The sequence below is a fragment of the Camelus bactrianus genome, chromosome 6 (genome assembly GCF_048773025.1).
Source record: "Camelus bactrianus isolate YW-2024 breed Bactrian camel chromosome 6, ASM4877302v1, whole genome shotgun sequence".
Lineage (NCBI taxonomy): Eukaryota > Metazoa > Chordata > Mammalia > Artiodactyla > Camelidae > Camelus > Camelus bactrianus.
Genome location: NC_133544.1, coordinates 95,514,463 through 95,586,551, shown reverse-complemented (window position 1 = coordinate 95,586,551; position 72,089 = coordinate 95,514,463).

Sequence of the window (72,089 nt, the reverse complement as noted above, 5' to 3'; positions counted from 1 at the left end):
AGGAGAAATTTTTACTCTGTTTTCTCAGTCTGTTTCCTAGTGCCGGTTTGCAGTTCCTGCAGATTTCATTGTAAAAAGAGTTGGAGATACTACATTCCAATATAAATGTATGGAGTGTAGTTAGCAACTGAAAAGAAAATATGTGTTCCCAACAAGCTAGGAGAAGGACGGTTTCACACAAATTATCTCTCAGAACTGAGCATGTGGAGAGACGTTCCTACATCTAGCACAAAGGGAATAGGTTGCAGGAGAAAACTTTACTCAGGATTCTCAGTAAGTTTCCTAGTGCCGGTTAGAAGTTCCTGCAGTTTTCAATGTAAAACGGAGTTGGAGCTAGTACCTAACCAATATATATGTATGGAATGTAGTTTGCAACTGAAGTGAAACTTTGTGTTCCAAGTAAGCTAGGTGAAGGACGGCTTTCACACACAATAAACACTCAGAACTGAGATGTGGAGTGACGTTCGTTCATCTAGCACAAAAGAACGGGCTGCAGGTGAAATTTTACTCTAGTATCTCAGTCTGATTCCTAGTGCCGGTTTGAAGTTCCTGCATTTTTCACTGTAAAACCGAGTTGGAGCTACTACTTCCCCTTAAAAATGTATGGATTGTAGTTTGCAACTGAAACGAAACTTTGTGTTCCCTACAAGCTAGGTGAAAAACGGCTTTCACACACACATATCTCTCAGAAATGAGCATGGGCAGAGACGTTCGTTCATGTAGCACAAACGGAACGGGTGTCAGGGGAAACTTTTACTCTGGTTTCTCAGTCTGTTTCCTAGTGCCGGTTTGAAGTTCCTGCAGATTTCATTGTAAAACCGTGTTGGAACTTCTATCTCCCAATATATATGTATGGAGTTAGTTGGCAACTTAATAGAAAAATTGTGTTCCCAACAAGCTATTTGAAGCATGGCTTTCACACACACTTATAGCTCAGAACTGAGCAAGTGGAAAGACGTTCGTTCATCTAGCACAAAGGGAAAGGTTTGCTGGGGAAATTATACTCTGGGTACTCAGTCTGTTTCCTAGTGCCTGTTTGAAGTTCCTGCAGTTTTCTCTGTAAAACCGAGTTTGAGCTAGTATTTCCTCATATAAATTTATGGAGTGTAGTTTGCAACAGAAAACAAACTTTGTGTTCCCAACAAGTTGGTGAAGGACGGCTTTCACACAAACTTATGTCTCAGAATTTAGCATGTGGTCAGACGTTCGTTCATCTAGCACAAAGGGAACGGGTTGCTGGGGAAATTTTACTCTGGTTTCTCAGTCTGTTTCCTAGTGCCGGTTTGAAGTTCCAGCAGTTTTCACTGTAAAACCGAGTTGGATGTAGTACTTCCCCATATATATGTATGAAGTGTAGTTTGCAACTGAATAGTAACTTTGTGTTCCCAACAAGCTAGGTGAAAAACGGCTTTCACACACACCTATCTCTCAGAACTGAGCATGTGGTGAAACGTTCGTTCAGCTAGAACAATGGGAACGGTTTGCAGGAGAAACTTTTTCTCTGGTTTCTCAGTCTGTTTCCTAGTGCCGATTTAAGTTACTGCAGTTTTCCCTGTAAAACCGAGTTGGAGCTAGTACAACATCATATATATGTATGGAGTGTAGTTTGCAACTGAAAAGAAACTTTGTGTTCCCAACAAGATAGGTGAAGGCCGGCTTTCACACACACTTATCGCTCAGAAATGAGCATGTGGTGAGACGTTCGTACATTTAGCACAAAGGAAAAGGGTTGCAGGAGAAACATTTACTCTGGTTTCTCAGTCTGTTTCCTACTGCCGGTATGAAGTTCCTGCAGTTTTCACTGTAAAACCGAGTTGGAGCTGGTGCCTCCCCATATATATGTATGGGTGTAGTTTGCTACTGAAAAGTACTTTTGTGTTCCCAACAAGCTAGGTGAAGGACGGATTTCACACACAGTTATCACTCTAAACTGAGCATGTGGACAAACATTCATTCATCTAGAAAAAATGGAATGGTTTACAGGGGAAATTTTACTCTGGATTCTCAGTCAGTTTCCCAATGCCGGTTACAAGTTCCTTCATTTTTCAGTATAAAACCGAGTTGGAGCTAGTACCTCCCCATATATATATCTGGAGTTCAGTTTGCAACAGAAAATATACTTTGTGTTCCCAACAAGCTATGTGAAGGACGGATTTCACACACATTATCTCTCAGAACTGAACATGGGGAGAGACGTTCGTTCATGTAGCACAAAGGGATAGGGTTGCAGGAGAAACATTTTCTCTGGTTTCTCAGCCTGTTTCCTAGTGCCGGCTTGAAGTTCCTTCAGTTTTCACTGTAAAACCGAGTTGGAGCTAGTACCTCCCCATATATATGTATGGAGTGTAGTTTGCAACTGAAAAGAAACTTTGTGTTCCAAACAAGCTAGGTGAAAAACGGCTTTCACACACACTTATCTCTCAGAACTGAGCATATGGTGAGACGTTCGTTCAACAAGCACAATGGGAAAGTGTTGCAGGAGAAACTTTCACTCTGGTTTCTCAGTCTGTTTCCTACTGCCGGTTTGAAGAATCTGCAGTTTTCACTGTCAAATTATGTTGGAGCTAGTACTTCCCCATATATATGTATCGAGTGCAGTTTGCAAATGAAAAGAAAATTTGTGTTCCAAACAAGCTAGTTGAAGGACGGTTTCACACACATTATCTCTCAGAACTTAGCATGTGGGGTGTTGTTCGATTCTCTAGCACAAACGTAACGGGTTGCAGGAGAAACTTTTACTCTGGTTTCTCAGCCTGTTTCCTAGTGCCTGCTTGAATTTCCTGCAGTTTTCACTGTAAAACTGTGTTGGACCTAGTACCTACCCATATATATGTATGGAGTGTAGATTGCAACTGAAAAGTAACTTTGTATTCCCAAAAATATAGGTGAAGGACGGCTTACACAAACACTTATCTCTCAGATCTGAGCATGTGGAGAGACGTTCGTTCATTTAGCACAAAGGAACGGATTGCAGGAAAAACTTTTACTCTGCTTTCTCAGTCAGTTTCCTAGTGCCGGTTTGAAGTTCCTGCAAGTTTCTTTGTAAAAACGAGTTGGAGCTAGTACCTCCCCATATATATGTATGGAGTGTAGATTGCAACTGAAAAGTAACTTTGTGTTCCCAAAAGTGTAGGTGAAGGACGGCTTCCACAAACACTTATCTCTCAGAACTGAGCAAGTGGAGAGACCTTCTTTCATCTAGCACAAAGGGGACGGTTTGCAGGAGATACTTTTACTCTGTTTTCTCATGCGCTTTCCTAGTGCCGGTTTGAAGATCCTGCTGTTTTCACTGTAAAACCCAGTTGGAGCTAGTCCTCCCCATATATATGTATGGAGTGTACTATGCAAATGAAAAGAATCTTTGTGTTCCCAATAAGCTTGGTGAAGGACGGCTTTGACACACACTTATCTCTCAGAACTGAGCATGTGGAGAGACGTTCGTTCATTTAGCATAAAGGGAGCGTGTTGCAGTTGAAACTTTTACTCTAGTTTCTCAGTCTGTTTCCTAGTGCCGGTTTGAAATTCCTGCAGTTTTCACTGTAAACCCGAGTTGGAGCTAGTACAACCCCATATATATTTATGGATTGTAGTTTGCAACTAAAAAGTTCCATTGTGTTCCCAACAAACAAGGTGAAGGATGGCTTTCACACACATCTGTCTCTCAGAACTGAGCATGTGGAGAGACGTTAGTTCATCTAGCACAAAGTGAACGGGTTGCCGGAGCAACTATTTCTCCGGTTTCTCAGTCTGTTTCCTAGTGCCGCTTTGAACTTCCTGCAGTTTTCACTATAAACCCGAGTTGGAGCTAGTACAACCCCATATATATGTATGGATTGTAGTTTTTAACTAAAAAGTTACATTGTGTTCCGAACAAGCAAGGTGAAGAATGGCTTTCACCGAAACTGACCTCTCAGAACTGAGCATATGGAGAGACGCTCGTTCATCTAGCAAAAATTGAACGGTTTTAGGAGGAACATTTTCCCTTGTTTCTAAGTCTGTTTCTCAGTGCCGGTTTGAAGTTCCTGTAGTTTTCACTGTAAAACCGAGTTGGAAATAGTACCACCCCATATATAAGTATGGAGTGTAGTTTGCAACTGAAAAGAAACTTCGTGTTCCCAACAAGCTATTTGAAGGACGGCTTTCACCCACAATTTCTCTCAGGACTGATAATGTGGAGAGACGTTAGTTCATCTAGCACAAAGGGAACGGGTTGCCGGAGCAACTTTTTCTCTGGTTTCTCAGTCTGTTTCCTAGTGCCGGTTTGAAATTCCTGCAGTTTTCACTGTAAAACCGAGTTGGAGCTTGTAACTCCCCGTACATATGTATGGAGTGTAGTTTGCTACAGAAAACAAACTTTGAGTTCCCAACAAGTTGGGTGAAGGACGGCTTTCACACCCAATTATCTCTCAGAACTGAGCATGTGGAGAGACTTCGTTCATCTGGCATAAAGGGAACGGATTTTCGGAGAAATTTTTACTCTGGTTTCTCAGTCTGTTTCCTAGTGCCGGTTTGAAGTGCCTGCAATTTTCACTGTAAAACCGAGTTGGAGTTAGTACCTGACCATGTATATGTACGGAGTGTAGTTTGCACCTGAAAACAAACTTTGTGTTCCCAACAAGCTAGGTGAAGGACGGCTTTCACACACACTTCTCTCTCAGAACTGAGCATGTGGACAGACGTTCGTTCATTTAGCACAAAGGGAACGGGTTGCATGAGAAACTTTTACTCTGGTTTCCAAGTCCGTTTCCTAGTTCCGGTTGGAGTTCCTGCAGATTTAATTGTAAAACCGAGTTGGAGCTACTACCTACCAATATAGATGTATGGATTGTAGTTGGCAACTGAAAAGAAACTTTGCGTTCCCAACAAGCTAGGTGAAGGACGGCTTCCAGACACAATTCTCACTCAGAACTGAGCATGTGGACAGACGTTCGTTCATTTACCACAAAGGGAACGGTTTGATGGGGAAATTTTACTCTGCTTTCTCAGACTGTTTCCTAGTACCGGTTTGAAATTCCAGCAGTTTTCACTGTAAAAACGAGTTGGAGCTAGTACCTTCCCTTATATATGTATGGAGTGTAATTAGCAACTGAAATGTAACTTTGTGTTCCCAACAAGCAGGGTGAAGTACGGCTTTCACACACACTTATCTCTCAGAAATGAGCATGTGGAGACACGTTCGTTCATCTAGCTAAAAGGGAACGGGTTGCAGGAGAAACTTTTACACAGGTTTCTCAGTTTGTTTCTTAGTGCTGGTTTAAGTTACTGCAGTTTACACTGTAAAACCGAGTTGGAGCTAGTACATCTTCATATATATGTATGGAGTGTAGTTTCAAACTGTAAAAAAACTTTGTGTTCCCAACAAGCTAGGAGAAGGACGGCATTCACACACAGTTTTCTCTCAAAACTGAGCATGTGAAGAGACGTTCGTTCATCTAGCACAAAGGGAACGGGTTGAAGGTGAAACTTTTAATCTGGTTTCTCAGTCTGTTTCCTAGTGCCGGTTTGAAGTTCCTGCAGATTTCATTGTAAAACCGATTTGGAACTTCTATCTCCCAATATATATGTATGGAGTGTAGTTGGCAACTTAAAAGAAAATTTGTGTTCCCAACAAGCTAGTTGAAGCATGGCTTTCACACACACTTATATCTCAGAACTGAGCAAGTGGAAAGACGTTCGTTCATCTAGCAAAAAGGGAAAGGTTTGCTGGGGAAATTTTACTCTGGGTACTCAGTCTTTTTCCTAGTGCCGCTTTGAATTTCCTGCAGTTATCACTGTAAAACCGAGTTGGAGCTAGTACATCTTCATATATATGTATGGAGTGTAGTTTGCAACAGAAAACAAAGTTTGTGTTCCCAACAAGTTGGTGAAGGACGGCTTTCACACACACTTATTTCTCAGAACTTAGCATGTGGTCAGACGTTCCTTCATCTAGCACAAAGGGAACGGGTTGCTGGGGAAATTTTACTCTGGTTTCTCAGTCTGTTTCATAGTGCCGGTTTGAAGTTCCAGCAGTTTTCACTGTAAAACCGAGTTGGAGGTTGTAACTCCCCGTACATATGTATGGAGTGTAGTTTGCAACTGAAAACAAACTTTGTGTTCCCAACAAGCAAGGTGAAGGACGGCTTTCACACCCAATTATCTCTCAGAAATGAGCATGTGTAGAGACTTCGTTCATCTGGTACAAAAGGAACGGATTATAGGAGAAATTTTTACTCTGTTTTCTCAGTCTGTTTCCTAGTGCCGGTTTGCAGTTCCTGCAGATTTCATTGTAAAAAGAGTTGGAGATACTACATTCCAATATAAATGTATGGAGTGTAGTTAGCAACTGAAAAGAAAATATGTGTTCCCAACAAGCTAGGAGAAGGACGGTTTCACACAAATTATCTCTCAGAACTGAGCATGTGGAGAGACGTTCCTACATCTAGCACAAAGGGAATAGGTTGCAGGAGAAAACTTTACTCAGGATTCTCAGTAAGTTTCCTAGTGCCGGTTAGAAGTTCCTGCAGTTTTCAATGTAAAACGGAGTTGGAGCTAGTACCTAACCAATATATATGTATGGAATGTAGTTTGCAACTGAAGTGAAACTTTGTGTTCCAAGTAAGCTAGGTGAAGGACGGCTTTCACACACAATAAACACTCAGAACTGAGATGTGGAGTGACGTTCGTTCATCTAGCACAAAAGAACGGGCTGCAGGTGAAATTTTACTCTAGTATCTCAGTCTGATTCCTAGTGCCGGTTTGAAGTTCCTGCATTTTTCACTGTAAAACCGAGTTGGAGCTACTACTTCCCCTTAAAAATGTATGGATTGTAGTTTGCAACTGAAACGAAACTTTGTGTTCCCTACAAGCTAGGTGAAAAACGGCTTTCACACACACATATCTCTCAGAAATGAGCATGGGCAGAGACGTTCGTTCATGTAGCACAAACGGAACGGGTGTCAGGGGAAACTTTTACTCTGGTTTCTCAGTCTGTTTCCTAGTGCCGGTTTGAAGTTCCTGCAGATTTCATTGTAAAACCGTGTTGGAACTTCTATCTCCCAATATATATGTATGGAGTTAGTTGGCAACTTAATAGAAAAATTGTGTTCCCAACAAGCTATTTGAAGCATGGCTTTCACACACACTTATAGCTCAGAACTGAGCAAGTGGAAAGACGTTCGTTCATCTAGCACAAAGGGAAAGGTTTGCTGGGGAAATTATACTCTGGGTACTCAGTCTGTTTCCTAGTGCCTGTTTGAAGTTCCTGCAGTTTTCTCTGTAAAACCGAGTTTGAGCTAGTATTTCCTCATATAAATTTATGGAGTGTAGTTTGCAACAGAAAACAAACTTTGTGTTCCCAACAAGTTGGTGAAGGACGGCTTTCACACAAACTTATGTCTCAGAATTTAGCATGTGGTCAGACGTTCGTTCATCTAGCACAAAGGGAACGGGTTGCTGGGGAAATTTTACTCTGGTTTCTCAGTCTGTTTCCTAGTGCCGGTTTGAAGTTCCAGCAGTTTTCACTGTAAAACCGAGTTGGATGTAGTACTTCCCCATATATATGTATGAAGTGTAGTTTGCAACTGAATAGTAACTTTGTGTTCCCAACAAGCTAGGTGAAAAACGGCTTTCACACACACCTATCTCTCAGAACTGAGCATGTGGTGAAACGTTCGTTCAGCTAGAACAATGGGAACGGTTTGCAGGAGAAACTTTTTCTCTGGTTTCTCAGTCTGTTTCCTAGTGCCGATTTAAGTTACTGCAGTTTTCCCTGTAAAACCGAGTTGGAGCTAGTACAACATCATATATATGTATGGAGTGTAGTTTGCAACTGAAAAGAAACTTTGTGTTCCCAACAAGATAGGTGAAGGCCGGCTTTCACACACACTTATCGCTCAGAAATGAGCATGTGGTGAGACGTTCGTACATTTAGCACAAAGGAAAAGGGTTGCAGGAGAAACATTTACTCTGGTTTCTCAGTCTGTTTCCTACTGCCGGTATGAAGTTCCTGCAGTTTTCACTGTAAAAACGAGTTGGAGCTGGTGCCTCCCCATATATATGTATGGGTGTAGTTTGCTACTGAAAAGTACTTTTGTGTTCCCAACAAGCTAGGTGAAGGACGGATTTCACACACAGTTATCACTCTAAACTGAGCATGTGGACAAACATTCATTCATCTAGAAAAAATGGAATGGTTTACAGGGGAAATTTTACTCTGGATTCTCAGTCAGTTTCCCAATGCCGGTTACAAGTTCCTTCATTTTTCAGTATAAAACCGAGTTGGAGCTAGTACCTCCCCATATATATATCTGGAGTTCAGTTTGCAACAGAAAATATACTTTGTGTTCCCAACAAGCTATGTGAAGGACGGATTTCACACACATTATCTCTCAGAACTGAACATGGGGAGAGACGTTCGTTCATGTAGCACAAAGGGATAGGGTTGCAGGAGAAACATTTTCTCTGGTTTCTCAGCCTGTTTCCTAGTGCCGGCTTGAAGTTCCTTCAGTTTTCACTGTAAAACCGAGTTGGAGCTAGTACCTCCCCATATATATGTATGGAGTGTAGTTTGCAACTGAAAAGAAACTTTGTGTTCCAAACAAGCTAGGTGAAAAACGGCTTTCACACACACTTATCTCTCAGAACTGAGCATATGGTGAGACGTTCGTTCAACAAGCACAATGGGAAAGTGTTGCAGGAGAAACTTTCACTCTGGTTTCTCAGTCTGTTTCCTACTGCCGGTTTGAAGAATCTGCAGTTTTCACTGTCAAATTATGTTGGAGCTAGTACTTCCCCATATATATGTATCGAGTGCAGTTTGCAAATGAAAAGAAAATTTGTGTTCCAAACAAGCTAGTTGAAGGACGGTTTCACACACATTATCTCTCAGAACTTAGCATGTGGGGTGTTGTTCGATTCTCTAGCACAAACGTAACGGGTTGCAGGAGAAACTTTTACTCTGGTTTCTCAGCCTGTTTCCTAGTGCCTGCTTGAATTTCCTGCAGTTTTCACTGTAAAACTGTGTTGGACCTAGTACCTACCCATATATATGTATGGAGTGTAGATTGCAACTGAAAAGTAACTTTGTATTCCCAAAAATATAGGTGAAGGACGGCTTACACAAACACTTATCTCTCAGATCTGAGCATGTGGAGAGACGTTCGTTCATTTAGCACAAAGGAACGGATTGCAGGAAAAACTTTTACTCTGCTTTCTCAGTCAGTTTCCTAGTGCCGGTTTGAAGTTCCTGCAAGTTTCTTTGTAAAAACGAGTTGGAGCTAGTACCTCCCCATATATATGTATGGAGTGTAGATTGCAACTGAAAAGTAACTTTGTGTTCCCAAAAGTGTAGGTGAAGGACGGCTTCCACAAACACTTATCTCTCAGAACTGAGCAAGTGGAGAGACCTTCTTTCATCTAGCACAAAGGGGACGGTTTGCAGGAGATACTTTTACTCTGTTTTCTCATGCGCTTTCCTAGTGCCGGTTTGAAGATCCTGCTGTTTTCACTGTAAAACCCAGTTGGAGCTAGTCCTCCCCATATATATGTATGGAGTGTACTATGCAAATGAAAAGAATCTTTGTGTTCCCAATAAGCTTGGTGAAGGACGGCTTTGACACACACTTATCTCTCAGAACTGAGCATGTGGAGAGACGTTCGTTCATTTAGCATAAAGGGAGCGTGTTGCAGTTGAAACTTTTACTCTAGTTTCTCAGTCTGTTTCCTAGTGCCGGTTTGAAATTCCTGCAGTTTTCACTGTAAACCCGAGTTGGAGCTAGTACAACCCCATATATATTTATGGATTGTAGTTTGCAACTAAAAAGTTCCATTGTGTTCCCAACAAACAAGGTGAAGGATGGCTTTCACACACATCTGTCTCTCAGAACTGAGCATGTGGAGAGACGTTAGTTCATCTAGCACAAAGTGAACGGGTTGCCGGAGCAACTATTTCTCCGGTTTCTCAGTCTGTTTCCTAGTGCCGCTTTGAACTTCCTGCAGTTTTCACTATAAACCCGAGTTGGAGCTAGTACAACCCCATATATATGTATGGATTGTAGTTTTTAACTAAAAAGTTACATTGTGTTCCGAACAAGCAAGGTGAAGAATGGCTTTCACCGAAACTGACCTCTCAGAACTGAGCATATGGAGAGACGCTCGTTCATCTAGCAAAAATTGAACGGTTTTAGGAGGAACATTTTCCCTTGTTTCTAAGTCTGTTTCTCAGTGCCGGTTTGAAGTTCCTGTAGTTTTCACTGTAAAACCGAGTTGGAAATAGTACCACCCCATATATAAGTATGGAGTGTAGTTTGCAACTGAAAAGAAACTTCGTGTTCCCAACAAGCTATTTGAAGGACGGCTTTCACCCACAATTTCTCTCAGGACTGATAATGTGGAGAGACGTTAGTTCATCTAGCACAAAGGGAACGGGTTGCCGGAGCAACTTTTTCTCTGGTTTCTCAGTCTGTTTCCTAGTGCCGGTTTGAAATTCCTGCAGTTTTCACTGTAAAACCGAGTTGGAGCTTGTAACTCCCCGTACATATGTATGGAGTGTAGTTTGCTACAGAAAACAAACTTTGAGTTCCCAACAAGTTGGGTGAAGGACGGCTTTCACACCCAATTATCTCTCAGAACTGAGCATGTGGAGAGACTTCGTTCATCTGGCATAAAGGGAACGGATTTTCGGAGAAATTTTTACTCTGGTTTCTCAGTCTGTTTCCTAGTGCCGGTTTGAAGTGCCTGCAATTTTCACTGTAAAACCGAGTTGGAGTTAGTACCTGACCATGTATATGTACGGAGTGTAGTTTGCACCTGAAAACAAACTTTGTGTTCCCAACAAGCTAGGTGAAGGACGGCTTTCACACACACTTCTCTCTCAGAACTGAGCATGTGGACAGACGTTCGTTCATTTAGCACAAAGGGAACGGGTTGCATGAGAAACTTTTACTCTGGTTTCTAAGTCCGTTTCCTAGTTCCGGTTGGAGTTCCTGCAGATTTAATTGTAAAACCGAGTTGGAGCTACTACCTACCAATATAGATGTATGGATTGTAGTTGGCAACTGAAAAGAAACTTTGCGTTCCCAACAAGCTAGGTGAAGGACGGATTTCACACACAGTTATCACTCTAAACTGAGCATGTGGACAAACATTCATTCATCTAGAAAAAATGGAATGCTTTACAGGGGAAATTTTACTCTGGATTCTCAGTCAGTTTCCCAATGCCGGTTACAAGTTCCTTCATTTTTCAGTATAAAACCGAGTTGGAGCTAGTACCTCCCCATATATATATCTGGAGTTCAGTTTGCAACAGAAAATATACTTTGTGTTCCCAACAAGCTATGTGAAGGACGGATTTCACACACATTATCTCTCAGAACTGAACATGGGGAGAGACGTTCGTTCATGTAGCACAAAGGGATAGGGTTGCAGGAGAAACATTTTCTCTGGTTTCTCAGCCTGTTTCCTAGTGCCGGCTTGAAGTTCCTTCAGTTTTCACTGTAAAACCGAGTTGGAGCTAGTACCTCCCCATATATATGTATGGAGTGTAGTTTGCAACTGAAAAGAAACTTTGTGTTCCAAACAAGCTAGGTGAAAAACGGCTTTCACACACACTTATCTCTCAGAACTGAGCATATGGTGAGACGTTTGTTCAACAAGCACAATGGGAAAGTGTTGCAGGAGAAACTTTCACTCTGGTTTCTCAGTCTGTTTCCTACTGCCGGTTTGAAGAATCTGCAGTTTTCACTGTCAAATTATGTTGGAGCTAGTACTTCCCCATATATATGTATCGAGTGCAGTTTGCAAATGAAAAGAAAATTTGTGTTCCAAACAAGCTAGTTGAAGGACGGTTTCACACACATTATCTCTCAGAACTTAGCATGTGGGGTGTTGTTCGATTCTCTAGCACAAACGTAACGGGTTGCAGGAGAAACTTTTACTCTGGTTTCTCAGCCTGTTTCCTAGTGCCTGCTTGAATTTCCTGCAGTTTTCACTGTAAAACTGTGTTGGACCTAGTACCTACCCATATATATGTATGGAGTGTAGATTGCAACTGAAAAGTAACTTTGTATTCCCAAAAATATAGGTGAAGGACGGCTTACACAAACACTTATCTCTCAGATCTGAGCATGTGGAGAGACGTTCGTTCATTTAGCACAAAGGAACGGATTGCAGGAAAAACTTTTACTCTGCTTTCTCAGTCAGTTTCCTAGTGCCGGTTTGAAGTTCCTGCAAGTTTCTTTGTAAAAACGAGTTGGAGCTAGTACCTCCCCATATATATGTATGGAGTGTAGATTGCAACTGAAAAGTAACTTTGTGTTCCCAAAAGTGTAGGTGAAGGACGGCTTCCACAAACACTTATCTCTCAGAACTGAGCAAGTGGAGAGACCTTCTTTCATCTAGCACAAAGGGGACGGTTTGCAGGAGATACTTTTACTCTGTTTTCTCATGCGCTTTCCTAGTGCCGGTTTGAAGATCCTGCTGTTTTCACTGTAAAACCCAGTTGGAGCTAGTCCTCCCCATATATATGTATGGAGTGTACTATGCAAATGAAAAGAATCTTTGTGTTCCCAATAAGCTTGGTGAAGGACGGCTTTGACACACACTTATCTCTCAGAACTGAGCATGTGGAGAGACGTTCGTTCATTTAGCATAAAGGGAGCGTGTTGCAGTTGAAACTTTTACTCTAGTTTCTCAGTCTGTTTCCTAGTGCCGGTTTGAAATTCCTGCAGTTTTCACTGTAAACCCGAGTTGGAGCTAGTACAACCCCATATATATTTATGGATTGTAGTTTGCAACTAAAAAGTTCCATTGTGTTCCCAACAAACAAGGTGAAGGATGGCTTTCACACACATCTGTCTCTCAGAACTGAGCATGTGGAGAGACGTTAGTTCATCTAGCACAAAGTGAACGGGTTGCCGGAGCAACTATTTCTCCGGTTTCTCAGTCTGTTTCCTAGTGCCGCTTTGAACTTCCTGCAGTTTTCACTATAAACCCGAGTTGGAGCTAGTACAACCCCATATATATGTATGGATTGTAGTTTTTAACTAAAAAGTTACATTGTGTTCCGAACAAGCAAGGTGAAGAATGGCTTTCACCGAAACTGACCTCTCAGAACTGAGCATATGGAGAGACGCTCGTTCATCTAGCAAAAATTGAACGGTTTTAGGAGGAACATTTTCCCTTGTTTCTAAGTCTGTTTCTCAGTGCCGGTTTGAAGTTCCTGTAGTTTTCACTGTAAAACCGAGTTGGAAATAGTACCACCCCATATATAAGTATGGAGTGTAGTTTGCAACTGAAAAGAAACTTCGTGTTCCCAACAAGCTATTTGAAGGACGGCTTTCACCCACAATTTCTCTCAGGACTGATAATGTGGAGAGACGTTAGTTCATCTAGCACAAAGGGAACGGGTTGCCGGAGCAACTTTTTCTCTGGTTTCTCAGTCTGTTTCCTAGTGCCGGTTTGAAATTCCTGCAGTTTTCACTGTAAAACCGAGTTGGAGCTTGTAACTCCCCGTACATATGTATGGAGTGTAGTTTGCTACAGAAAACAAACTTTGAGTTCCCAACAAGTTGGGTGAAGGACGGCTTTCACACCCAATTATCTCTCAGAACTGAGCATGTGGAGAGACTTCGTTCATCTGGCATAAAGGGAACGGATTTTCGGAGAAATTTTTACTCTGGTTTCTCAGTCTGTTTCCTAGTGCCGGTTTGAAGTGCCTGCAATTTTCACTGTAAAACCGAGTTGGAGTTAGTACCTGACCATGTATATGTACGGAGTGTAGTTTGCACCTGAAAACAAACTTTGTGTTCCCAACAAGCTAGGTGAAGGACGGCTTTCACACACACTTATCTCTCAGAACTGAGCATGTGGACAGACGTTCGTTCATTTAGCACAAAGGGAACGGGTTGCATGAGAAACTTTTACTCTGGTTTCTAAGTCCGTTTCCTAGTTCCGGTTGGAGTTCCTGCAGATTTAATTGTAAAACCGAGTTGGAGCTACTACCTACCAATATAGATGTATGGATTGTAGTTGGCAACTGAAAAGAAACTTTGCGTTCCCAACAAGCTAGGTGAAGGACGGCTTCCAGACACAATTCTCACTCAGAACTGAGCATGTGGACAGACGTTCGTTCATTTACCACAAAGGGAACGGTTTGATGGGGAAATTTTACTCTGCTTTCTCAGACTGTTTCCTAGTACCGGTTTGAAATTCCAGCAGTTTTCACTGTAAAAACGAGTTGGAGCTAGTACCTTCCCTTATATATGTATGGAGTGTAATTAGCAACTGAAATGTAACTTTGTGTTCCCAACAAGCAGGGTGAAGTACGGCTTTCACACACACTTATCTCTCAGAAATGAGCATGTGGAGACACGTTCGTTCATCTAGCTAAAAGGGAACGGGTTGCAGGAGAAACTTTTACACAGGTTTCTCAGTTTGTTTCTTAGTGCTGGTTTAAGTTACTGCAGTTTACACTGTAAAACCGAGTTGGAGCTAGTACATCTTCATATATATGTATGGAGTGTAGTTTCAAACTGTAAAAAAACTTTGTGTTCCCAACAAGCTAGGAGAAGGACGGCATTCACACACAGTTTTCTCTCAAAACTGAGCATGTGAAGAGACGTTCGTTCATCTAGCACAAAGGGAACGGGTTGAAGGTGAAACTTTTAATCTGGTTTCTCAGTCTGTTTCCTAGTGCCGGTTTGAAGTTCCTGCAGATTTCATTGTAAAACCGATTTGGAACTTCTATCTCCCAATATATATGTATGGAGTGTAGTTGGCAACTTAAAAGAAAATTTGTGTTCCCAACAAGCTAGTTGAAGCATGGCTTTCACACACACTTATATCTCAGAACTGAGCAAGTGGAAAGACGTTCGTTCATCTAGCAAAAAGGGAAAGGTTTGCTGGGGAAATTTTACTCTGGTACTCAGTCTTTTTCCTAGTGCCGCTTTGAATTTCCTGCAGTTATCACTGTAAAACCGAGTTGGAGCTAGTACATCTTCATATATATGTATGGAGTGTAGTTTGCAACAGAAAACAAAGTTTGTGTTCCCAACAAGTTGGTGAAGGACGGCTTTCACACACACTTATTTCTCAGAACTTAGCATGTGGTCAGACGTTCCTTCATCTAGCACAAAGGGAACGGGTTGCTGGGGAAATTTTACTCTGGTTTCTCAGTCTGTTTCATAGTGCCGGTTTGAAGTTCCAGCAGTTTTCACTGTAAAACCGAGTTGGAGGTTGTAACTCCCCGTACATATGTATGGAGTGTAGTTTGCAACTGAAAACAAACTTTGTGTTCCCAACAAGCAAGGTGAAGGACGGCTTTCACACCCAATTATCTCTCAGAAATGAGCATGTGTAGAGACTTCGTTCATCTGGTACAAAAGGAACGGATTATAGGAGAAATTTTTACTCTGTTTTCTCAGTCTGTTTCCTAGTGCCGGTTTGCAGTTCCTGCAGATTTCATTGTAAAAAGAGTTGGAGATACTACATTCCAATATAAATGTATGGAGTGTAGTTAGCAACTGAAAAGAAAATATGTGTTCCCAACAAGCTAGGAGAAGGACGGTTTCACACAAATTATCTCTCAGAACTGAGCATGTGGAGAGACGTTCCTACATCTAGCACAAAGGGAATAGGTTGCAGGAGAAAACTTTACTCAGGATTCTCAGTAAGTTTCCTAGTGCCGGTTAGAAGTTCCTGCAGTTTTCAATGTAAAACGGAGTTGGAGCTAGTACCTAACCAATATATATGTATGGAATGTAGTTTGCAACTGAAGTGAAACTTTGTGTTCCAAGTAAGCTAGGTGAAGGACGGCTTTCACACACAATAAACACTCAGAACTGAGATGTGGAGTGACGTTCGTTCATCTAGCACAAAAGAACGGGCTGCAGGTGAAATTTTACTCTAGTATCTCAGTCTGATTCCTAGTGCCGGTTTGAAGTTCCTGCATTTTTCACTGTAAAACCGAGTTGGAGCTACTACTTCCCCTTAAAAATGTATGGATTGTAGTTTGCAACTGAAACGAAACTTTGTGTTCCCTACAAGCTAGGTGAAAAACGGCTTTCACACACACATATCTCTCAGAAATGAGCATGGGCAGAGACGTTCGTTCATGTAGCACAAACGGAACGGGTGTCAGGGGAAACTTTTACTCTGGTTTCTCAGTCTGTTTCCTAGTGCCGGTTTGAAGTTCCTGCAGATTTCATTGTAAAACCGTGTTGGAACTTCTATCTCCCAATATATATGTATGGAGTTAGTTGGCAACTTAATAGAAAAATTGTGTTCCCAACAAGCTATTTGAAGCATGGCTTTCACACACACTTATAGCTCAGAACTGAGCAAGTGGAAAGACGTTCGTTCATCTAGCACAAAGGGAAAGGTTTGCTGGGGAAATTATACTCTGGGTACTCAGTCTGTTTCCTAGTGCCTGTTTGAAGTTCCTGCAGTTTTCTCTGTAAAACCGAGTTTGAGCTAGTATTTCCTCATATAAATTTATGGAGTGTAGTTTGCAACAGAAAACAAACTTTGTGTTCCCAACAAGTTGGTGAAGGACGGCTTTCACACAAACTTATGTCTCAGAATTTAGCATGTGGTCAGACGTTCGTTCATCTAGCACAAAGGGAACGGGTTGCTGGGGAAATTTTACTCTGGTTTCTCAGTCTGTTTCCTAGTGCCGGTTTGAAGTTCCAGCAGTTTTCACTGTAAAACCGAGTTGGATGTAGTACTTCCCCATATATATGTATGAAGTGTAGTTTGCAACTGAATAGTAACTTTGTGTTCCCAACAAGCTAGGTGAAAAACGGCTTTCACACACACCTATCTCTCAGAACTGAGCATGTGGTGAAACGTTCGTTCAGCTAGAACAATGGGAACGGTTTGCAGGAGAAACTTTTTCTCTGGTTTCTCAGTCTGTTTCCTAGTGCCGATTTAAGTTACTGCAGTTTTCCCTGTAAAACCGAGTTGGAGCTAGTACAACATCATATATATGTATGGAGTGTAGTTTGCAACTGAAAAGAAACTTTGTGTTCCCAACAAGATAGGTGAAGGCCGGCTTTCACACACACTTATCGCTCAGAAATGAGCATGTGGTGAGACGTTCGTACATTTAGCACAAAGGAAAAGGGTTGCAGGAGAAACATTTACTCTGGTTTCTCAGTCTGTTTCCTACTGCCGGTATGAAGTTCCTGCAGTTTTCACTGTAAAAACGAGTTGGAGCTGGTGCCTCCCCATATATATGTATGGGTGTAGTTTGCTACTGAAAAGTACTTTTGTGTTCCCAACAAGCTAGGTGAAGGACGGATTTCACACACAGTTATCACTCTAAACTGAGCATGTGGACAAACATTCATTCATCTAGAAAAAATGGAATGGTTTACAGGGGAAATTTTACTCTGGATTCTCAGTCAGTTTCCCAATGCCGGTTACAAGTTCCTTCATTTTTCAGTATAAAACCGAGTTGGAGCTAGTACCTCCCCATATATATATCTGGAGTTCAGTTTGCAACAGAAAATATACTTTGTGTTCCCAACAAGCTATGTGAAGGACGGATTTCACACACATTATCTCTCAGAACTGAACATGGGGAGAGACGTTCGTTCATGTAGCACAAAGGGATAGGGTTGCAGGAGAAACATTTTCTCTGGTTTCTCAGCCTGTTTCCTAGTGCCGGCTTGAAGTTCCTTCAGTTTTCACTGTAAAACCGAGTTGGAGCTAGTACCTCCCCATATATATGTATGGAGTGTAGTTTGCAACTGAAAAGAAACTTTGTGTTCCAAACAAGCTAGGTGAAAAACGGCTTTCACACACACTTATCTCTCAGAACTGAGCATATGGTGAGACGTTCGTTCAACAAGCACAATGGGAAAGTGTTGCAGGAGAAACTTTCACTCTGGTTTCTCAGTCTGTTTCCTACTGCCGGTTTGAAGAATCTGCAGTTTTCACTGTCAAATTATGTTGGAGCTAGTACTTCCCCATATATATGTATCGAGTGCAGTTTGCAAATGAAAAGAAAATTTGTGTTCCAAACAAGCTAGTTGAAGGACGGTTTCACACACATTATCTCTCAGAACTTAGCATGTGGGGTGTTGTTCGATTCTCTAGCACAAACGTAACGGGTTGCAGGAGAAACTTTTACTCTGGTTTCTCAGCCTGTTTCCTAGTGCCTGCTTGAATTTCCTGCAGTTTTCACTGTAAAACTGTGTTGGACCTAGTACCTACCCATATATATGTATGGAGTGTAGATTGCAACTGAAAAGTAACTTTGTATTCCCAAAAATATAGGTGAAGGACGGCTTACACAAACACTTATCTCTCAGATCTGAGCATGTGGAGAGACGTTCGTTCATTTAGCACAAAGGAACGGATTGCAGGAAAAACTTTTACTCTGCTTTCTCAGTCAGTTTCCTAGTGCCGGTTTGAAGTTCCTGCAAGTTTCTTTGTAAAAACGAGTTGGAGCTAGTACCTCCCCATATATATGTATGGAGTGTAGATTGCAACTGAAAAGTAACTTTGTGTTCCCAAAAGTGTAGGTGAAGGACGGCTTCCACAAACACTTATCTCTCAGAACTGAGCAAGTGGAGAGACCTTCTTTCATCTAGCACAAAGGGGACGGTTTGCAGGAGATACTTTTACTCTGTTTTCTCATGTGCTTTCCTAGTGCCGGTTTGAAGATCCTGCTGTTTTCACTGTAAAACCCAGTTGGAGCTAGTCCTCCCCATATATATGTATGGAGTGTACTATGCAAATGAAAAGAATCTTTGTGTTCCCAATAAGCTTGGTGAAGGACGGCTTTGACACACACTTATCTCTCAGAACTGAGCATGTGGAGAGATGTTCGTTCATTTAGCATAAAGGGAGCGTGTTGCAGTTGAAACTTTTACTCTAGTTTCTCAGTCTGTTTCCTAGTGCCGGTTTGAAATTCCTGCAGTTTTCACTGTAAACCCGAGTTGGAGCTAGTACAACCCCATATATATTTATGGATTGTAGTTTGCAACTAAAAAGTTCCATTGTGTTCCCAACAAACAAGGTGAAGGATGGCTTTCACACACATCTGTCTCTCAGAACTGAGCATGTGGAGAGACGTTAGTTCATCTAGCACAAAGTGAACGGGTTGCCGGAGCAACTATTTCTCCGGTTTCTCAGTGTGTTTCCTAGTGCCGCTTTGAACTTCCTGCAGTTTTCACTATAAACCCGAGTTGGAGCTAGTACAACCCCATATATATGTATGGATTGTAGTTTTTAACTAAAAAGTTACATTGTGTTCCGAACAAGCAAGGTGAAGAATGGCTTTCACCGAAACTGACCTCTCAGAACTGAGCATATGGAGAGACGCTCGTTCATCTAGCAAAAATTGAACGGTTTTAGGAGGAACATTTTCCCTTGTTTCTAAGTCTGTTTCTCAGTGCCGGTTTGAAGTTCCTGTAGTTTTCACTGTAAAACCGAGTTGGAAATAGTACCACCCCATATATAAGTATGGAGTGTAGTTTGCAACTGAAAAGAAACTTCGTGTTCCCAACAAGCTATTTGAAGGACGGCTTTCACCCACAATTTCTCTCAGGACTGATAATGTGGAGAGACGTTAGTTCATCTAGCACAAAGGGAACGGGTTGCCGGAGCAACTTTTTCTCTGGTTTCTCAGTCTGTTTCCTAGTGCCTGCTTGAATTTCCTGCAGTTTTCACTGTAAAACTGTGTTGGACCTAGTACCTACCCATATATATGTATGGAGTGTAGATTGCAACTGAAAAGTAACTTTGTATTCCCAAAAATATAGGTGAAGGACGGCTTACACAAACACTTATCTCTCAGATCTGAGCATGTGGAGAGACGTTCGTTCATTTAGCACAAAGGAACGGATTGCAGGAAAATCTTTTACTCTGCTTTCTCAGTCAGTTTCCTAGTGCCGGTTTGAAGTTCCTGCAAGTTTCTTTGTAAAAACGAGTTGGAGCTAGTACCTCCCCATATATATGTATGGAGTGTAGATTGCAACTGAAAAGTAACTTTGTGTTCCCAAAAGTGTAGGTGAAGGACGGCTTCCACAAACACTTATCTCTCAGAACTGAGCAAGTGGAGAGACCTTCTTTCATCTAGCACAAAGGGGACGGTTTGCAGGAGATACTTTTACTCTGTTTTCTCATGTGCTTTCCTAGTGCCGGTTTGAAGATCCTGCTGTTTTCACTGTAAAACCCAGTTGGAGCTAGTCCTCCCCATATATATGTATGGAGTGTACTATGCAAATGAAAAGAATCTTTGTGTTCCCAATAAGCTTGGTGAAGGACGGCTTTGACACACACTTATCTCTCAGAACTGAGCATGTGGAGAGACGTTCGTTCATTTAGCATAAAGGGAGCGTGTTGCAGTTGAAACTTTTACTCTAGTTTCTCAGTCTGTTTCCTAGTGCCGGTTTGAAATTCCTGCAGTTTTCACTGTAAACCCGAGTTGGAGCTAGTACAACCCCATATATATTTATGGATTGTAGTTTGCAACTAAAAAGTTCCATTGTGTTCCCAACAAACAAGGTGAAGGATGGCTTTCACACACATCTGTCTCTCAGAACTGAGCATGTGGAGAGACGTTAGTTCATCTAGCACAAAGTGAACGGGTTGCCGGAGCAACTATTTCTCCGGTTTCTCAGTGTGTTTCCTAGTGCCGCTTTGAACTTCCTGCAGTTTTCACTATAAACCCGAGTTGGAGCTAGTACAACCCCATATATATGTATGGATTGTAGTTTTTAACTAAAAAGTTACATTGTGTTCCGAACAAGCAAGGTGAAGAATGGCTTTCACCGAAACTGACCTCTCAGAACTGAGCATATGGAGAGACGCTCGTTCATCTAGCAAAAATTGAACGGTTTTAGGAGGAACATTTTCCCTTGTTTCTAAGTCTGTTTCTCAGTGCCGGTTTGAAGTTCCTGTAGTTTTCACTGTAAAACCGAGTTGGAAATAGTACCACCCCATATATAAGTATGGAGTGTAGTTTGCAACTGAAAAGAAACTTCGTGTTCCCAACAAGCTATTTGAAGGACGGCTTTCACCCACAATTTCTCTCAGGACTGATAATGTGGAGAGACGTTAGTTCATCTAGCACAAAGGGAACGGGTTGCCGGAGCAACTTTTTCTCTGGTTTCTCAGTCTGTTTCCTAGTGCCGGTTTGAAATTCCTGCAGTTTTCACTGTAAAACCGAGTTGGAGCTTGTAACTCCCCGTACATATGTATGGAGTGTAGTTTGCTACAGAAAACAAACTTTGAGTTCCCAACAAGTTGGGTGAAGGACGGCTTTCACACCCAATTATCTCTCAGAACTGAGCATGTGGAGAGACTTCGTTCATCTGGCATAAAGGGAACGGATTTTCGGAGAAATTTTTACTCTGGTTTCTCAGTCTGTTTCCTAGTGCCGGTTTGAAGTGCCTGCAATTTTCACTGTAAAACCGAGTTGGAGTTAGTACCTGACCATGTATATGTACGGAGTGTAGTTTGCACCTGAAAACAAACTTTGTGTTCCCAACAAGCTAGGTGAAGGACGGCTTTCACACACACTTATCTCTCAGAACTGAGCATGTGGACAGACGTTCGTTCATTTAGCACAAAGGGAACGGGTTGCATGAGAAACTTTTACTCTGGTTTCTAAGTCCGTTTCCTAGTTCCGGTTGGAGTTCCTGCAGATTTAATTGTAAAACCGAGTTGGAGCTACTACCTACCAATATAGATGTATGGATTGTAGTTGGCAACTGAAAAGAAACTTTGCGTTCCCAACAAGCTAGGTGAAGGACGGCTTCCAGACACAATTCTCACTCAGAACTGAGCATGTGGACAGACGTTCGTTCATTTACCACAAAGGGAACGGTTTGATGGGGAAATTTTACTCTGCTTTCTCAGACTGTTTCCTAGTACCGGTTTGAAATTCCAGCAGTTTTCACTGTAAAAACGAGTTGGAGCTAGTACCTTCCCTTATATATGTATGGAGTGTAATTAGCAACTGAAATGTAACTTTGTGTTCCCAACAAGCAGGGTGAAGTACGGCTTTCACACACACTTATCTCTCAGAAATGAGCATGTGGAGACACGTTCGTTCATCTAGCTAAAAGGGAACGGGTTGCAGGAGAAACTTTTACACAGGTTTCTCAGTTTGTTTCTTAGTGCTGGTTTAAGTTACTGCAGTTTACACTGTAAAACCGAGTTGGAGCTAGTACATCTTCATATATATGTATGGAGTGTAGTTTCAAACTGTAAAAAAACTTTGTGTTCCCAACAAGCTAGGAGAAGGACGGCATTCACACACAGTTTTCTCTCAAAACTGAGCATGTGAAGAGACGTTCGTTCATCTAGCACAAAGGGAACGGGTTGAAGGTGAAACTTTTAATCTGGTTTCTCAGTCTGTTTCCTAGTGCCGGTTTGAAGTTCCTGCAGATTTCATTGTAAAACCGATTTGGAACTTCTATCTCCCAATATATATGTATGGAGTGTAGTTGGCAACTTAAAAGAAAATTTGTGTTCCCAACAAGCTAGTTGAAGCATGGCTTTCACACACACTTATATCTCAGAACTGAGCAAGTGGAAAGACGTTCGTTCATCTAGCAAAAAGGGAAAGGTTTGCTGGGGAAATTTTACTCTGGTACTCAGTCTTTTTCCTAGTGCCGCTTTGAATTTCCTGCAGTTATCACTGTAAAACCGAGTTGGAGCTAGTACATCTTCATATATATGTATGGAGTGTAGTTTGCAACAGAAAACAAAGTTTGTGTTCCCAACAAGTTGGTGAAGGACGGCTTTCACACACACTTATTTCTCAGAACTTAGCATGTGGTCAGACGTTCCTTCATCTAGCACAAAGGGAACGGGTTGCTGGGGAAATTTTACTCTGGTTTCTCAGTCTGTTTCATAGTGCCGGTTTGAAGTTCCAGCAGTTTTCACTGTAAAACCGAGTTGGAGGTTGTAACTCCCCGTACATATGTATGGAGTGTAGTTTGCAACTGAAAACAAACTTTGTGTTCCCAACAAGCAAGGTGAAGGACGGCTTTCACACCCAATTATCTCTCAGAAATGAGCATGTGTAGAGACTTCGTTCATCTGGTACAAAAGGAACGGATTATAGGAGAAATTTTTACTCTGTTTTCTCAGTCTGTTTCCTAGTGCCGGTTTGCAGTTCCTGCAGATTTCATTGTAAAAAGAGTTGGAGATACTACATTCCAATATAAATGTATGGAGTGTAGTTAGCAACTGAAAAGAAAATATGTGTTCCCAACAAGCTAGGAGAAGGACGGTTTCACACAAATTATCTCTCAGAACTGAGCATGTGGAGAGACGTTCCTACATCTAGCACAAAGGGAATAGGTTGCAGGAGAAAACTTTACTCAGGATTCTCAGTAAGTTTCCTAGTGCCGGTTAGAAGTTCCTGCAGTTTTCAATGTAAAACGGAGTTGGAGCTAGTACCTAACCAATATATATGTATGGAATGTAGTTTGCAACTGAAGTGAAACTTTGTGTTCCAAGTAAGCTAGGTGAAGGACGGCTTTCACACACAATAAACACTCAGAACTGAGATGTGGAGTGACGTTCGTTCATCTAGCACAAAAGAACGGGCTGCAGGTGAAATTTTACTCTAGTATCTCAGTCTGATTCCTAGTGCCGGTTTGAAGTTCCTGCATTTTTCACTGTAAAACCGAGTTGGAGCTACTACTTCCCCTTAAAAATGTATGGATTGTAGTTTGCAACTGAAACGAAACTTTGTGTTCCCTACAAGCTAGGTGAAAAACGGCTTTCACACACACATATCTCTCAGAAATGAGCATGGGCAGAGACGTTCGTTCATGTAGCACAAACGGAACGGGTGTCAGGGGAAACTTTTACTCTGGTTTCTCAGTCTGTTTCCTAGTGCCGGTTTGAAGTTCCTGCAGATTTCATTGTAAAACCGTGTTGGAACTTCTATCTCCCAATATATATGTATGGAGTTAGTTGGCAACTTAATAGAAAAATTGTGTTCCCAACAAGCTATTTGAAGCATGGCTTTCACACACACTTATAGCTCAGAACTGAGCAAGTGGAAAGACGTTCGTTCATCTAGCACAAAGGGAAAGGTTTGCTGGGGAAATTATACTCTGGGTACTCAGTCTGTTTCCTAGTGCCTGTTTGAAGTTCCTGCAGTTTTCTCTGTAAAACCGAGTTTGAGCTAGTATTTCCTCATATAAATTTATGGAGTGTAGTTTGCAACAGAAAACAAACTTTGTGTTCCCAACAAGTTGGTGAAGGACGGCTTTCACACAAACTTATGTCTCAGAATTTAGCATGTGGTCAGACGTTCGTTCATCTAGCACAAAGGGAACGGGTTGCTGGGGAAATTTTACTCTGGTTTCTCAGTCTGTTTCCTAGTGCCGGTTTGAAGTTCCAGCAGTTTTCACTGTAAAACCGAGTTGGATGTAGTACTTCCCCATATATATGTATGAAGTGTAGTTTGCAACTGAATAGTAACTTTGTGTTCCCAACAAGCTAGGTGAAAAACGGCTTTCACACACACCTATCTCTCAGAACTGAGCATGTGGTGAAACGTTCGTTCAGCTAGAACAATGGGAACGGTTTGCAGGAGAAACTTTTTCTCTGGTTTCTCAGTCTGTTTCCTAGTGCCGATTTAAGTTACTGCAGTTTTCCCTGTAAAACCGAGTTGGAGCTAGTACAACATCATATATATGTATGGAGTGTAGTTTGCAACTGAAAAGAAACTTTGTGTTCCCAACAAGATAGGTGAAGGCCGGCTTTCACACACACTTATCGCTCAGAAATGAGCATGTGGTGAGACGTTCGTACATTTAGCACAAAGGAAAAGGGTTGCAGGAGAAACATTTACTCTGGTTTCTCAGTCTGTTTCCTACTGCCGGTATGAAGTTCCTGCAGTTTTCACTGTAAAACCGAGTTGGAGCTGGTGCCTCCCCATATATATGTATGGGTGTAGTTTGCTACTGAAAAGTACTTTTGTGTTCCCAACAAGCTAGGTGAAGGACGGATTTCACACACAGTTATCACTCTAAACTGAGCATGTGGACAAACATTCATTCATCTAGAAAAAATGGAATGCTTTACAGGGGAAATTTTACTCTGGATTCTCAGTCAGTTTCCCAATGCCGGTTACAAGTTCCTTCATTTTTCAGTATAAAACCGAGTTGGAGCTAGTACCTCCCCATATATATATCTGGAGTTCAGTTTGCAACAGAAAATATACTTTGTGTTCCCAACAAGCTATGTGAAGGACGGATTTCACACACATTATCTCTCAGAACTGAACATGGGGAGAGACGTTCGTTCATGTAGCACAAAGGGATAGGGTTGCAGGAGAAACATTTTCTCTGGTTTCTCAGCCTGTTTCCTAGTGCCGGCTTGAAGTTCCTTCAGTTTTCACTGTAAAACCGAGTTGGAGCTAGTACCTCCCCATATATATGTATAGAGTGTAGTTTGCAACTGAAAAGAAACTTTGTGTTCCAAACAAGCTAGGTGAAAAACGGCTTTCACACACACTTATCTCTCAGAACTGAGCATATGGTGAGACGTTCGTTCAACAAGCACAATGGGAAAGTGTTGCAGGAGAAACTTTCACTCTGGTTTCTCAGTCTGTTTCCTACTGCCGGTTTGAAGAATCTGCAGTTTTCACTGTCAAATTATGTTGGAGCTAGTACTTCCCCATATATATGTATCGAGTGCAGTTTGCAAATGAAAAGAAAATTTGTGTTCCAAACAAGCTAGTTGAAGGACGGTTTCACACACATTATCTCTCAGAACTTAGCATGTGGGGTGTTGTTTGATTCTCTAGCACAAACGTAACGGGTTGCAGGAGAAACTTTTACTCTGGTTTCTCAGCCTGTTTCCTAGTGCCTGCTTGAATTTCCTGCAGTTTTCACTGTAAAACTGTGTTGGACCTAGTACCTACCCATATATATGTATGGAGTGTAGATTGCAACTGAAAAGTAACTTTGTATTCCCAAAAATATAGGTGAAGGACGGCTTACACAAACACTTATCTCTCAGATCTGAGCATGTGGAGAGACGTTCGTTCATTTAGCACAAAGGAACGGATTGCAGGAAAAACTTTTACTCTGCTTTCTCAGTCAGTTTCCTAGTGCCGGTTTGAAGTTCCTGCAAGTTTCTTTGTAAAAACGAGTTGGAGCTAGTACCTCCCCATATATATGTATGGAGTGTAGATTGCAACTGAAAAGTAACTTTGTGTTCCCAAAAGTGTAGGTGAAGGACGGCTTCCACAAACACTTATCTCTCAGAACTGAGCAAGTGGAGAGACCTTCTTTCATCTAGCACAAAGGGGACGGTTTGCAGGAGATACTTTTACTCTGTTTTCTCATGCGCTTTCCTAGTGCCGGTTTGAAGATCCTGCTGTTTTCACTGTAAAACCCAGTTGGAGCTAGTCCTCCCCATATATATGTATGGAGTGTACTATGCAAATGAAAAGAATCTTTGTGTTCCCAATAAGCTTGGTGAAGGACGGCTTTGACACACACTTATCTCTCACAACTGAGCATGTGGAGAGACGTTCGTTCATTTAGCATAAAGGGAGCGTGTTGCAGTTGAAACTTTTACTCTAGTTTCTCAGTCTGTTTCCTAGTGCCGGTTTGAAATTCCTGCAGTTTTCACTGTAAACCCGAGTTGGAGCTAGTACAACCCCATATATATTTATGGATTGTAGTTTGCAACTAAAAAGTTCCATTGTGTTCCCAACAAACAAGGTGAAGGATGGCTTTCACACACATCTGTCTCTCAGAACTGAGCATGTGGAGAGACGTTAGTTCATCTAGCACAAAGTGAACGGGTTGCCGGAGCAACTATTTCTCCGGTTTCTCAGTGTGTTTCCTAGTGCCGCTTTGAACTTCCTGCAGTTTTCACTATAAACCCGAGTTGGAGCTAGTACAACCCCATATATATGTATGGATTGTAGTTTTTAACTAAAAAGTTACATTGTGTTCCGAACAAGCAAGGTGAAGAATGGCTTTCACCGAAACTGACCTCTCAGAACTGAGCATATGGAGAGACGCTCGTTCATCTAGCAAAAATTGAACGGTTTTAGGAGGAACATTTTCCCTTGTTTCTAAGTCTGTTTCTCAGTGCCGGTTTGAAGTTCCTGTAGTTTTCACTGTAAAACCGAGTTGGAAATAGTACCACCCCATATATAAGTATGGAGTGTAGTTTGCAACTGAAAAGAAACTTCGTGTTCCCAACAAGCTATTTGAAGGACGGCTTTCACCCACAATTTCTCTCAGGACTGATAATGTGGAGAGACGTTAGTTCATCTAGCACAAAGGGAACGGGTTGCCGGAGCAACTTTTTCTCTGGTTTCTCAGTCTGTTTCCTAGTGCCGGTTTGAAATTCCTGCAGTTTTCACTGTAAAACCGAGTTGGAGCTTGTAACTCCCCGTACATATGTATGGAGTGTAGTTTGCTACAGAAAACAAACTTTGAGTTCCCAACAAGTTGGGTGAAGGACGGCTTTCACACCCAATTATCTCTCAGAACTGAGCATGTGGAGAGACTTCGTTCATCTGGCATAAAGGGAACGGATTTTCGGAGAAATTTTTACTCTGGTTTCTCAGTCTGTTTCCTAGTGCCGGTTTGAAGTGCCTGCAATTTTCACTGTAAAACCGAGTTGGAGTTAGTACCTGACCATGTATATGTACGGAGTGTAGTTTGCACCTGAAAACAAACTTTGTGTTCCCAACAAGCTAGGTGAAGGACGGCTTTCACACACACTTATCTCTCAGAACTGAGCATGTGGACAGACGTTCGTTCATTTAGCACAAAGGGAACGGGTTGCATGAGAAACTTTTACTCTGGTTTCTAAGTCCGTTTCCTAGTTCCGGTTGGAGTTCCTGCAGATTTAATTGTAAAACCGAGTTGGAGCTACTACCTACCAATATAGATGTATGGATTGTAGTTGGCAACTGAAAAGAAACTTTGCGTTCCCAACAAGCTAGGTGAAGGACGGCTTCCAGACACAATTCTCACTCAGAACTGAGCATGTGGACAGACGTTCGTTCATTTACCACAAAGGGAACGGTTTGATGGGGAAATTTTACTCTGCTTTCTCAGACTGTTTCCTAGTACCGGTTTGAAATTCCAGCAGTTTTCACTGTAAAAACGAGTTGGAGCTAGTACCTTCCCTTATATATGTATGGAGTGTAATTAGCAACTGAAATGTAACTTTGTGTTCCCAACAAGCAGGGTGAAGTACGGCTTTCACACACACTTATCTCTCAGAAATGAGCATGTGGAGACACGTTCGTTCATCTAGCTAAAAGGGAACGGGTTGCAGGAGAAACTTTTACACAGGTTTCTCAGTTTGTTTCTTAGTGCTGGTTTAAGTTACTGCAGTTTACACTGTAAAACCGAGTTGGAGCTAGTACATCTTCATATATATGTATGGAGTGTAGTTTCAAACTGTAAAAAAACTTTGTGTTCCCAACAAGCTAGGAGAAGGACGGCATTCACACACAGTTTTCTCTCAAAACTGAGCATGTGAAGAGACGTTCGTTCATCTAGCACAAAGGGAACGGGTTGAAGGTGAAACTTTTAATCTGGTTTCTCAGTCTGTTTCCTAGTGCCGGTTTGAAGTTCCTGCAGATTTCATTGTAAAACCGATTTGGAACTTCTATCTCCCAATATATATGTATGGAGTGTAGTTGGCAACTTAAAAGAAAATTTGTGTTCCCAACAAGCTAGTTGAAGCATGGCTTTCACACACACTTATATCTCAGAACTGAGCAAGTGGAAAGACGTTCGTTCATCTAGCAAAAAGGGAAAGGTTTGCTGGGGAAATTTTACTCTGGTACTCAGTCTTTTTCCTAGTGCCGCTTTGAATTTCCTGCAGTTATCACTGTAAAACCGAGTTGGAGCTAGTACATCTTCATATATATGTATGGAGTGTAGTTTGCAACAGAAAACAAAGTTTGTGTTCCCAACAAGTTGGTGAAGGACGGCTTTCACACACACTTATTTCTCAGAACTTAGCATGTGGTCAGACGTTCCTTCATCTAGCACAAAGGGAACGGGTTGCTGGGGAAATTTTACTCTGGTTTCTCAGTCTGTTTCATAGTGCCGGTTTGAAGTTCCAGCAGTTTTCACTGTAAAACCGAGTTGGAGGTTGTAACTCCCCGTACATATGTATGGAGTGTAGTTTGCAACTGAAAACAAACTTTGTGTTCCCAACAAGCAAGGTGAAGGACGGCTTTCACACCCAATTATCTCTCAGAAATGAGCATGTGTAGAGACTTCGTTCATCTGGTACAAAAGGAACGGATTATAGGAGAAATTTTTACTCTGTTTTCTCAGTCTGTTTCCTAGTGCCGGTTTGCAGTTCCTGCAGATTTCATTGTAAAAAGAGTTGGAGATACTACATTCCAATATAAATGTATGGAGTGTAGTTAGCAACTGAAAAGAAAATATGTGTTCCCAACAAGCTAGGAGAAGGACGGTTTCACACAAATTATCTCTCAGAACTGAGCATGTGGAGAGACGTTCCTACATCTAGCACAAAGGGAATAGGTTGCAGGAGAAAACTTTACTCAGGATTCTCAGTAAGTTTCCTAGTGCCGGTTAGAAGTTCCTGCAGTTTTCAATGTAAAACGGAGTTGGAGCTAGTACCTAACCAATATATATGTATGGAATGTAGTTTGCAACTGAAGTGAAACTTTGTGTTCCAAGTAAGCTAGGTGAAGGACGGCTTTCACACACAATAAACACTCAGAACTGAGATGTGGAGTGACGTTCGTTCATCTAGCACAAAAGAACGGGCTGCAGGTGAAATTTTACTCTAGTATCTCAGTCTGATTCCTAGTGCCGGTTTGAAGTTCCTGCATTTTTCACTGTAAAACCGAGTTGGAGCTACTACTTCCCCTTAAAAATGTATGGATTGTAGTTTGCAACTGAAACGAAACTTTGTGTTCCCTACAAGCTAGGTGAAAAACGGCTTTCACACACACATATCTCTCAGAAATGAGCATGGGCAGAGACGTTCGTTCATGTAGCACAAACGGAACGGGTGTCAGAGGAAACTTTTACTCTGGTTTCTCAGTCTGTTTCCTAGTGCCGGTTTGAAGTTCCTGCAGATTTCATTGTAAAACCGTGTTGGAACTTCTATCTCCCAATATATATGTATGGAGTTAGTTGGCAACTTAATAGAAAAATTGTGTTCCCAACAAGCTATTTGAAGCATGGCTTTCACACACACTTATAGCTCAGAACTGAGCAAGTGGAAAGACGTTCGTTCATCTAGCACAAAGGGAAAGGTTTGCTGGGGAAATTATACTCTGGGTACTCAGTCTGTTTCCTAGTGCCTGTTTGAAGTTCCTGCAGTTTTCTCTGTAAAACCGAGTTTGAGCTAGTATTTCCTCATATAAATTTATGGAGTGTAGTTTGCAACAGAAAACAAACTTTGTGTTCCCAACAAGTTGGTGAAGGACGGCTTTCACACAAACTTATGTCTCAGAATTTAGCATGTGGTCAGACGTTCGTTCATCTAGCACAAAGGGAACGGGTTGCTGGGGAAATTTTACTCTGGTTTCTCAGTCTGTTTCCTAGTGCCGGTTTGAAGTTCCAGCAGTTTTCACTGTAAAACCGAGTTGGATGTAGTACTTCCCCATATATATGTATGAAGTGTAGTTTGCAACTGAATAGTAACTTTGTGTTCCCAACAAGCTAGGTGAAAAACGGCTTTCACACACACCTATCTCTCAGAACTGAGCATGTGGTGAAACGTTCGTTCAGCTAGAACAATGGGAACGGTTTGCAGGAGAAACTTTTTCTCTGGTTTCTCAGTCTGTTTCCTAGTGCCGATTTAAGTTACTGCAGTTTTCCCTGTAAAACCGAGTTGGAGCTAGTACAACATCATATATATGTATGGAGTGTAGTTTGCAACTGAAAAGAAACTTTGTGTTCCCAACAAGATAGGTGAAGGCCGGCTTTCACACACACTTATCGCTCAGAAATGAGCATGTGGTGAGACGTTCGTACATTTAGCACAAAGGAAAAGGGTTGCAGGAGAAACATTTACTCTGGTTTCTCAGTCTGTTTCCTACTGCCGGTATGAAGTTCCTGCAGTTTTCACTGTAAAACCGAGTTGGAGCTGGTGCCTCCCCATATATATGTATGGGTGTAGTTTGCTACTGAAAAGTACTTTTGTGTTCCCAACAAGCTAGTTGAAGGACGGATTTCACACACAGTTATCACTCTAAACTGAGCATGTGGACAAACATTCATTCATCTAGAAAAAATGGAATGGTTTACAGGGGAAATTTTACTCTGGATTCTCAGTCAGTTTCCCAATGCCGGTTAGAAGTTCCTTCATTTTTCAGTATAAAACCGAGTTGGAGCTAGTACCTCCCCATATATATATCTGGAGTTCAGTTTGCAACAGAAAATATACTTTGTGTTCCCAACAAGCTATGTGAAGTACGGATTTCACACACATTATCTCTCAGAACTGAACATGGGGAGAGACGTTCGTTCATGTAGCACAAAGGGATAGGGTTGCAGGAGAAACATTTTCTCTGGTTTCTCAGCCTGTTTCCTAGTGCCGGCTTGAAGTTCCTTCAGTTTTCACTGTAAAACCGAGTTGGAGCTAGTACCTCCCCATATATATGTATAGAGTGTAGTTTGCAACTGAAAAGAAACTTTGTGTTCCAAACAAGCTAGGTGAAAAACGGCTTTCACACACACTTATCTCTCAGAACTGAGCATATGGTGAGACGTTCGTTCAACAAGCACAATGGGAAAGTGTTGCAGGAGAAACTTTCACTCTGGTTTCTCAGTCTGTTTCCTACTGCCGGTTTGAAGAATCTGCAGTTTTCACTGTCAAATTATGTTGGAGCTAGTACTTCCCCATATATATGTATCGAGTGCAGTTTGCAAATGAAAAGAAAATTTGTGTTCCAAACAAGCTAGTTGAAGGACGGTTTCACACACATTATCTCTCAGAACTTAGCATGTGGGGTGTTGTTCGATTCTCTAGCACAAACGTAACGGGTTGCAGGAGAAACTTTTACTCTGGTTTCTCAGCCTGTTTCCTAGTGCCTGCTTGAATTTCCTGCAGTTTTCACTGTAAAACTGTGTTGGACCTAGTACCTACCCATATATATGTATGGAGTGTAGATTGCAACTGAAAAGTAACTTTGTATTCCCAAAAATATAGGTGAAGGACGGCTTACACAAACACTTATCTCTCAGATCTGAGCATGTGGAGAGACGTTCGTTCATTTAGCACAAAGGAACGGATTGCAGGAAAAACTTTTACTCTGCTTTCTCAGTCAGTTTCCTAGTGCCGGTTTGAAGTTCCTGCAAGTTTCTTTGTAAAAACGAGTTGGAGCTAGTACCTCCCCATATATATGTATGGAGTGTAGATTGCAACTGAAAAGTAACTTTGTGTTCCCAAAAGTGTAGGTGAAGGACGGCTTCCACAAACACTTATCTCTCAGAACTGAGCAAGTGGAGAGACCTTCTTTCATCTAGCACAAAGGGGACGGTTTGCAGGAGATACTTTTACTCTGTTTTCTCATGCGCTTTCCTAGTGCCGGTTTGAAGATCCTGCTGTTTTCACTGTAAAACCCAGTTGGAGCTAGTCCTCCCCATATATATGTATGGAGTGTACTATGCAAATGAAAAGAATCTTTGTGTTCCCAATAAGCTTGGTGAAGGACGGCTTTGACACACACTTATCTCTCAGAACTGAGCATGTGGAGAGACGTTCGTTCATTTAGCATAAAGGGAGCGTGTTGCAGTTGAAACTTTTACTCTAGTTTCTCAGTCTGTTTCCTAGTGCCGGTTTGAAATTCCTGCAGTTTTCACTGTAAACCCGAGTTGGAGCTAGTACAACCCCATATATATTTATGGATTGTAGTTTGCAACTAAAAAGTTCCATTGTGTTCCCAACAAACAAGGTGAAGGATGGCTTTCACACACATCTGTCTCTCAGAACTGAGCATGTGGAGAGACGTTAGTTCATCTAGCACAAAGTGAACGGGTTGCCGGAGCAACTATTTCTCCGGTTTCTCAGTCTGTTTCCTAGTGCCGCTTTGAACTTCCTGCAGTTTTCACTATAAACCCGAGTTGGAGCTAGTACAACCCCATATATATGTATGGATTGTAGTTTTTAACTAAAAAGTTACATTGTGTTCCGAACAAGCAAGGTGAAGAATGGCTTTCACCGAAACTGACCTCTCAGAACTGAGCATATGGAGAGACGCTCGTTCATCTAGCAAAAATTGAACGGTTTTAGGAGGAACATTTTCCCTTGTTTCTAAGTCTGTTTCTCAGTGCCGGTTTGAAGTTCCTGTAGTTTTCACTGTAAAACCGAGTTGGAAATAGTACCACCCCATATATAAGTATGGAGTGTAGTTTGCAACTGAAAAGAAACTTCGTGTTCCCAACAAGCTATTTGAAGGACGGCTTTCACCCACAATTTCTCTCAGGACTGATAATGTGGAGAGACGTTAGTTCATCTAGCACAAAGGGAACGGGTTGCCGGAGCAACTTTTTCTCTGGTTTCTCAGTCTGTTTCCTAGTGCCGGTTTGAAATTCCTGCAGTTTTCACTGTAAAACCGAGTTGGAGCTTGTAACTCCCCGTACATATGTATGGAGTGTAGTTTGCTACAGAAAACAAACTTTGAGTTCCCAACAAGTTGGGTGAAGGACGGCTTTCACACCCAATTATCTCTCAGAACTGAGCATGTGGAGAGACTTCGTTCATCTGGCATAAAGGGAACGGATTTTCGGAGAAATTTTTACTCTGGTTTCTCAGTCTGTTTCCTAGTGCCGGTTTGAAGTGCCTGCAATTTTCACTGTAAAACCGAGTTGGAGTTAGTACCTGACCATGTATATGTACGGAGTGTAGTTTGCACCTGAAAACAAACTTTGTGTTCCCAACAAGCTAGGTGAAGGACGGCTTTCACACACACTTATCTCTCAGAACTGAGCATGTGGACAGACGTTCGTTCATTTAGCACAAAGGGAACGGGTTGCATGAGAAACTTTTACTCTGGTTTCTAAGTCCGTTTCCTAGTTCCGGTTGGAGTTCCTGCAGATTTAATTGTAAAACCGAGTTGGAGCTACTACCTACCAATATAGATGTATGGATTGTAGTTGGCAACTGAAAAGAAACTTTGCGTTCCCAACAAGCTAGGTGAAGGACGGCTTCCAGACACAATTCTCACTCAGAACTGAGCATGTGGACAGACGTTCGTTCATTTACCACAAAGGGAACGGTTTGATGGGGAAATTTTACTCTGCTTTCTCAGACTGTTTCCTAGTACCGGTTTGAAATTCCAGCAGTTTTCACTGTAAAAACGAGTTGGAGCTAGTACCTTCCCTTATATATGTATGGAGTGTAATTAGCAACTGAAATGTAACTTTGTGTTCCCAACAAGCAGGGTGAAGTACGGCTTTCACACACACTTATCTCTCAGAAATGAGCATGTGGAGACACGTTCTTTCATCTAGCTAAAAGGGAACGGGTTGCAGGAGAAACTTTTACACAGGTTTCTCAGTTTGTTTCTTAGTGCTGGTTTAAGTTACTGCAGTTTACACTGTAAAACCGAGTTGGAGCTAGTACATCTTCATATATATGTATGGAGTGTAGTTTCAAACTGTAAAAAAAACTTTGTGTTCCCAACAAGCTAGGAGAAGGACGGCATTCACACACAGTTTTCTCTCAAAACTGAGCATGTGAAGAGACGTTCGTTCATCTAGCACAAAGGGAACGGGTTGAAGGTGAAACTTTTAATCTGGTTTCTCAGTCTGTTTCCAAGTGCCGGTTTGAAGTTCCTGCAGATTTCATTGTAAAACCGATTTGGAACTTCTATCTCCCAATATATATGTATGGAGTGTAGTTGGCAACTTAAAAGAAAATTTGTGTTCCCAACAAGCTAGTTGAAGCATGGCTTTCACACACACTTATATCTCAGAACTGAGCAAGTGGAAAGACGTTCGTTCATCTAGCAAAAAGGGAAAGGTTTGCTGGGGAAATTTTACTCTGGGTACTCAGTCTTTTTCCTAGTGCCGCTTTGAATTTCCTGCAGTTATCACTGTAAAACCGAGTTGGAGCTAGTACACCTTCATATATATGTATGGAGTGTAGTTTGCAACAGAAAACAAAGTTTGTGTTCCCAACAAGTTGGTGAAGGACGGCTTTCACACACACTTATTTCTCAGAACTTAGCATGTGGTCAGACGTTCCTTCATCTAGCACAAAGGGAACGGGTTGCTGGGGAAATTTTACTCTGGTTTCTCAGTCTGTTTCATAGTGCCGGTTTGAAGTTCCAGCAGTTTTCACTGTAAAACCGAGTTGGAGGTTGTAACTCCCCGTACATATGTATGGAGTGTAGTTTGCAACTGAAAACAAACTTTGTGTTCCCAACAAGCAAGGTGAAGGACGGCTTTCACACCCAATTATCTCTCAGAAATGAGCATGTGTAGAGACTTCGTTCATCTGGTACAAAAGGAACGGATTATAGGAGAAATTTTTACTCTGTTTTCTCAGTCTGTTTCCTAGTGCCGGTTTGCAGTTCCTGCAGATTTCATTATAAAAAGAGTTGGAGATACTACATTCCAATATAAATGTATGGAGTGTAGTTAGCAACTGAAAAGAAAATATGTGTTCCCAACAAGCTAGGAGAAGGACGGTTTCACACAAATTATCTCTCAGAACTGAGCATGTGGAGAGACGTTCCTACATCTAGCACAAGGGGAATAGGTTGCAGGAGAAAACTTTACTCAGGATTCTCAGTAAGTTTCCTAGTGCCGGTTAGAAGTTCCTGCAGTTTTCAATGTAAAACGGAGTTGGAGCTAGTACCTAACCAATATATATGTATGGAATGTAGTTTGCAACTGAAGTGAAACTTTGTGTTCCAAGTAAGCTAGGTGAAGGACGGCTTTCACACACAATAAACACTCAGAACTGAGATGTGGAGTGACGTTCGTTCATCTAGCACAAAAGAACGGGCTGCAGGTGAAATTTTACTCTAGTATCTCAGTCTGATTCCTAGTGCCGGTTTGAAGTTCCTGCATTTTTCACTGTAAAACCGAGTTGGAGCTACTACTTCCCCTTAAAAATGTATGGATTGTAGTTTGCAACTGAAACGAAACTTTGTGTTCCCTACAAGCTAGGTGAAAAACGGCTTTCACACACACATATCTCTCAGAAATGAGCATGGGCAGAGACGTTCGTTCATGTAGCACAAACGGAACGGGTGTCAGGGGAAACTTTTACTCTGGTTTCTCAGTCTGTTTCCTAGTGCCGGTTTGAAGTTCCTGCAGATTTCATTGTAAAACCGTGTTGGAACTTCTATCTCCCAATATATATGTATGGAGTTAGTTGGCAACTTAATAGAAAAATTGTGTTCCCAACAAGCTATTTGAAGCATGGCTTTCACACACACTTATAGCTCAGAACTGTGCAAGTGGAAAGACGTTCGTTCATCTAGCACAAAGGGAAAGGTTTGCTGGGGAAATTATACTCTGGGTACTCAGTCTGTTTCCTAGTGCCTGTTTGAAGTTCCTGCAGTTTTCTCTGTAAAACCGAGTTTGAGCTAGTATTTCCTCATATAAATTTATGGAGTGTAGTTTGCAACAGAAAACAAACTTTGTGTTCCCAACAAGTTGGTGAAGGAAGGCTTTCACACAAACTTATGTCTCAGAACTTAGCATGTGGTCAGACGTTCGTTCATCTAGCACAAAGGGAACGGGATACTGGGGAAATTTTACTCTGGTTTCTCAGTCTGTTTCCTAGTGCCGGTTTGAAGTTCCAGCAGTTTTCACTGTAAAACCGAGTTGGATGTAGTACTTCCCCATATATATGTATGGAGTGTAGTTTGCAACTGAAAAGTAACTTTGTGTTCCCAAAAGTGTAGGTGAAGGACGGCTTCCACAAACACTTATCTCTCAGAACTGAGCAAGTGGAGAGACCTTCTTTCATCTAGCACAAAGGGGACGGTTTGCAGGAGATACTTTTACTCTGTTTTCTCATGCGCTTTCCTAGTGCCGGTTTGAAGATCCTGCTGTTTTCACTGTAAAACCCAGTTGGAGCTAGTCCTCCCCATATATATGTATGGAGTGTACTATGCAAATGAAAAGAATCTTTGTGTTCCCAATAAGCTTGGTGAAGGACGGCTTTGACACACACTTATCTCTCAGAACTGAGCATGTGGAGAGACGTTCGTTCATTTAGCATAAAGGGAGCGTGTTGCAGTTGAAACTTTTACTCTAGTTTCTCAGTCTGTTTCCTAGTGCCGGTTTGAAATTCCTGCAGTTTTCACTGTAAACCCGAGTTGGAGCTAGTACAACCCCATATATATTTATGGATTGTAGTTTGCAACTAAAAAGTTCCATTGTGTTCCCAACAAACAAGGTGAAGGATGGCTTTCACACACATCTGTCTCTCAGAACTGAGCATGTGGAGAGACGTTAGTTCATCTAGCACAAAGTGAACGGGTTGCCGGAGCAACTATTTCTCCGGTTTCTCAGTCTGTTTCCTAGTGCCGCTTTGAACTTCCTGCAGTTTTCACTATAAACCCGAGTTGGAGCTAGTACAACCCCATATATATGTATGGATTGTAGTTTTTAACTAAAAAGTTACATTGTGTTCCGAACAAGCAAGGTGAAGAATGGCTTTCACCGAAACTGACCTCTCAGAACTGAGCATATGGAGAGACGCTCGTTCATCTAGCAAAAATTGAACGGTTTTAGGAGGAACATTTTCCCTTGTTTCTAAGTCTGTTTCTCAGTGCCGGTTTGAAGTTCCTGTAGTTTTCACTGTAAAACCGAGTTGGAAATAGTACCACCCCATATATAAGTATGGAGTGTAGTTTGCAACTGAAAAGAAACTTCGTGTTCCCAACAAGCTATTTGAAGGACGGCTTTCACCCACAATTTCTCTCAGGACTGATAATGTGGAGAGATGTTAGTTCATCTAGCACAAAGGGAACGGGTTGCCGGAGCAACTTTTTCTCTGGTTTCTCAGTCTGTTTCCTAGTGCCGGTTTGAAATTCCTGCAGTTTTCACTGTAAAACCGAGTTGGAGCTTGTAACTCCCCGTACATATGTATGGAGTGTAGTTTGCTACAGAAAACAAACTTTGAGTTCCCAACAAGTTGGGTGAAGGACGGCTTTCACACCCAATTATCTCTCAGAACTGAGCAAGTGGAAAGACGTTCGTTCATCTAGCAAAAAGGGAAAGGTTTGCTGGGGAAATTTTACTCTGGGTACTCAGTCTTTTTCCTAATGCCGCTTTGAATTTCCTGCAGTTATCACTGTAAAACCGAGTTGGAGCTAGTACACCTTCATATATATGTATGGAGTGTAGTTTGCAACAGAAAACAAAGTTTGTGTTCCCAACAAGTTGGTGAAGGACGGCTTTCACACACACTTATTTCTCAGAACTTAGCATGTGGTCAGACGTTCCTTCATCTAGCACAAAGGGAACGGGTTGCTGGGGAAATTTTACTCTGGTTTCTCAGTCTGTTTCATAGTGCCGGTTTGAAGTTCCAGCAGTTTTCACTGTAAAACCGAGTTGGAGGTTGTAACTCCCCGTACATATGTATGGAGTGTAGTTTGCAACTGAAAACAAACTTTGTGTTCCCAACAAGCAAGGTGAAGGACGGCTTTCACACCCAATTATCTCTCAGAAATGAGCATGTGTAGAGACTTCGTTCATCTGGTACAAAAGGAACGGATTATAGGAGAAATTTTTACTCTGTTTTCTCAGTCTGTTTCCTAGTGCCGGTTTGCAGTTCCTGCAGATTTCATTATAAAAAGAGTTGGAGATACTACATTCCAATATAAATGTATGGAGTGTAGTTAGCAACTGAAAAGAAAATATGTGTTCCCAACAAGCTAGGAGAAGGACGGTTTCACACAAATTATCTCTCAGAACTGAGCATGTGGAGAGACGTTCCTACATCTAGCACAAGGGGAATAGGTTGCAGGAGAAAACTTTACTCAGGATTCTCAGTAAGTTTCCTAGTGCCGGTTAGAAGTTCCTGCAGTTTTCAATGTAAAACGGAGTTGGAGCTAGTACCTAACCAATATATATGTATGGAATGTAGTTTGCAACTGAAGTGAAACTTTGTGTTCCAAGTAAGCTAGGTGAAGGACGGCTTTCACACACAATAAACACTCAGAACTGAGATGTGGAGTGACGTTCGTTCATCTAGCACAAAAGAACGGGCTGCAGGTGAAATTTTACTCTAGTATCTCAGTCTGATTCCTAGTGCCGGTTTGAAGTTCCTGCATTTTTCACTGTAAAACCGAGTTGGAGCTACTACTTCCCCTTAAAAATGTATGGATTGTAGTTTGCAACTGAAACGAAACTTTGTGTTCCCTACAAGCTAGGTGAAAAACGGCTTTCACACACACATATCTCTCAGAAATGAGCATGGGCAGAGACGTTCGTTCATGTAGCACAAACGGAACGGGTGTCAGGGGAAACTTTTACTCTGGTTTCTCAGTCTGTTTCCTAGTGCCGGTTTGAAGTTCCTGCAGATTTCATTGTAAAACCGTGTTGGAACTTCTATCTCCCAATATATATGTATGGAGTTAGTTGGCAACTTAATAGAAAAATTGTGTTCCCAACAAGCTATTTGAAGCATGGCTTTCACACACACTTATAGCTCAGAACTGTGCAAGTGGAAAGACGTTCGTTCATCTAGCACAAAGGGAAAGGTTTGCTGGGGAAATTATACTCTGGGTACTCAGTCTGTTTCCTACTGCCTGCTTGAAGTTCCTGCAGTTTTCTCTGTAAAACCGAGTTTGAGCTAGTATTTCCTCATATAAATTTATGGAGTGTAGTTTGCAACAGAAAACAAACTTTGTGTTCCCAACAAGTTGGTGAAGGAAGGCTTTCACACAAACTTATGTCTCAGAACTTAGCATGTGGTCAGACGTTCGTTCATCTAGCACAAAGGGAACGGGATACTGGGGAAATTTTACTCTGGTTTCTCAGTCTGTTTCCTAGTGCCGGTTTGAAGTTCCAGCAGTTTTCACTGTAAAACCGAGTTGGATGTAGTACTTCCCCATATATATGTATGGAGTGTAGATTGCAACTGAAAAGTAACTTTGTGTTCCCAAAAGTGTAGGTGAAGGACGGCTTCCACAAACACTTATCTCTCAGAACTGAGCAAGTGGAGAGACCTTCTTTCATCTAGCACAAAGGGGACGGTTTGCAGGAGATACTTTTACTCTGTTTTCTCATGCGCTTTCCTAGTGCCGGTTTGAAGATCCTGCTGTTTTCACTGCAAAACCCAGTTGGAGCTAGTCCTCCCCATATATATGTATGGAGTGTACTATGCAAATGAAAAGAATCTTTGTGTTCCCAATAAGCTTGGTGAAGGACGGCTTTGACACACACTTATCTCTCAGAACTGAGCATGTGGAGAGACGTTCGTTCATTTAGCATAAAGGGAGCGTGTTGCAGTTGAAACTTTTACTCTAGTTTCTCAGTCTGTTTCCTAGTGCCGGTTTGAAATTCCTGCAGTTTTCACTGTAAACCCGAGTTGGAGCTAGTACAACCCCATATATATTTATGGATTGTAGTTTGCAACTAAAAAGTTCCATTGTGTTCCCAACAAACAAGGTGAAGGATGGCTTTCACACACATCTGTCTCTCAGAACTGAGCATGTGGAGAGACGTTAGTTCATCTAGCACAAAGTGAACGGGTTGCCGGAGCAACTATTTCTCCGGTTTCTCAGTCTGTTTCCTAGTGCCGCTTTGAACTTCCTGCAGTTTTCACTATAAACCCGAGTTGGAGCTAGTACAACCCCATATATATGTATGGATTGTAGTTTTTAACTAAAAAGTTACATTGTGTTCCGAACAAGCAAGGTGAAGAATGGCTTTCACCGAAACTGACCTCTCAGAACTGAGCATATGGAGAGACGCTCGTTCATCTAGCAAAAATTGAACGGTTTTAGGAGGAACATTTTCCCTTGTTTCTAAGTCTGTTTCTCAGTGCCGGTTTGAAGTTCCTGTAGTTTTCACTGTAAAACCGAGTTGGAAATAGTACCACCCCATATATAAGTATGGAGTGTAGTTTGCAACTGAAAAGAAACTTCGTGTTCCCAACAAGCTATTTGAAGGACGGCTTTCACCCACAATTTCCCTCAGGACTGATAATGTGGAGAGACGTTAGTTCATCTAGCACAAAGGGAACGGGTTGCCGGAGCAACTTTTTCTCTGGTTTCTCAGTCTGTTTCCTAGTGCCGGTTTGAAATTCCTGCAGTTTTCACTGTAAAACCGAGTTGGAGCTTGTAACTCCCCGTACATATGTATGGAGTGTAGTTTGCTACAGAAAACAAACTTTGAGTTCCCAACAAGTTGGGTGAAGGACGGCTTTCACACCCAATTATCTCTCAGAACTGAGCATGTGGAGAGACTTCGTTCATCTGGCATAAAGGGAACGGATTTTCGGAGAAATTTTTACTCTGGTTTCTCAGTCTGTTTCCTAGTGCCGGTTTGAAGTGCCTGCAATTTTCACTGTAAAACCGAGTTGGAGTTAGTACCTGACCATGTATATGTACAGAGTGTAGTTTGCACCTGAAAACAAACTTTGTGTTCCCAACAAGCTAGGTGAAGGACGGCTTTCACACACACTTATCTCTCAGAACTGAGCATGTGGACAGACGTTCGTTCATTTAGCACAAAGGGAACGGGTTGCATGAGAAACTTTTACTCTGGTTTCTAAGTCCGTTTCCTAGTTCCGGTTGGAGTTCCTGCAGATTTAATTGTAAAACCGAGTTGGAGCTACTACCTACCAATATAGATGTATGGATTGTAGTTGGCAACTGAAAAGAAACTTTGCGTTCCCAACAAGCTAGGTGAAGGACGGCTTCCAGACACAATTCTCACTCAGAACTGAGCATGTGGACAGACGTTCGTTCATTTACCACAAAGGGAACGGTTTGATGGGGAAATTTTACTCTGCTTTCTCAGACTGTTTCCTAGTACCGGTTTGAAATTCCAGCAGTTTTCACTGTAAAAACGAGTTGGAGCTAGTACCTTCCCTTATATATGTATGGAGTGTAATTAGCAACTGAAATGTAACTTTGTGTTCCCAACAAGCAGGGTGAAGTACGGCTTTCACACACACTTATCTCTCAGAAATGAGCATGTGGAGACACGTTCGTTCATCTAGCTAAAAGGGAACGGGTTGCAGGAGAAACTTTTACACAGGTTTCTCAGTTTGTTTCTTAGTGCTGGTTTAATTTACTGCAGTTTACACTGTAAAACCGAGTTGGAGCTAGTACATCTTCATATATATGTATGGAGTGTAGTTTCAAACTGTAAAAAAACTTTGTGTTCCCAACAAGCTAGGAGAAGGACGGCATTCACACACAGTTTTCTCTCAAAACTGAGCATGTGAAGAGACGTTCGTTCATCTAGCACAAAGGGAACGGGTTGAAGGTGAAACTTTTAATCTGGTTTCTCAGTCTGTTTCCTAGTGCCGGTTTGAAGTTCCTGCAGATTTCATTGTAAAACCGATTTGGAACTTCTATCTCCCAATATATATGTATGGAGTGTAGTTGGCAACTTAAAAGAAAATTTGTGTTCCCAACAAGCTAGTTGAAGCATGGCTTTCACACACACTTATATCTCAGAACTGAGCAAGTGGAAAGACGTTCGTTCATCTAGCAAAAAGGGAAAGGTTTGCTGGGGAAATTTTACTCTGGGTACTCAGTCTTTTTCCTAGTGCCGCTTTGAATTTCCTGCAGTTATCACTGTAAAACCGAGTTGGAGCTAGTACATCTTCATATATATGTATGGAGTGTAGTTTGCAACAGAAAACAAAGTTTGTGTTCCCAACAAGTTGGTGAAGGACGGCTTTCACACACACTTATTTCTCAGAACTTAGCATGTGGTCAGACGTTCCTTCATCTAGCACAAAGTTAACGGGTTGCTGGGGAAATTTTACTCTGGTTTCTCAGTCTGTTTCATAGTGCCGGTTTGAAGTTCCAGCAGTTTTCACTGTAAAACCGAGTTGGAGGTTGTAACTCCCCGTACATATGTATGGAGTGTAGTTTGCAACTGAAAACAAACTTTGTGTTCCCAACAAGCAAGGTGAAGGACGGCTTTCACACCCAATTATCTCTCAGAAATGAGCATGTGTAGAGACTTCGTTCATCTGGTACAAAAGGAACGGATTATAGGAGAAATTTTTACTCTGTTTTCTCAGTCTGTTTCCTAGTGCCGGTTTGCAGTTCCTGCAGATTTCATTATAAAAAGAGTTGGAGATACTACATTCCAATATAAATGTATGGAGTGTAGTTAGCAACTGAAAAGAAAATATGTGTTCCCAACAAGCTAGGAGAAGGACGGTTTCACACACATTATCTCTCAGAACTTAGCATGTGGGGTGTTGTTCGATTCTCTAGCACAAACCTAACGGGTTGCAGGAGAAACTTTTACTCTGGTTTCTCAGCCTGTTTCCTAGTGCCTGCTTGAATTTCCTGCAGTTTTCAGTGTAAAACTGTGTTGGACCTAGTACCTACCCATATATATGTATGGAGTGTAGATTGCAACTGAAAAGTAACTTTGTATTCCCAAAAATATAGGTGAAGGACGGCTTACACAAACACTTATCTCTCAGATCTGAGCATGTGGAGAGACGTTCGTTCATTTAGCACAAAGGAACGGATTGCAGGAAAAACTTTTACTCTGCTTTCTCAGTCAGTTTCCTAGTGCCGGTTTGAAGTTCCTGCAAGTTTCTTTGTAAAAACGAGTTGGAGCTAGTACCTCCCCATATATATGTATGGAGTGTAGATTGCAACTGAAAAGTAACTTTGTGTTCCCAAAAGTGTAGGTGAAGGACGGCTTCCACAAACACTTATCTCTCAGAACTGAGCAAGTGGAGAGACCTTCTTTCATCTAGCACAAAGGGGACGGTTTGCAGGAGATACTTTTACTCTGTTTTCTCATGCGCTTTCCTAGTGCCGGTTTGAAGATCCTGCTGTTTTCACTGTAAAACCCAGTTGGAGCTAGTCCTCCCCATATATATGTATGGAGTGTACTATGCAAATGAAAAGAATCTTTGTGTTCCCAATAAGCTTGGTGAAGGACGGCTTTGACACACACTTATCTCTCAGAACTGAGCATGTGGAGAGACGTTCGTTCATTTAGCATAAAGGGAGCGTGTTGCAGTTGAAACTTTTACTCTAGTTTCTCAGTCTGTTTCCTAGTGCCGGTTTGAAATTCCTGCAGTTTTCACTGTAAACCCGAGTTGGAGCTAGTACAACCCCATATATATTTATGGATTGTAGTTTGCAACTAAAAAGTTCCATTGTGTTCCCAACAAACAAGGTGAAGGATGGCTTTCACACACATCTGTCTCTCAGAACTGAGCATGTGGAGAGACGTTAGTTCATCTAGCACAAAGTGAACGGGTTGCCGGAGCAACTATTTCTCCGGTTTCTCAGTCTGTTTCCTAGTGCCGCTTTGAACTTCCTGCAGTTTTCACTATAAACCCGAGTTGGAGCTAGTACAACCCCATATATATGTATGGATTGTAGTTTTTAACTAAAAAGTTACATTGTGTTCCGAACAAGCAAGGTGAAGAATGGCTTTCACCGAAACTGACCTCTCAGAACTGAGCATATGGAGAGACGCTCGTTCATCTAGCAAAAATTGAACGGTTTTAGGAGGAACATTTTCCCTTGTTTCTAAGTCTGTTTCTCAGTGCCGGTTTGAAGTTCCTGTAGTTTTCACTGTAAAACCGAGTTGGAAATAGTACCACCCCATATATAAGTATGGAGTGTAGTTTGCAACTGAAAAGAAACTTCGTGTTCCCAACAAGCTATTTGAAGGACGGCTTTCACCCACAATTTCCCTCAGGACTGATAATGTGGAGAGACGTTAGTTCATCTAGCACAAAGGGAACGGGTTGCCGGAGCAACTTTTTCTCTGGTTTCTCAGTCTGTTTCCTAGTGCCGGTTTGAAATTCCTGCAGTTTTCACTGTAAAACCGAGTTGGAGCTTGTAACTCCCCGTACATATGTATGGAGTGTAGTTTGCTACAGAAAACAAACTTTGAGTTCCCAACAAGTTGGGTGAAGGACGGCTTTCACACCCAATTATCTCTCAGAACTGAGCATGTGGAGAGACTTCGTTCATCTGGCATAAAGGGAACGGATTTTCGGAGAAATTTTTACTCTGGTTTCTCAGTCTGTTTCCTAGTGCCGGTTTGAAGTGCCTGCAATTTTCACTGTAAAACCGAGTTGGAGTTAGTACCTGACCATGTATATGTACGGAGTGTAGTTTGCACCTGAAAACAAACTTTGTGTTCCCAACAAGCTAGGTGAAGGACGGCTTTCACACACACTTATCTCTCAGAACTGAGCATGTGGACAGACGTTCGTTCATTTAGCACAAAGGGAACGGGTTGCATGAGAAACTTTTACTCTGGTTTCTAAGTCCGTTTCCTAGTTCCGGTTGGAGTTCCTGCAGATTTAATTGTAAAACCGAGTTGGAGCTACTACCTACCAATATAGATGTATGGATTGTAGTTGGCAACTGAAAAGAAACTTTGCGTTCCCAACAAGCTAGGTGAAGGACGGCTTCCAGACACAATTCTCACTCAGAACTGAGCATGTGGACAGACGTTCGTTCATTTACCACAAAGGGAACGGTTTGATGGGGAAATTTTACTCTGCTTTCTCAGACTGTTTCCTAGTACCGGTTTGAAATTCCAGCAGTTTTCACTGTAAAAACGAGTTGGAGCTAGTACCTTCCCTTATATATGTATGGAGTGTAATTAGCAACTGAAATGTAACTTTGTGTTCCCAACAAGCAGGGTGAAGTACGGCTTTCACACACACTTATCTCTCAGAAATGAGCATGTGGAGACACGTTCGTTCATCTAGCTAAAAGGGAACGGGTTGCAGGAGAAACTTTTACACAGGTTTCTCAGTTTGTTTCTTAGTGCTGGTTTAAGTTACTGCAGTTTACACTGTAAAACCGAGTTGGAGCTAGTACATCTTCATATATATGTATGGAGTGTAGTTTCAAACTGTAAAAAAACTTTGTGTTCCCAACAAGCTAGGAGAAGGACGGCATTCACACACAGTTTTCTCTCAAAACTGAGCATGTGAAGAGACGTTCGTTCATCTAGCACAAAGGGAACGGGTTGAAGGTGAAACTTTTAATCTGGTTTCTCAGTCTGTTTCCTAGTGCCGGTTTGAAGTTCCTGCAGATTTCATTGTAAAACCGATTTGGAACTTCTATCTCCCAATATATATGTATGGAGTGTAGTTGGCAACTTAAAAGAAAATTTGTGTTCCCAACAAGCTAGTTGAAGCATGGCTTTCACACACACTTATATCTCAGAACTGAGCAAGTGGAAAGACGTTCGTTCATCTAGCAAAAAGGGAAAGGTTTGCTGGGGAAATTTTACTCTGGGTACTCAGTCTTTTTCCTAGTGCCGCTATGAATTTCCTGCAGTTATCACTGTAAAACCGAGTTGGAGCTAGTACATCTTCATATATATGTATGGAGTGTAGTTTGCAACAGAAAACAAAGTTTGTGTTCCCAACAAGTTGGTGAAGGACGGCTTTCACACACACTTATTTCTCAGAACTTAGCATGTGGTCAGACGTTCCTTCATCTAGCACAAAGGGAACGGGTTGCTGGGGAAATTTTACTCTGGTTTCTCAGTCTGTTTCATAGTGCCGGTTTGAAGTTCCAGCAGTTTTCACTGTAAAACCGAGTTGGAGGTTGTAATTCCCCGTACATATGTATGGAGTGTAGTTTGCAACTGAAAACAAACTTTGTGTTCCCAACAAGCAAGGTGAAGGACGGCTTTCACACCCAATTATCTCTCAGAAATGAGCATGTGTAGAGACTTCGTTCATCTGGTACAAAAGGAACGGATTATAGGAGAAATTTTTACTCTGTTTTCTCAGTCTGTTTCCTAGTGCCGGTTTGCAGTTCCTGCAGATTTCATTATAAAAAGAGTTGGAGATACTACATTCCAATATAAATGTATGGAGTGTAGTTAGCAACTGAAAAGAAAATATGTGTTCCCAACAAGCTAGGAGAAGGACGGTTTCACACACATTATCTCTCAGAACTTAGCATGTGGGGTGTTGTTCGATTCTCTAGCACAAACGTAACGGGTTGCAGGAGAAACTTTTACTCTGGTTTCTCAGCCTGTTTCCTAGTGCCTGCTTGAATTTCCTGCAGTTTTCACTGTAAAACTGTGTTGGACCTAGTACCTACCCATATATATGTATGGAGTGTAGATTGCAACTGAAAAGTAACTTTGTATTCCCAAAAATATAGGTGAAGGACGGCTTACACAAACACTTATCTCTCAGATCTGAGCATGTGGAGAGACGTTCGTTCATTTAGCACAAAGGAACGGATTGCAGGAAAAACTTTTACTCTGCTTTCTCAGTCAGTTTCCTAGTGCCGGTTTGAAGTTCCTGCAAGTTTCTTTGTAAAAACGAGTTGGAGCTAGTACCTCCCCATATATATGTATGGAGTGTAGATTGCAACTGAAAAGTAACTTTGTGTTCCCAAAAGTGTAGGTGAAGGACGGCTTCCACAAACACTTATCTCTCAGAACTGAGCAAGTGGAGAGACCTTCTTTCATCTAGCACAAAGGGGACGGTTTGCAGGAGATACTTTTACTCTGTTTTCTCATGCGCTTTCCTAGTGCCGGTTTGAAGATCCTGCTGTTTTCACTGTAAAACCCAGTTGGAGCTAGTCCTCCCCATATATATGTATGGAGTGTACTATGCAAATGAAAAGAATCTTTGTGTTCCCAATAAGCTTGGTGAAGGACGGCTTTGACACACACTTATCTCTCAGAACTGAGCATGTGGAGAGACGTTCGTTCATTTAGCATAAAGGGAGCGTGTTGCAGTTGAAACTTTTACTCTAGTTTCTCAGTCTGTTTCCTAGTGCCGGTTTGAAATTCCTGCAGTTTTCACTGTAAACCCGAGTTGGAGCTAGTACAAACCCATATATATTTATGGATTGTAGTTTGCAACTAAAAAGTTCCATTGTGTTCCCAACAAACAAGGTGAAGGATGGCTTTCACACACATCTGTCTCTCAGAACTGAGCATGTGGAGAGACGTTAGTTCATCTAGCACAAAGTGAACGGGTTGCCGGAGCAACTATTTCTCCGGTTTCTCAGTCTGTTTCCTAGTGCCGCTTTGAACTTCCTGCAGTTTTCACTATAAACCCGAGTTGGAGCTAGTACAACCCCATATATATGTATGGATTGTAGTTTTTAACTAAAAAGTTACATTGTGTTCCGAACAAGCAAGGTGAAGAATGGCTTTCACCGAAACTGACCTCTCAGAACTGAGCATATGGAGAGACGCTCGTTCATCTAGCAAAAACTGAACGGTTTTTGGAGGAATATTTTCCCTTGTTTCTAAGTCTGTTTCTCAGTGCCGGTTTGAAGTTCCTGTAGTTTTCACTGTAAAACAGATTTTGAGCTAGTACTTCCCCATATATATGTATGGAGTGTAGTTTGCAACTGAAAAGAAACTTTGTGGCCCCAACAAGATAGGTGAAGTGGGGCTTTCACACAGACTTATCTCTAAGAACTGAGCATTTGGAGAGTCGTTCGTTCATGTAGCACAAAGGGACTGGTTGCAAGAGAAACATTTTCTCTGTATTCTCAGTCACTTTCCTAGTGCCGGTTTCAATTTCCTGCAGTTTTCACTGTAAAATCGAATTGGAACTAGTACCTCCCCATATATAAGTATGGAGTGTAGTTTGCAACGGAAAAGAAACTTTGTGTTCCCAACAAGCTAGGTGAAGGACGGCTTTCACACACACTTCTCTCTCAGAACTGAACATGTGGAGAGACGTTCGTTCATGTAGCACAAGTGAAAGGGTTGCTGGAGAAACATATTCTCTGGTTTCTCAGCCTGTTTCCTAGTGCCGGCTTGAAGTTCCTGCAGTTGTCACTGTAAAACGGAGTTGGAGCTTATACCTCCCCATACATAACTGTGGAATGAAGTTTGCAACTGAAAAGAAACTTTTTTTTTTACAACAAGATAGGTGAAGGTCGTTTTTCACACACATTTATCTCTCAGAAATGAGCATATGGGGGACGTTCGTTCATTTAGCACAAAGGAACGGATTGCAGGAAAAATTTTAATCTGCTTTCTCAGTCTATTTCCTAGTGCCGTTATGAAGTTCCTGCAATTTTCTCTGTAAAATATAGTTGGAGCTAGTACCTACCAATATAAATGTATGGAGTGTAGATTGCAACTGAAAAATGACTTTGTGTTCCCAAAAAGATAGGTGAAGGACGGCTTTCACACACACTTATCTCTCAGAACTGAACATGAGGAGAGACGTTCTTTCAGATAGCACAAGTGAAAGGGTTGCAGGAGAAACGTTTTCTCCGGTTTCTCAGCCTGTTTCCTAGTGCCTGCTTGAATTTCTTGCAGTTTTCACTGTAAAACAGAGTTGGACCTAGTACATCCCCATATATATGTATGGTGTGCAATTTGCCACTGAAAAGAAACTTTGTGTTCCCAACAAGCTAGGTGAAGGACGGCTTTCACACACACTTATCCCTCAGAACTGAGCATGTGGAGAGACGTTCGTTCATCTAGCAAAAATGGAACGGGTTGCAGGAGAAAATTTAACTCTGCTTTCTCAGTCTTTTTCCTAGTTCCGGTTTGAAGTTCCTGCTATTTTCACTATAAAACAAAGTTGCAGCTACTACCTCCCCATATATAAGTATGGAAAGAAGTTTTCAACTTTAAAGAAACTTTGTTTTTTCAACAAGCTAGGTGAAGTTCGTCTTTCACACACACTTATCTCTCAGAACTGAGCATGTGGAGAGACGTTCGCTCCTTTAGCACAAAGGAATGGATTGCAGGAAAAACTTTTACTCTGGTTTCTCAGTCAGTTTACTTGTGCCGGTTTGAAGTTCCTGCAATTTTCTCTGTAAAAACGCGTTGGAGCTAGTACCTCCCCATATATATGTATGGAGTGTAGATTGCAACTGAAAAGTAACTTTGTGTTCCCAAAAATATAGGTGAAGGACTGCTTCCACAAACACTTATCTCTCAGAACTGAGCAAGTGGAGATACCTTCGTTCATCTAGCACAAAAGGACGGTGTTCACGAGATACATTTACTCTGTTTTCTCAGTCTCTTTCCTAGTGCCGTTTTGAAGTTCCTTCAGTTTACACTGTAAATCACAGTTGGAGCTAGTACCTCCCGATATATATATATGAAATGTACTATGCAACTGAAAAGAAACTTTGTATTCCCAATAATATAGGTGAAGGACGGCTTCCACAAACACTTATCTCTCAGAACTGAGCAAGTGGAGAGACCTTCATTCATCTAGCACAAAGGGGACGGTTTTCAGGAGATTCTTTTACTCTGTTTTATCAGTCTCTTTCCTAGTGCCGGTTTGAAGTTCCAACAGTTTTCACTGTAAAACACAGTTGGAGCTAGTACCTCCCCATATATATGTATGGAGTGTACTATGCAACAGAAAAGAAACTTTGTATTCCCAATAAGCTTGGTGAAGGACGGCTTTCACACAAACTTATCTCTCAGAACTGAGCATGTGGAGAGACGTTCGTTCATCTAGCATAAAGGGAACGTGTTGCAGTTGAAACTTTTACTATAGTTTCTCAGTCTGTTTCCTAGTGCCGGTTTGAAGTTCCTGCAGATTTCACTGTAAACCCGAGTTGGAGCTAGTACAACCCCATATATATTTATGGATTGTACTTTGCAACTAGAAAGTTACATTGTGTTCCCAACAAGCAAGGTGAAGGATCTCTTTCACACACCTCTATCTCTCAGAACTGAGCATGTGGAGAGACGTTAGTTCATCTAGCACATAGGGAACGGGTTGCCGGAGCAACTTATCTCCGGTTTCCAGTCTGTTTCCTAGTGCCGGTTTGAACTTCCTGCAGTTTTCACTGTAAACCCGAGTTGGAGCTAGTACAAACCCATATATATGTATGGATTGTAGTTTTCAACTAAAAAGTTACATTGTGTTCCCAACAAGAAAGATGAAGTATGCCTTTCACCCAAACTGACCTCTCAGAACTGAGCATATGGAGAGACGTTCATTCATCTAGCAAAAAGGGAACGGTTATAGGATAAACATTTTCCCTTGTTTCTAAGTCTGTTTCTCAGTGCCGGTTTGAAGTTCCTGTAGTTTTCACTGTAAAACCGAGTTGGAAATAGTACCACCCCATATATAAGTATGGAGTGTACTATGCAACAGAAAAGAAACTTTTTCTTCCCAAAAAGCTATTTGAAGGACGGCTTTCACCCACAATTATCTCTCAGAACTGAGCATGTGGAGAGACGTTCGTTCATCTAGCATAAAGGGTACGTTTTGCAGGCGAAACTTTTCTCTGGTTTCTCAGTCTGTTTCCTAGTGCCGTATAGGATTTCCTTCAGATTTCAACGTAAAAACGAGTTGGAGCTACTACCTCCCAATATATAACTATGGATTGTAGTTTGCAACTGAAAAGAAAATTTTTTTCCCAACAGGCTAGCTGAATTACGCCTTTCACACACAATTATCTCTCAGAACTGAGCATGTGGAGAGAAGTTCGTTCACTAGCACAAAGGGAACGTTTTGCAGTTGAAACTTTTACTATAGTTTCTCAGTTTGTTTCCTAGTGCCGGTTTGAAATTCCTGCAGTTTTCACTGTAAAACCGAGTTGGAGCTAGTACATCATCATATATATGTATGTAGTGTAGTTTGCAACTGAAAATAAACTTTGTGTTCCCAACAATTTATGTGAAGGACGGCTTTCACACACACTTATCTCTCAGAAATGAGCATGAGGTGAGACGTTCGTACATTTATCACAAAGAAAAGGGTTGCAGGAGAAACATTTACTCTGGTCTCTCACTCTGTTTGCTACTGCCGGTATGAAGTTCCTGCAATTTTCACTGTAAACCCGAGTTGGAGCTAGTGCCTCCCCATATATATGTATGGGTGAAGTTTGCTCCTGAAAAGTAACTTTGTGTTCCCAACCAGCTAGGTGAAGGACGGCTTTCACACACACTTATCAGTCTAAACTTAGCATCTGGACAAACATTCGTTCATCTAGCAAAAAGGGAACGGGTTGCAGGAGAAAATTTTACTCTGATTTCTCAGTCTGTTTCCTAGTGCTGGTTTGAAGTTCCTGCAGTTTTCAATGTAAACCCGAGTTGGAGCAAGTACAACCGCATATGTATTTATGGATTGTTGTTTGCAACCAAAAAGTTACATTGTGTTCCCAACAAGCAAGGTGAAGAATGGCTTTAAAACACATCTATCTCTCAGAACTGAGCATGTGGAGAGACGTTACTTCATCTAGCACTAAGGGAACGGGTTGCCGTAGCAACTTTTTCTCCGGTTTCCCAGTCTGTTTCCTAGTGCCGGTTAGAAGTTCCTGCAGTTTTCACTGTAAACCCGAGTTGGAGCTAGTACAACCCCATATATTAGTATGGATTGTAGTTTTCAACTAAAAAGTTACATTGTGTCCCCAACAAGCAAGGAGAAGAATGGCTTTCAACCAAACTGATCTCTCAAAAAAGAGCATATGGAGAGACGCTCGTTCATCTAGCAAAAAGGGAACGGTTTTAGGAGAAATATTTTCCCTTGTTTCTAAGTCTGTTTCTCAGTGCCGGTTTGAAGTTCCTGTACTTTTCACTGTAAATCCGAGTTGGAAATATTACCACCCCATATATAAGTATGGAGTGTAGTTTGCAACTGAAAAGAAACTTTGTGTTCCCAACAAGCTATTTGAAGGACGACTTTTACCCACAATTATTTCTCAGAACTGAGCATGTGGAGAGACGTTAGTTCATCTAGCACAAAGGGAACGAGTTGCCGGAGCAACTTTTTCTCTGGTTTCTCAGTCTGCTTCCTAGTGCCAGTATGAAATTTCTGCATTTTTCCCTGTAAAACCGAGTTGGACCTAGTAAATCCCCATATGTATTTATGGAGTGTAGTTTGCAACTGAAAAGAAACATTGTGTTCCCAACAAGCATGGTGAAGTACGGCTTTCACACACATTAACTCTCAGAAATGAGCATGTGGTGAGAAGTTCGTTCATTTAGCACAAAGGAAAAGGTTAGCAGGGGAAACATTTACCCTGGTTTCTCAGTCTGTTTACAAGAGCCGGATTGATGTTCCTGCAGTTTATACTGTAAACCGAGTTGGATCTAGTACCTCCCCATATATATTCTTTGGTGTAGTTTGCAACTGAAAAGAAACTTTGTGTTCCAAACAAGCTAGGTGAAGGACTGCTTTCACACACACTTATCTCTCAGAACTTATCTTCTGGACAAACATTCGCTCATTTAGCACAAAGGGATCGGGATGCTGGAGAAATTTTACTCTGGTTTCTCAGTCTGTTTCCTAGTGCCTGATTGAAGTTCCTGCAGGTTTCACTGTAAAACCGAGTTGGACCTATTACTTCCCCATATATATTTATGGAGTGTAGTTTGCAACTCAAAAGAAACTTTTTTCCCCAACAAGCTAGGTGAAGGGCGGCTTTCACACACAAATATCTCTAAGAACTGAGCATGTGGAGAGTCGTTCGTTCATGTAGCACAAACGGAATGGATGCAAGAGAAACATTTTCTCTGTTTGCTCAGTCTCTTTCCTAGTACCGGTTTGAATTTCCTGCAGTTTTCACTGTAAAATCGAGTTTGAACTAGTACCTCCCCATATATATGTATGGATTGTAGTTTAAAACAGAAAAGAAACTTTGTGTTCCCAACAAGCTAAGTGAAGGACGGCTTTCACACACACTTATCACTCTAAACTGAGCATATGGACAAATATTCTTTCATCTAGCACAAAGGGAACGGGTTAAAGGAGAAATTTAACTCTGCATTCTCATTCTGTTTCCTTGTGCCGGTTAGAAGTTCCTGCAGTTTTCACTGTAAAACCGATTTGGAGCTAGTACTTCCCCATATATATGTATGGAGTGTAGTTTGAAACTGAAAAGAAACTTTGTGGCCCCAACAAGTTAGGTGAAGTGCGGCTTTCACACACAATTATCTCTAAGAACTGAGCATGTGGAGAGTCGTTCGTTCATGTAGCACAAAGGGACTGGTTGCAAGAGAAACATTTTCTCTGTATTCTCAGTCTCTTTCCTAGTGCCGGTTTCAATTTCCTGCAGTTTTCACTGTAAAATCGAGTTGCAACTAGTACCTCCCCATATATAAGTATGGAGTGTAGTTTGCAACTGAAAAGAATCTTTGTGTTCCCAACAAGCTAGGTGAAGGACGGCTTTCACACACACTTACCTCTCAGAACTGAACATGTGGAGAGACGTTCGTTCATGTAGCACAAGTGAAATGGTTGCAGGAGAAACATATTCTCTTGTTTCTCAGCCTGTTTCCTAGTGCCGGCTTGAAGTCCCTGCAGTTTTCACTGTAAAACGGAGTTGGAGCTAATACCTCCCCATATATAATTATGGAATGAAGATTGCAACTGAAAAGATACTTTGTTTTTACAAAAGGCTAGGTGAAGGTCGTTTTTCACACACACTTATCTCTCAGAACTGAGCATGTGGAGAGACGTTCGTTCATTTAGCACAAATGAACGGATTGCAGGAAAAACTTTTTCTCTGGTTTCTCAGTCAGTTTCCTAGTGCCGGTTTGAAGTTCCTGCAATTTTCTCTGTAAAAACGCGTTGGAGCTAGTACCCCCCCATATATATGTATGGAGTGTAGATTGCAACTGAAAAATAACTTTGTGTTCCCAAAAAAAATAGGTGAAGGACGGCTTCCACAAACACTTATCTCTCAGAACTGAGCAAGTGGAGAGACGTTCGTTCATCAAGCACAAAGGGGACGGTTTTCACGAGATACATTTACTCTGTTTTCTCAGTCCCTTTCCAAGTGCCGGTTTGAAGTTCCTATAGTTTTCACAGTAAAACACAGTTGGAGCTAGTACCTCCCCATATATTTGTATGGAGTGTACTATGCAACAGAAAAGAAACTTTGTGTTCCCAATAAGCTTGGTGAAGGACGGCTTTCACACAAACTTATCTCTCAGAACTGAGCATGTGGAGAGACGTTCGTTCATCTAGCATAAAGGGAACGTGTTGCAGTTGAAACTTTTACTATAGTTTCTCAGTCTGTTTCCTAGTGCCGGTTTGAAGTTCCTGCAGTTTTCACTGTAAACCCGAGTTGGAGCTAGTACAACCCCACATATATTTATGGATTGTAGTTTGCAACTAAAAAGTTATATTGTGTTCCCAACAAGCAAGGTGAAGGATCTCTTTCACACACATCTATCTCTCAGAACTGAGCATGTGGAGAGACGTTAGTTCATCTAGCACAACGTGAACGGGTTACCGTAGCAGCTTTTCTCCGGTTTCTCAGTGTGTTTCCTAGTGCCGGTTTGAACTTCCTGCAGTTTTCACTGTAAACCCGAGTTGGAGCTAGTACAACCCCATATGTATATATGGATTGTAGTTTTTAACTAAAAAGTTACATTGTGTTCCCAACAAGAAAGATGAAGTATGGCTTTCACCCAAACAGACCTCTCAAAACTGAGCATATGGAGAGACGATCGTTCATCTAGCAAAAAGGGAACGGTTTTAGGCTAAACATTTTCCCTTGTTTCTAAGTCTGTTTCTCAGTGCCGGTTTGATGTTCCTGTAGTTTTCACTGTAAAACCGAGTTGGAAATAGTACCAACCCATATATAAGTATGGAGTGTAGTTTGCAACTGAAAAGAAACTTTGTGTTCCCAAAAAGCTAGGTGAAGCTCGGCTTTCACCCACACTTATCTCTCAGAAATGAGCATGTGGAGACGTTCGTTTATTAAGCACAAAGGAAAACGGTTGCAGGATAAACTTTTACTCTGGATTCTCAGTCTGATTCCTAGTGCCTGTTTGAAGTTCCTGCAGTTTTCTCTGTAAAACCGAGTTTGAGCTAGTATTTCCTCATATAAATTTATGGAGTGTAGTTTGCAACAGAAAACAAACTTTGTGTTCACAACAAGTTGGTGAAGGAAGGCTTTCACACAAACTTATGTCTCAGAACTTAGCATGTGGTCAGACGTTCGTTCATCTAGCACAAAGGGAACGGGATACTGGGGAAATTTTACTCTGGTTTCTCAGTCTGTTTCCTAGTGCCGGTTTGAAGTTCCAGCAGTTTTCACTGTAAAACCGAGTTGGATGTAGTACTTCCCCATATATATGTATGGAGTGTAGATTGCAACTGAAAAGTAACTTTGTGTTCCCAAAAGTGTAGGTGAAGGACGGCTTCCACAAACACTTATCTCTCAGAACTGAGCAAGTGGAGAGACCTTCTTTCATCTAGCACAAAGGGGACGGTTTGCAGGAGATACTTTTACTCTGTTTTCTCATGCGCTTTCCTAGTGCCGGTTTGAAGATCCTGCTGTTTTCACTGTAAAACCCAGTTGGAGCTAGTCCTCCCCATATATATGTATGGAGTGTACTATGCAAATGAAAAGAATCTTTGTGTTCCCAATAAGCTTGGTGAAGGACGGCTTTGACACACACTTATCTCTCAGAACTGAGCATGTGGAGAGACGTTCGTTCATTTAGCATAAAGGGAGCGTGTTGCAGTTGAAACTTTTACTCTAGTTTCTCAGTCTGTTTCCTAGTGCCGGTTTGAAATTCCTGCAGTTTTCACTGTAAACCCGAGTTGGAGCTAGTACAAACCCATATATATTTATGGATTGTAGTTTGCAACTAAAAAGTTCCATTGTGTTCCCAACAAACAAGGTGAAGGATGGCTTTCACACACATCTGTCTCTCAGAACTGAGCATGTGGAGAGACGTTAGTTCATCTAGCACAAAGTGAACGGGTTGCCGGAGCAACTATTTCTCCGGTTTCTCAGTCTGTTTCCTAGTGCCGCTTTGAACTTCCTGCAGTTTTCACTATAAACCCGAGTTGGAGCTAGTACAACCCCATATATATGTATGGATTGTAGTTTTTAACTAAAAAGTTACATTGTGTTCCGAACAAGCAAGGTGAAGAATGGCTTTCACCGAAACTGACCTCTCAGAACTGAGCATATGGAGAGACGCTCGTTCATCTAGCAAAAATTGAACGGTTTTAGGAGGAACATTTTCCCTTGTTTCTAAGTCTGTTTCTCAGTGCCGGTTTGAAGTTCCTGTAGTTTTCACTGTAAAACCGAGTTGGAAATAGTACCACCCCATATATAAGTATGGAGTGTAGTTTGCAACTGAAAAGAAACTTCGTGTTCCCAACAAGCTATTTGAAGGACGGCTTTCACCCACAATTTCTCTCAGGACTGATAATGTGGAGAGACGTTAGTTCATCTAGCACAAAGGGAACGGGTTGCCGGAGCAACTTTTTCTCTGGTTTCTCAGTCTGTTTCCTAGTGCCGGTTTGAAATTCCTGCAGTTTTCACTGTAAAACCGAGTTGGAGCTTGTAACTCCCCGTACATATGTATGGAGTGTAGTTTGCTACAGAAAACAAACTTTGAGTTCCCAACAAGTTGGGTGAAGGACGGCTTTCACACCCAATTATCTCTCAGAACTGAGCATGTGGAGAGACTTCGTTCATCTGGCATAAAGGGAACGGATTTTCGGAGAAATTTTTACTCTGGTTTCTCAGTCTGTTTCCTAGTGCCGGTTTGAAGTGCCTGCAATTTTCACTGTAAAACCGAGTTGGAGTTAGTACCTGACCATGTATATGTACGGAGTGTAGTTTGCACCTGAAAACAAACTTTGTGTTCCCAACAAGCTAGGTGAAGGACGGCTTTCACACACACTTATCTCTCAGAACTGAGCATGTGGACAGACGTTCGTTCATTTAGCACAAAGGGAACGGGTTGCATGAGAAACTTTTACTCTGGTTTCTAAGTCCGTTTCCTAGTTCCGGTTGGAGTTCCTGCAGATTTAATTGTAAAACCGAGTTGGAGCTACTACCTACCAATATAGATGTATGGATTGTAGTTGGCAACTGAAAAGAAACTTTGCGTTCCCAACAAGCTAGGTGAAGGACGGCTTCCAGACACAATTCTCACTCAGAACTGAGCATGTGGACAGACGTTCGTTCATTTACCACAAAGGGAACGGTTTGATGGGGAAATTTTACTCTGCTTTCTCAGACTGTTTCCTAGTACCGGTTTGAAATTCCAGCAGTTTTCACTGTAAAAACGAGTTGGAGCTAGTACCTTCCCTTATATATGTATGGAGTGTAATTAGCAACTGAAATGTAACTTTGTGTTCCCAACAAGCAGGGTGAAGTACGGCTTTCACACACACTTATCTCTCAGAAATGAGCATGTGGAGACACGTTCGTTCATCTAGCTAAAAGGGAACGGGTTGCAGGAGAAACTTTTACACAGGTTTCTCAGTTTGTTTCTTAGTGCTGGTTTAAGTTACTGCAGTTTACACTGTAAAACCGAGTTGGAGCTAGTACATCTTCATATATATGTATGGAGTGTAGTTTCAAACTGTAAAAAAACTTTGTGTTCCCAACAAGCTAGGAGAAGGACGGCATTCACACACAGTTTTCTCTCAAAACTGAGCATGTGAAGAGACGTTCGTTCATCTAGCACAAAGGGAACGGGTTGAAGGTGAAACTTTTAATCTGGTTTCTCAGTCTGTTTCCTAGTGCCGGTTTGAAGTTCCTGCAGATTTCATTGTAAAACCGATTTGGAACTTCTATCTCCCAATATATATGTATGGAGTGTAGTTGGCAACTTAAAAGAAAATTTGTGTTCCCAACAAGCTAGTTGAAGCATGGCTTTCACACACACTTATATCTCAGAACTGAGCAAGTGGAAAGACGTTCGTTCATCTAGCAAAAAGGGAAAGGTTTGCTGGGGAAATTTTACTCTGGTTTCTCAGTCTTTTTCCTAGTGCCGCTATGAATTTCCTGCAGTTATCACTGTAAAACCGAGTTGGAGCTAGTACATCTTCATATATATGTATGGAGTGTAGTTTGCAACAGAAAACAAAGTTTGTGTTCCCAACAAGTTGGTGAAGGACGGCTTTCACACACACTTATTTCTCAGAACTTAGCATGTGGTCAGACGTTCCTTCATCTAGCACAAAGGGAACGGGTTGCTGGGGAAATTTTACTCTGGTTTCTCAGTCTGTTTCATAGTGCCGGTTTGAAGTTCCAGCAGTTTTCACTGTAAAACCGAGTTGGAGGTTGTAACTCCCCGTACATATGTATGGAGTGTAGTTTGCAACTGAAAACAAACTTTGTGTTCCCAACAAGCAAGGTGAAGGACGGCTTTCACACCCAATTATCTCTCAGAAATGAGCATGTGTAGAGACTTCGTTCATCTGGTACAAAAGGAACGGATTATAGGAGAAATTTTTACTCTGTTTTCTCAGTCTGTTTCCTAGTGCCGGTTTGCAGTTCCTGCAGATTTCATTATAAAAAGAGTTGGAGATACTACATTCCAATATAAATGTATGGAGTGTAGTTAGCAACTGAAAAGAAAATATGTGTTCCCAACAAGCTAGGAGAAGGACGGTTTCACACACATTATCTCTCAGAACTTAGCATGTGGGGTGTTGTTCGATTCTCTAGCACAAACGTAACGGGTTGCAGGAGAAACTTTTACTCTGGTTTCTCAGCCTGTTTCCTAGTGCCTGCTTGAATTTCCTGCAGTTTTCACTGTAAAACTGTGTTGGACCTAGTACCTACCCATATATATGTATGGAGTGTAGATTGCAACTGAAAAGTAACTTTGTATTCCCAAAAATATAGGTGAAGGACGGCTTACACAAACACTTATCTCTCAGATCTGAGCATGTGGAGAGACGTTCGTTCATTTAGCACAAAGGAACGGATTGCAGGAAAAACTTTTACTCTGCTTTCTCAGTCAGTTTCCTAGTGCCGGTTTGAAGTTCCTGCAAGTTTCTTTGTAAAAACGAGTTGGAGCTAGTACCTCCCCATATATATGTATGGAGTGTAGATTGCAACTGAAAAGTAACTTTGTGTTCCCAAAAGTGTAGGTGAAGGACGGCTTCCACAAACACTTATCTCTCAGAACTGAGCAAGTGGAGAGACCTTCTTTCATCTAGCACAAAGGGGACGGTTTGCAGGAGATACTTTTACTCTGTTTTCTCATGCGCTTTCCTAGTGCCGGTTTGAAGATCCTGCTGTTTTCACTGTAAAACCCAGTTGGAGCTAGTCCTCCCCATATATATGTATGGAGTGTACTATGCAAATGAAAAGAATCTTTGTGTTCCCAATAAGCTTGGTGAAGGACGGCTTTGACACACACTTATCTCTCAGAACTGAGCATGTGGAGAGACGTTCGTTCATTTAGCATAAAGGGAGCGTGTTGCAGTTGAAACTTTTACTCTAGTTTCTCAGTCTGTTTCCTAGTGCCGGTTTGAAATTCCTGCAGTTTTCACTGTAAACCCGAGTTGGAGCTAGTACAAACCCATATATATTTATGGATTGTAGTTTGCAACTAAAAAGTTCCATTGTGTTCCCAACAAACAAGGTGAAGGATGGCTTTCACACACATCTGTCTCTCAGAACTGAGCATGTGGAGAGACGTTAGTTCATCTAGCACAAAGTGAACGGGTTGCCGGAGCAACTATTTCTCCGGTTTCTCAGTCTGTTTCCTAGTGCCGCTTTGAACTTCCTGCAGTTTTCACTATAAACCCGAGTTGGAGCTAGTACAACCCCATATATATGTATGGATTGTAGTTTTTAACTAAAAAGTTACATTGTGTTCCGAACAAGCAAGGTGAAGAATGGCTTTCACCGAAACTGACCTCTCAGAACTGAGCATATGGAGAGACGCTCGTTCATCTAGCAAAAATTGAACGGTTTTAGGAGGAACATTTTCCCTTGTTTCTAAGTCTGTTTCTCAGTGCCGGTTTGAAGTTCCTGTAGTTTTCACTGTAAAACCGAGTTGGAAATAGTACCACCCCATATATAAGTATGGAGTGTAGTTTGCAACTGAAAAGAAACTTCGTGTTCCCAACAAGCTATTTGAAGGACGGCTTTCACCCACAATTTCTCTCAGGACTGATAATGTGGAGAGACGTTAGTTCATCTAGCACAAAGGGAACGGGTTGCCGGAGCAACTTTTTCTCTGGTTTCTCAGTCTGTTTCCTAGTGCCGGTTTGAAATTCCTGCAGTTTTCACTGTAAAACCGAGTTGGAGCTTGTAACTCCCCGTACATATGTATGGAGTGTAGTTTGCTACAGAAAACAAACTTTGAGTTCCCAACAAGTTGGGTGAAGGACGGCTTTCACACCCAATTATCTCTCAGAACTGAGCATGTGGAGAGACTTCGTTCATCTGGCATAAAGGGAACGGATTTTCGGAGAAATTTTTACTCTGGTTTCTCAGTCTGTTTCCTAGTGCCGGTTTGAAGTGCCTGCAATTTTCACTGTAAAACCGAGTTGGAGTTAGTACCTGACCATGTATATGTACGGAGTGTAGTTTGCACCTGAAAACAAACTTTGTGTTCCCAACAAGCTAGGTGAAGGACGGCTTTCACACACACTTATCTCTCAGAACTGAGCATGTGGACAGACGTTCGTTCATTTAGCACAAAGGGAACGGGTTGCATGAGAAACTTTTACTCTGGTTTCTAAGTCCGTTTCCTAGTTCCGGTTGGAGTTCCTGCAGATTTAATTGTAAAACCGAGTTGGAGCTACTACCTACCAATATAGATGTATGGATTGTAGTTGGCAACTGAAAAGAAACTTTGCGTTCCCAACAAGCTAGGTGAAGGACGGCTTCCAGACACAATTCTCACTCAGAACTGAGCATGTGGACAGACGTTCGTTCATTTACCACAAAGGGAACGGTTTGATGGGGAAATTTTACTCTGCTTTCTCAGACTGTTTCCTAGTACCGGTTTGAAATTCCAGCAGTTTTCACTGTAAAAACGAGTTGGAGCTAGTACCTTCCCTTATATATGTATGGAGTGTAATTAGCAACTGAAATGTAACTTTGTGTTCCCAACAAGCAGGGTGAAGTACGGCTTTCACACACACTTATCTCTCAGAAATGAGCATGTGGAGACACGTTCGTTCATCTAGCTAAAAGGGAACGGGTTGCAGGAGAAACTTTTACACAGGTTTCTCAATTTGTTTCTTAGTGCTGGTTTAAGTTACTGCAGTTTACACTGTAAAACCGAGTTGGAGCTAGTACATCTTCATATATATGTATGGAGTGTAGTTTCAAACTGTAAAAAAACTTTGTGTTCCCAACAAGCTAGGAGAAGGACGGCATTCACACACAGTTTTCTCTCAAAACTGAGCATGTGAAGAGACGTTCGTTCATCTAGCACAAAGGGAACGGGTTGAAGGTGAAACTTTTAATCTGGTTTCTCAGTCTGTTTCCTAGTGCCGGTTTGAAGTTCCTGCAGATTTCATTGTAAAACCGATTTGGAACTTCTATCTCCCAATATATATGTATGGAGTGTAGTTGGCAACTTAAAAGAAAATTTGTGTTCCCAACAAGCTAGTTGAAGCATGGCTTTCACACACACTTATATCTCAGAACTGAGCAAGTGGAAAGACGTTCGTTCATCTAGCAAAAAGGGAAAGGTTTGCTGGGGAAATTTTACTCTGGGTACTCAGTCTTTTTCCTAGTGCCGCTTTGAATTTCCTGCAGTTATCACTGTAAAACCGAGTTGGAGCTAGTACATCTTCATATATATGTATGGAGTGTAGTTTGCAACAGAAAACAAAGTTTGTGTTCCCAACAAGTTGGTGAAGGACGGCTTTCACACACACTTATTTCTCAGAACTTAGCATGTGGTCAGACGTTCCTTCATCTAGCACAAAGGGAACGGGTTGCTGGGGAAATTTTACTCTGGTTTCTCAGTCTGTTTCATAGTGCCGGTTTGAAGTTCCAGCAGTTTTCACTGTAAAACCGAGTTGGAGGTTGTAACTCCCCGTACATATGTATGGAGTGTAGTTTGCAACTGAAAACAAACTTTGTGTTCCCAACAAGCAAGGTGAAGGACGGCTTTCACACCCAATTATCTCTCAGAAATGAGCATGTGTAGAGACTTCGTTCATCTGGTACAAAAGGAACGGATTATAGGAGAAATTTTTACTCTGTTTTCTCAGTCTGTTTCCTAGTGCCGGTTTGCAGTTCCTGCAGATTTCATTGTAAAAAGAGTTGGAGATACTACATTCCAATATAAATGTATGGAGTGTAGTTAGCAACTGAAAAGAAAATATGTGTTCCCAACAAGCTAGGAGAAGGACGGTTTCACACAAATTATCTCTCAGAACTGAGCATGTGGAGAGACGTTCCTACATCTAGCACAAAGGGAATAGGTTGCAGGAGAAAACTTTACTCAGGATTCTCAGTAAGTTTCCTAGTGCCGGTTAGAAGTTCCTGCAGTTTTCAATGTAAAACGGAGTTGGAGCTAGTACCTAACCAATATATATGTATGGAATGTAGTTTGCAACTGAAGTGAAACTTTGTGTTCCAAGTAAGCTAGGTGAAGGACGGCTTTCACACACAATAAACACTCAGAACTGAGATGTGGAGTGACGTTCGTTCATCTAGCACAAAAGAACGGGCTGCAGGTGAAATTTTACTCTAGTATCTCAGTCTGATTCCTAGTGCCGGTTTGAAGTTCCTGCATTTTTCACTGTAAAACCGAGTTGGAGCTACTACTTCCCCTTAAAAATGTATGGATTGTAGTTTGCAACTGAAACGAAACTTTGTGTTCCCTACAAGCTAGGTGAAAAACGGCTTTCACACACACATATCTCTCAGAAATGAGCATGGGCAGAGACGTTCGTTCATGTAGCACAAACGGAACGGGTGTCAGGGGAAACTTTTACTCTGGTTTCTCAGTCTTTTTCCTAGTGCCGCTTTGAATTTCCTGCAGTTATCACTGTAAAACCGTGTTGGAGCTAGTACATCTTCATATATATGTATGGAGTGTAGTTTGCAACAGAAAACAAAGTTTGTGTTCCCAACAAGTTGGTGAAGGACGGCTTTCACACACACTTATTTCTCAGAACTTAGCATGTGGTCAGACGTTCCTTCATCTAGCACAAAGGGAACGGGTTGCTGGGGAAATTTTACTCTGGTTTCTCAGTCTGTTTCATAGTGCCGGTTTGAAGTTCCAGCAGTTTTCACTGTAAAACCGAGTTGGAGGTTGTAACTCCCCGTACATATGTATGGAGTGTAGTTTGCAACTGAAAACAAACTTTGTGTTCCCAACAAGCAAGGTGAAGGACGGCTTTCACACCCAATTATCTCTCAGAAATGAGCATGTGTAGAGACTTCGTTCATCTGGTACAAAAGGAACGGATTATAGGAGAAATTTTTACTCTGTTTTCTCAGTCTGTTTCCTAGTGCCGGTTTGCAGTTCCTGCAGATTTCATTGTAAAAAGAGTTGGAGATACTACATTCCAATATAAATGTATGGAGTGTAGTTAGCAACTGAAAAGAAAATATGTGTTCCCAACAAGCTAGGAGAAGGACGGTTTCACACAAATTATCTCTCAGAACTGAGCATGTGGAGAGACGTTCCTACATCTAGCACAAAGGGAATAGGTTGCAGGAGAAAACTTTACTCAGGATTCTCAGTAAGTTTCCTAGTGCCGGTTAGAAGTTCCTGCAGTTTTCAATGTAAAACGGAGTTGGAGCTAGTACCTAACCAATATATATGTATGGAATGTAGTTTGCAACTGAAGTGAAACTTTGTGTTCCAAGTAAGCTAGGTGAAGGACGGCTTTCACACACAATAAACACTCAGAACTGAGATGTGGAGTGACGTTCGTTCATCTAGCACAAAAGAACGGGCTGCAGGTGAAATTTTACTCTAGTATCTCAGTCTGATTCCTAGTGCCGGTTTGAAGTTCCTGCATTTTTCACTGTAAAACCGAGTTGGAGCTACTACTTCCCCTTAAAAATGTATGGATTGTAGTTTGCAACTGAAACGAAACTTTGTGTTCCCTACAAGCTAGGTGAAAAACGGCTTTCACACACACATATCTCTCAGAAATGAGCATGGGCAGAGACGTTCGTTCATGTAGCACAAACGGAACGGGTGTCAGGGGAAACTTTTACTCTGGTTTCTCAGTCTGTTTCCTAGTGCCGGTTTGAAGTTCCTGCAGATTTCATTGTAAAACCGTGCTGAAACTTCTATCTCCCAATATATATGTATGGAGTTAGTTTTCAACTTAATAGAAAAATTGTGTTCCCAACAAGCTATTTGAAGCATGGCTTTCACACACACTTATAGCTCAGAACTGAGCAAGTGGAAAGACGTTCGTTCATCTAGCACAAAGGGAAAGGTTTGCTGGGGAAATTATACTCTGGGTACTCAGTCTGTTTCCTAGTGCCTGTTTGAAGTTCCTGCAGTTTTCTCTGTAAAACCGAGTTTGAGCTAGTATTTCCTCATATAAATTTATGGGGTGTAGTTTGCAACAGAAAACAAACTTTGTGTTCCCAACAAGTTGGTGAAGGACGGCTTTCACACAAAGTTATGTCTCAGAATTTAGCATGTGGTCTGACGTTCGTTCATCTAGCACAAAGGGAACGGGTTGCTGGGGAAATTTTACTCTGGTTTCTCAGTCTGTTTCCTAGTGCCGGTTTGAAGTTCCAGCAGTTTTCACTATAAAACCGAGTTGGATGTAGTACTTCCCCATATATATGTATGAAGTGTAGTTTGCAACTGAATAGTAACTTTGTGTTCCCAACAAGCTAGGTGAAAAACGGCTTTCACACACACCTATCTCTCAGAACTGAGCATGTGGTGAAACGTTCGTTCAGCTAGAACAATGGGAACGGTTTGCAGGAGAAACTTTTTCTCTGGTTTCTCAGTCTGTTTCCTAGTGCCGATTTAAGTTACTGCAGTTTTCCCTGTAAAACCGAGTTGGAGCTAGTACAACATCATATATATGTATGGAGTGTAGTTTGCAACTGAAAAGAAACTTTGTGTTCCCAACAAGATAGGTGAAGGCCGGCTTTCACACACACTTATCGCTCAGAAATGAGCATGTGGTGAGACGTTCGTACATTTAGCACAAAGGAAAAGGGTTGCAGGAGAAACATTTACTCTGGTCTCTCAGTCTGTTTCCTACTGCCAGTAGGAAGTTCCTGCAGTTTTCACTGTAAAACCGAGTTGGAGCTGGTGCCTCCCCATATATATGTATGGGTGTAGTTTGCTACTGAAAAGTACTTTTGTGTTCCCAACAAGCTAGGTGAAGGACGGATTTCACACACAGTTATCACTCTAAACTGAGCATGTGGACAAACATTCATTCATCTAGAAAAAATGGAATGCTTTACAGGGGAAATTTTACTCTGGATTCTCAGTCAGTTTCCCAATGCCAGTTACAAGTTCCTTCATTTTTCACTATAAAACCGAGTTGGAGCTAGTACCTCCCCATATATATATCTGGAGTTCAGTTTGCAACAGAAAATATACTTTGTGTTCCCAACAAGCTATGTGAAGGACGGATTTCACACACATTATCTCTCAGAAATGAACATGGGGAGAGACGTTCGTTCATGTAGCACAAAGGGATAGGGTTGCAGGAGAAACATTTTCTCTGGTTTCTCAGCCTGTTTCCTAGTGCCAGCTTGAAATTCCTTCAGTTTTCACTGTAAAACCGAGTTGGAGCTAGTACCTCCCCATATATATGTATGGAGTGTAGTTTGCAACTGAAAAGAAACTTTGTGTTCCAAACAAGCTAGGTGAAAAACGGCTTTCACACACACTTATCTCTCAGAACTGAGCATATGGTGAGACGTTCGTTCAACAAGCACAATGGGAAAGTGTTGCAGGAGAAACTTTCACTCTGGTTTCTCAGTCTGTTTCCTACTGCCGGTTTGAAGAATCTGCAGTTTTCACTGTCAAATTATGTTGGAGCTAGTACTTCCCCATATATATGTATCGAGTGCAGTTTGCAAATGAAAAGAAAATTTGTGTTCCAAACAAGCTAGTTGAAGGACGGTTTCACACACATTATATCTCAGAACTTAGCATGTGGGGTGTTGTTCGATTCTCTAGCACAAACGTAACGGGTTGCAGGAGAAACTTTTACTCTGGTTTCTCAGCCTGTTTCCTAGTGCCTGCTTGAATTTCCTGCAGTTTTCACTGTAAAACTGTGTTGGACCTAGTACCTACCCATATATATGTATGGAGTGTAGATTGCAACTGAAAAGTAACTTTGTATTCCCAAAAATATAGGTGAAGGACGGCTTACACAAACACTTATCTCTCAGATCTGAGCATGTGGAGAGACGTTCGTTCATTTAGCACAAAGGAACGGATTGCAGGAAAAACTTTTACTCTGCTTTCTCAGTCAGTTTCCTAGTGCCGGTTTGAAGTTCCAGCAGTTTTCACTGTAAAACCGAGTTGGATGTAGTACTTCCCCATATATATGTATGGAGTGTAGATTGCAACTGAAAAGTAACTGTGTTCCCAAAAGTGTAGGTGAAGGACGGCTTCCACAAACACTTATCTCTCAGAACTGAGCAAGTGGAGAGACCTTCTTTCATCTAGCACAAAGGGGACGGTTTGAAGGAGATACTTTTACTCTGTTTTCTCATGCGCTTTCCTAGTGCCGGTTTGAAGATCCTGCTGTTTTCACTGTAAAACCCAGTTGGAGCTAGTCCTCCCCATATATATGTATGGAGTGTACTATGCAAATGAAAAGAATCTTTGTGTTCCCAATAAGCTTGGTGAAGGACGGCTTTGACACACACTTATCTCTCAGAACTGAGCATGTGGAGAGACGTTCGTTCATTTAGCATAAAGGGAGCGTGTTGCAGTTGAAACTTTTACTCTAGTTTCTCAGTCTGTTTCCTAGTGCCGGTTTGAAATTCCTGCAGTTTTCACTGTAAACCCGAGTTGGAGCTAGTACAAACCCATATATATTTATGGATTGTAGTTTGCAACTAAAAAGTTCCATTGTGTTCCCAACAAACAAGGTGAAGGATGGCTTTCACACACATCTGTCTCTCAGAACTGAGCATGTGGAGAGACGTTAGTTCATCTAGCACAAAGTGAACGGGTTGCCGGAGCAACTATTTCTCCGGTTTCTCAGTCTGTTTCCTAGTGCCGCTTTGAACTTCCTGCAGTTTTCACTATAAACCCGAGTTGGAGCTAGTACAACCCCATATATATGTATGGATTGTAGTTTTTAACTAAAAAGTTACATTGTGTTCCGAACAAGCAAGGTGAAGAATGGCTTTCACCGAAACTGACCTCTCAGAACTGAGCATATGGAGAGACGCTCGTTCATCTAGCAAAAATTGAACGGTTTTAGGAGGAACATTTTCCCTTGTTTCTAAGTCTGTTTCTCAGTGCCGGTTTGAAGTTCCTGTAGTTTTCACTGTAAAACCGAGTTGGAAATAGTACCACCCCATATATAAGTATGGAGTGTAGTTTGCAACTGAAAAGAAACTTCGTGTTCCCAACAAGCTATTTGAAGGACGGCTTTCACCCACAATTTCTCTCAGGACTGATAATGTGGAGAGACGTTAGTTCATCTAGCACAAAGGGAACGGGTTGCCGGAGCAACTTTTTCTCTGGTTTCTCAGTCTGTTTCCTAGTGCCGGTTTGAAATTCCTGCAGTTTTCACTGTAAAACCGAGTTGGAGCTTGTAACTCCCCGTACATATGTATGGAGTGTAGTTTGCTACAGAAAACAAACTTTGAGTTCCCAACAAGTTGGGTGAAGGACGGCTTTCACACCCAATTATCTCTCAGAACTGAGCATGTGGAGAGACTTCGTTCATCTGGCATAAAGGGAACGGATTTTCGGAGAAATTTTTACTCTGGTTTCTCAGTCTGTTTCCTAGTGCCGGTTTGAAGTGCCTGCAATTTTCACTGTAAAACCGAGTTGGAGTTAGTACCTGACCATGTATATGTACGGAGTGTAGTTTGCACCTGAAAACAAACTTTGTGTTCCCAACAAGCTAGGTGAAGGACGGCTTTCACACACACTTATCTCTCAGAACTGAGCATGTGGACAGACGTTCGTTCATTTAGCACAAAGGGAACGGGTTGCATGAGAAACTTTTACTCTGGTTTCTAAGTCCGTTTCCTAGTTCCGGTTGGAGTTCCTGCAGATTTAATTGTAAAACCGAGTTGGAGCTACTACCTACCAATATAGATGTATGGATTGTAGTTGGCAACTGAAAAGAAACTTTGCGTTCCCAACAAGCTAGGTGAAGGACGGCTTCCAGACACAATTCTCACTCAGAACTGAGCATGTGGACAGACGTTCGTTCATTTACCACAAAGGGAACGGTTTGATGGGGAAATTTTACTCTGCTTTCTCAGACTGTTTCCTAGTACCGGTTTGAAATTCCAGCAGTTTTCACTGTAAAAACGAGTTGGAGCTAGTACCTTCCCTTATATATGTATGGAGTGTAATTAGCAACTGAAATGTAACTTTGTGTTCCCAACAAGCAGGGTGAAGTACGGCTTTCACACACACTTATCTCTCAGAAATGAGCATGTGGAGACACGTTCGTTCATCTAGCTAAAAGGGAACGGGTTGCAGGAGAAACTTTTACACAGGTTTCTCAGTTTGTTTCTTAGTGCTGGTTTAAGTTACTGCAGTTTACACTGTAAAACCGAGTTGGAGCTAGTACATCTTCATATATATGTATGGAGTGTAGTTTCAAACTGTAAAAAAACTTTGTGTTCCCAACAAGCTAGGAGAAGGACGGCATTCACACACAGTTTTCTCTCAAAACTGAGCATGTGAAGAGACGTTCGTTCATCTAGCACAAAGGGAACGGGTTGAAGGTGAAACTTTTAATCTGGTTTCTCAGTCTGTTTCCTAGTGCCGGTTTGAAGTTCCTGCAGATTTCATTGTAAAACCGATTTGGAACTTCTATCTCCCAATATATATGTATGGAGTGTAGTTGGCAACTTAAAAGAAAATTTGTGTTCCCAACAAGCTAGTTGAAGCATGGCTTTCACACACACTTATATCTCAGAACTGAGCAAGTGGAAAGACGTTCGTTCATCTAGCAAAAAGGGAAAGGTTTGCTGGGGAAATTTTACTCTGGGTACTCAGTCTTTTTCCTAGTGCCGCTTTGAATTTCCTGCAGTTATCACTGTAAAACCGAGTTGGAGCTAGTACATCTTCATATATATGTATGGAGTGTAGTTTGCAACAGAAAACAAAGTTTGTGTTCCCAACAAGTTGGTGAAGGACGGCTTTCACACACACTTATTTCTCAGAACTTAGCATGTGGTCAGACGTTCCTTCATCTAGCACAAAGGGAACGGGTTGCTGGGGAAATTTTACTCTGGTTTCTCAGTCTGTTTCATAGTGCCGGTTTGAAGTTCCAGCAGTTTTCACTGTAAAACCGAGTTGGAGGTTGTAACTCCCCGTACATATGTATGGAGTGTAGTTTGCAACTGAAAACAAACTTTGTGTTCCCAACAAGCAAGGTGAAGGACGGCTTTCACACCCAATTATCTCTCAGAAATGAGCATGTGTAGAGACTTCGTTCATCTGGTACAAAAGGAACGGATTATAGGAGAAATTTTTACTCTGTTTTCTCAGTCTGTTTCCTAGTGCCGGTTTGCAGTTCCTGCAGATTTCATTATAAAAAGAGTTGGAGATACTACATTCCAATATAAATGTATGGAGTGTAGTTAGCAACTGAAAAGAAAATATGTGTTCCCAACAAGCTAGGAGAAGGACGGTTTCACACACATTATCTCTCAGAACTTAGCATGTGGGGTGTTGTTTGATTCTCTAGCACAAACGTAACGGGTTGCAGGAGAAACTTTTACTCTGGTTTCTCAGCCTGTTTCCTAGTGCCTGCTTGAATTTCCTGCAGTTTTCACTGTAAAACTGTGTTGGACCTAGTACCTACCCATATATATGTATGGAGTGTAGATTGCAACTGAAAAGTAACTTTGTATTCCCAAAAATATAGGTGAAGGACGGCTTACACAAACACTTATCTCTCAGATCTGAGCATGTGGAGAGACGTTCGTTCATTTAGCACAAAGAACGGATTGCAGGAAAAACTTTTACTCTGCTTTCTCAGTCAGTTTCCTAGTGCCGGTTTGAAGTTCCTGCAAGTTTCTTTGTAAAAACGAGTTGGAGCTAGTACCTCCCCATATATATGTATGGAGTGTAGATTGCAACTGAAAAGTAACTTTGTTTTCCCAAAAGTGTAGGTGAAGGACGGCTTCCACAAACACTTATCTCTCAGAACTGAGCAAGTGGAGAGACCTTCTTTCATCTAGCACAAAGGGGACGGTTTGAAGTAGATACTTTTACTCTGTTTTCTCATGCGCTTTCCTAGTGCCGGTTTGAAGATCCTGCTGTTTTCACTGTAAAACCCAGTTGGAGCTAGTCCTCCCCATATATATGTATGGAGTGTACTATGCAAATGAAAAGAATCTTTGTGTTCCCAATAAGCTTGGTGAAGGACGGCTTTGACACACACTTATCTCTCAGAACTGAGCATGTGGAGAGACGTTCGTTCATTTAGCATAAAGGGAGCGTGTTGCAGTTGAAACTTTTACTCTAGTTTCTCAGTCTGTTTCCTAGTGCCGGTTTGAAATTCCTGCAGTTTTCACTGTAAACCCGAGTTGGAGCTAGTACAAACCCATATATATTTATGGATTGTAGTTTGCAACTAAAAAGTTCCATTGTGTTCCCAACAAACAAGGTGAAGGATGGCTTTCACACACATCTGTCTCTCAGAACTGAGCATGTGGAGAGACGTTAGTTCATCTAGCACAAAGTGAACGGGTTGCCGGAGCAACTATTTCTCCGGTTTCTCAGTCTGTTTCCTAGTGCCGCTTTGAACTTCCTGCAGTTTTCACTATAAACCCGAGTTGGAGCTAGTACAACCCCATATATATGTATGGATTCTAGTTTTTAACTAAAAAGTTACATTGTGTTCCGAACAAGCAAGGTGAAGAATGGCTTTCACCGAAACTGACCTCTCAGAACTGAGCATATGGAGAGACGCTCGTTCATCTAGCAAAAATTGAACGGTTTTTGGAGGAATATTTTCCCTTGTTTCTAAGTCTGTTTCTCAGTGCCGGTTTGAAGTTCCTGTAGTTTTCACTGTAAAACAGATTTTGAGCTAGTACTTCCCCATATATATGTATGGAGTGTAGTTTGCAACTGAAAAGAAACTTTGTGGCCCCAACAAGTTAAGTGAAGTGGGGCTTTCACACAGACTTA